At 32.3% G+C, this 72,089-nt stretch overlaps 2 protein-coding genes across 2 annotated transcripts; one reads left to right on the top strand and one right to left on the bottom strand.

Moving 5' to 3' along the window:
• Nucleotides 1–19,659: 19,659 nt before the first annotated feature.
• Nucleotides 19,660–21,112, bottom strand: LOC126889655 (uncharacterized). The gene is made up of 6 exons (XM_050658163.1): nt 20,992–21,112; nt 20,552–20,642; nt 20,347–20,442; nt 20,071–20,151; nt 19,836–19,916; nt 19,660–19,758 (listed from the first exon to the last, which is right to left on the bottom strand). The coding sequence occupies exons 2-6, from the start codon at nt 20,636–20,638 to the stop codon at nt 19,660–19,662; spliced, it is 444 nt and encodes a 147-aa protein (XP_050514120.1). The 5' UTR covers nt 20,639–20,642; nt 20,992–21,112.
• Nucleotides 21,113–35,831: 14,719 nt separating this feature from the next.
• LOC114325623 (uncharacterized) lies at nt 35,832–70,638 on the top strand. The gene is made up of 3 exons (XM_028273730.1): nt 35,832–35,858; nt 62,973–64,199; nt 70,338–70,638. Exons 1-3 carry the CDS (start codon nt 35,853–35,855, stop codon nt 70,569–70,571), a joined length of 1,467 nt encoding a protein of 488 aa, XP_028129531.1. The 5' UTR covers nt 35,832–35,852; the 3' UTR covers nt 70,572–70,638.
• The last annotated feature ends 1,451 nt before the right edge of the window (nt 70,639–72,089 follow it).

Here is a 72,089-nt window from a genome sequence, read left to right as displayed (position 1 = left end):
GGGGCGGTAGTTTTCTGGCTTATCGTTTGATTTGCGCGGTTTCGGAATTGCAATTATCTTTGTTCGCTTAAGTGAGAAAGGAATGTTACCTGACTGAAGTATATCATTAAAGAATATAAAAACATAATTGTGACCTTAAAACAACACCCTGTATATTGAAATTTTTAAAATCCGTTTGCACATTTGAAAATTACACAAAAAACTAAGTTTACAGGTGCACTTTAATTTTTTTGCAGAAAATTTAACGACTTTAATTTTGAAATTAAATATATTGAAATTTTTAAGAAATCTGAAATTAACATCAGGTTTTTAAAAGCACTTTTATTTATAAATTATTAAAGGTAATGAATAACTCATCATCATCAACAGCTGTTCCATCCATCGTCGGATGTAAGCCTCCCTTAAGTTGTGCTCACTACGGAGAGAAATGGATTGTATCCTCGCTCCGACCCTTGCTCCCTGGTATTTATATTCGTTATATTCGTGAATTCTCGCATTTAAAATAATGTATTTATTTTACATAGCGATCGATAATATATAGTTTCGATCGCTATGTAAAATAAATGCTGTTGTGAAATTGTTTTTTTAAGGAAATTCAAAAAAATTAAATTTATATCCATGACCAAAAAATCATAATTTTTCATCACCCTGTATATCACCAAAATTGTTTAGAATCTAATTTTGCTATTAAGCAAGTGTTTCGGGAACGATGAAACGACTAATAAGTGATTCGACGAAATGCACGGGACATGAACAAAACAATTCAGTGATTAGAGAGTTGGACATCGTTGACGAAAACAAAGACGGTTTTAAGATCCTTCCGGGAAGGTATTTTAATGTGGTAAACAAACTGTATTAGTTTTTAGATGTAAAGTAGATAGTAGTAAAGAACTAATCATGATATTCTTTGAACTTTGACAAATTGGGAAAGTTATATGGAAGGATATTTGGTTTCTTAAGAAATAAATGGTTTGAGAGAGGTTGTTGTTTATTGGATAGAAAATATCAGGAGAAGGGATAATGAATGTAAGAGTATGGATTTGAGAGAAAAGAAAAGACACAGTGTAATTGACATCGGAAGAGAGCAGTCCAATTTTTTATAAGGTGTAGAATCAGTGTAGAGTGGTGTGATCGGCCTTTGCGAGCAGAATCAAGTTGAAACCAAATCGTCAATCGGTTGGAGAGTTAATTTTCCTGGTCCGAGGGAGATTCCTTTGTTTTGTCTAGAACGAGTAGCTGATTATTATCCGTTTGTGCACAAGATATTCGAGCAAGTCCTGTGTGTTTTTCTTGGAAGCAGTTTGGACGAGAGGGACTTTTTCGCAACATCCAGAGAGTACGTGTTGGGAGAATCAAAGACGGCGCAATCCAGAAAACGAGGGAGTGAAGAATAAAAGGTTAGTCAAATCATTTGTCGGAATTGAGAAAATTTATTTATATCAAAACCGTATTTGTTTATTTGTTTATTGAACAATTTTTTTAACGCAGTTAGTCATTTCAAATTTGAAAAATCAATTCAAAAGAAGAAAAGTAAAATTCATTCAATTTAGTATGAGTAAATAAGAAATTAATCAAATAAATATTTGTCAAAACAAGGAGATATCAGAGTTAGAGTTTAATTTATTAAGTTAGAGATTGTTGAAACAAAGTTAAATTTTAGTATTTTTTTGAATCTTATGTACACGGCTTATTGATTAAAACAATAGATTACATTTATATGATTTTGAGTGTTTTCAATTTCCCTGTTTCTACCCTGGAAGAAGTAAGCAACCAGAAATACTAATAGCCACAGATCACAGGTATTGTATCAAATACAAGATTAGCCCTGAGAATAAAATTGATTGGAAAATTTAATTGGAATTTAGTTGTGTTTTTACATAGGCAAGAAATAAAATAATTGAATAATCAATTAAATTAGGAATTTGCTAATTAATCTAAATAAATTAAAAGTTGTTTGAAATTAAAAACTATCTTTTAATATACAATAACATTATTCTAATCGAGAAAAAAAATTCAATTGTTTCTCAAATTACAGATACCCATCATGATTTTATTACAATTATTGTAACTATTTTATTACCAATTTTACGGAAAAAAGTTATTCTTCATAAAATGCTCTACCTGGTCTAAAATCTATGACACAACCATCAGATATCAAACTTTTTCAGTTTTATACGAGGTATGTAAAAAATATAAATTTTTCTTAAGAGACAAGTGCCTTTATTATTCACAATATTTTAATAAGAAGGATGTAGTTGAACACTGAAACATATTTTTTAATTCCAAACAACTTTTCTTTATAACAATTTTCGATATTGTGAAATATAAGAGTACTTTACTCTTGAGTGAAATTCATATTCTTTGACATAACTCGTATAAAATTAATAAAATTTTATATTTGATGATTGCATCTTAGATTATATTATATACGATGCTGAGTATTTTATAAAGAATACCTTTTTTTTGTAAGGCTGATAATAAAAAAGTTGTCACGGTTCAATACGGAATATCAATAGGTTCCAAGTTACGCAGACATACTGTATAAGAGCTAAAATTTTTTTTTGTTGAAGATTTATTATTGTTGAAGCTTATTATTAAATGTATTTTAGATAAGTTTTACAGAAAAAAGTTTTGATCACTTTGTATAAACATTTTTTAGGTGGTAATTTTCGGTTTTTGTATTACATTTTTGTTATCTTTCTTAATTTTCTCAAAAAGAAATAGTTGATTTCATTTCTCAAGTAAAATAATTTCATGCATTTTAAAGACTACATCCTAAACTAAAAAAAAACACCTATAAAACTATAACAAATCTGTTGAAAATTGCGTAATACCGTCTTAAATTGGTGTTAATTCTGTAAAACTATGAAGTTTCCAAAAATTCCATTTTTGGGACCTCGTATCATTTGAATTAAATTTTGAATGAAACATAATTTAGTAAGATGATTGAAAGGTAAGATGTGCAAAATTGAGAGTTTTATAAGATAAATTGTATTAGTTACACATTTTTAAATCATTTTTAAACAAAATTCATGTAAGTCTCACTTTCAGCCCACACCGTACTTATGCTCATGCATTTTGTTTAGTTTAGGAGTGAAAAATTACTAGGCTGGTAATAAATTCGTAAAAACCTAGCAGAATACTGTAGTAGTTCAAAAATATTTATTTTTTAGTTCTGTTAGCTTGAATATATGGATATCGGAATCGCTCGCATTAAGGGTGGTTTAGGGGTGAAACATTATCAGCGTGGTGATAAATTAGTGAAAAATAGGTGAAAAAGTACGTAGTAGGTTAAATTGGATTCTGCTCGTGTGGCCCCTTTAGCTTAAGGGCCATTCTTCTACGAATAATGAGTTCTATGAAATGTATCATCTGAAAAAAAAGCTAAAAAAAGTGGGTATTGTTTTAATAATATTATTATTACTCCTAGTTTTATATACATATGTTCAATATGCGATAATTAAAAGATTTAAGTTAAATATCTGAAACAAATATTTCAAATGAGTCATTTCATCAGAATTTAACGATGCTTAAAGACACAATAAAAGTGAAAGCAAGTGATTACATGCGACCTGTCTGCGTTATTTATCATTAATTTTATAACATAACACCGAAACTTTAATCATCCAAAAATTAATCACGTTCTGTTTCAGTTAACAGTTTAAAACTATTTATGTCGCAACAAATGCAAATACAAATTCTGTTGTCAGTTTTATTGTTTGAAATAGACGAAACGTGCGAATAGACTTGAAATACCCATCATGGACGCGACAGTATTTTAATATAAGGAACCGTTAGCTAATTGCGAAGAGAGCCGCTGATTTCTTAAGTATTTAAATATAGTTTCAAGGTCATGTCATTGTTTCCAATAATATATGCATTTATATGTATTTAAAATTATTATTGCCCTTTCCTTATATAGTATAGTCGGTGATCATAAAATCATCATCTTCAAGGTTTTTCGTTCCGGATGGAATGTTTGCCTTTGCCACTCTTACTTAGAGCTCTCTGACACTCTTATTGCGGTGAATCACTCCGCATCCTTCTTGTGTAGTGTTAAAATTTGCTGTGTCACTTGGCTTTCCATTTAATTTTCCTACACCCATTTCGATATGTTGTAGCACCAGCGTATGGATAACAAAGGCAAAAGAAAATAATATATGTAACACGACAAATTAAACAAACATAAAAATATCTATACTTGGTGCTACGTAATTTTTCGGAATACCTCGGTAACTATAAGTCGTCAGAGATCTAGGGGTGTGGATTCTTAATAGATTTTAAATATAATAGAAACTCAAGTGCTCGGGGGCCCCATTGGATAAAAAGAAAATGAAAGGCGAAATATACATGAAACTTCAAAGAAAAATAACTCAAGTAAAAAGTTAATAAAAATATATAGTTATTATAAGATACAAACACATGTACATAAATATAAATATAACATGACTTACCATAGTGTTCTCAGTTGAATATCATTTAGGACCAAGAGAAAAGGATCAGACAATAGTATTATCAATCAAAAACAAAATGCAAAATGAATAAATTTTTTATTAAAATAAAAATTAAAAAAAATTAATGGATCTTTTGTAGATGTATAATATTAAAGATCCTGTTTACAAAAACGATAAAAAAGTTTACAAACAATACCTTGTTATACAGTCCTGTCCTTATTCTTCACGTTGTGAATGTCCAAAGCACTACTTTTCACTGAATTTACATAAAAAGTACAAAAAAGATTGTTTCCATGAAAAATTTCAGCAAAACTAAATAAACTTCCAAGTTATTCTGCTCATATTGACTTTTAAATAACTTTTGAGGCAGTTAGGATTATCTTTAGCACTTAACCCATAATTGCTTACAAAAAGAAACTTAGGTAGTGTAGTTAAACTAAAATAAACTGGCTCTTTGCCTAACAGCGGCATTTGGCTTGTGACTAGGAAGTCACGAAAGGAGAACAGTTTCTAACACTACATAGGTACTGCTTCTAATACTCTACATTTTCAGGAACTTAAAAAACCTGATTAAGAACTACATCAGAACTTAATCTTCGAACTTAACTTTCTCATAAAACCGGCCAAGCGGCTTCTGCCGAGGCTTTAACCAACCTCTTTACTTGAATGCCTGAACTCGAATTCCTTAATCTCACAACTTGAATCAATCTCCTCAAACCAAAACGCTTCCTTCCAAAACTCACTCCATTTCTTTCATTCTACCATACTCATCCAATCAACCAATAAGGAAAAAGTATAATCCTTCCTTCTTTCATTGTTGACTAATAAAAAAATAACTAAGCTTCCTACACTTATTATCGACCAATAGGGAAAACAAAACATATTCTAAGCCCAACCTACTTAGTAGGCAACCATCAAAAATCAGTTTGAAAAGTCAGCAAACCTCTCTCACTTCTAAAAATTTTAAGAAAAATATTGCTGAGTCCACAATTAACACCGGCGCTCTCTGATACCCAAAGCAGCACGTATTGTGTACATAACTGTCTAAATTCGTGACGCCAAAGACCATTATAATACAATGTATATCTTTTTTAGATCACAAACTGAACGAGCGAGAAATTAAACACAGGAAATCGAATGTAGATACCTATGAATGTAAAATATAATAACGTCTTTTTTTAACAAAACAGATAAACTACAATGCCATATTGCATAATTATTCTCACGTTTTATTCGGAACAGAAATAAATTCCTTGAATTTACTTGGCATATCAAGCGATATTCTTATGTCTACAGGGTGAGACAAAAATGTGTTACAGTACATTTACGATTTTTGGTTTCTGGACGTGGCAAATTTGTGTTCTTTTGAACCGTTTTAATGTGTATATTTCCTTCCAGTTTTTCACTTTCCGGATTTTGACGTCTCTCATGAATTGGTCCTTCGATCTCTCCCTGGGCCTTCCCCTTGATCTTTCAGTTTCTGGCTTCAGTCTGGTGACCTTCATAATCAGTATGTCGTTTTTCCTTTTCTTTTTGTGTCCCAGCCATCTCAGTATCTGCACTTTAATAAATCTAACTATATATTCTCTCTTCATTGTGTCTCTTAGTTCATGGTTCATTATTCTTCTCATTTCTCTGTTTTCCATTCTTCTGAGGATTTTCCTTTCGAATATTCTTCATTTTTATTTTCATCTTTATTTGTGAGGTATATTGTCCCAGCTGCTTATGTAACTACTGGGTCTGATTGCAACTCTGTATATTTTCAATTTTGCATTTCTGAATAAGTTCTTGTTCTTCATTCTTCTTTAAGTGCCATCTCCGTGGCGGAGGTAGCCATCATCATAGCTATTCGTATTTTAGAGACGGCTGCTCTAAAAGTTCATTTGTTGTACATGCGTACCACTCTCTCAGGTTGCGCAGCCACGATATTCTGCGTCTCCCTATGCTTCTCTTTCCTTGAAACTTTCCCTGCATAATCAATTGGAATAAGCTGTACCTCTCTCCACGTGTAATATGTCCGGGATATTCCAATTTTCTTGTTTTGATGGTATTTAGGATTTCCATTTCTTTATTCATCTTTCTCAGAACCTCTTTGTTTGTGACGTGTTCTGTTCACGATATTTTCAGAATTCTTCTGTACACCCACAGCTCGAATAATGTTAGTTTTTTCATTGATGCAGCATTCAAGGTCCAAGCTTCCATTCCATAAAACAAAGTCGAGAAAACGTAGCACCTAGCCAACCTAACTCTTAGCTCCAATTTGAAATCTCTTATGCAGAGCACTTTTCTCATTTTGTTAAAATTTGCTCTAGCCTTTTTTATTCTGATTTTTATTTCCTGTAGGACTTGATCATTATTCCAAGTTATGCATATTGGTCGACTCGTTCGATATTGGATCCGTTTGTGAAGAGATTTTCGTTATTTCTTTGAGTTTTCGATGTTCTCATAAACTTTTTCTTCTTGACATTCATTATTAGCCCGTATTCTTGTCAAAACTCAGCTATTCTGGTCACCAGCCTCTGAAGATCCCCAATATTTTCAGCTAAGATGACAGTGTCATCCGCATATCTAATGTTGTTAATGGGAACTCCATTTACCTTTATTCTAGCTGTTTCACACTCAAGAGCTTTTTTCAAGATCTCTTCCGAGTAGGCATTAAAAAGAATTGGCGACAAACGCATCACTGTCTCACTTCACGTCTGATTTCAATTTCTTCTGACAACTGGTCATTAACACGTACTTTTGCTCGTTGGTTATAGTATAAATTCGATATAATCCTGAGGTCATTGTAGTCCAACTTCTTTGATTCCAGCACATGCATTAATTTATGTCGTACTTTGTCGAATGATTTATTATAGTCAATAAACCACGAATATATATCTTCAGTGGCGGCTCGTGGCTTTAGAGACAGGGTCGGCAAGGTTTTTTCTCCTCATATAGGTATCCCATCTAATTAAAAGGCTTCAATTTCATAGAAGATTTTTGGTTTTTGTTTTTTTTTATTTTTTTTATTTTTTTTTTTTTTGTTTTTTTTTGTAAACCTGTTTATAAATGAACTGTAGTCTATGTTGTTTCGAAGTAGCAAAATGGGTTATAACGTCATTGTAAAATTTATTATTGTTTTGGAGAGGTTTTAAAAGTTTTTTTCTATTGACATTTGAAACAAGTTAGACATTCTCTCTTGTTTCATGGTGTTTCGACAATACGTTTTGACTTTTTTGAGACAAGAGAAATATCGTTCATTTGAGGCAGAATTTGCCCACATTTGAGCACAATAATTTATTAAATTCGGGAACAGTTTGTTGTACCTAATGAATTGCAGTATATAAAATTATACATATTTTGTAACTTATCCCACCTTCCGAAAATATTTAGATAAGCATATAAAACTGTTAATCCATTTTCTTATCTTGAATAAAGAATGATGGATAATTTTTAATGAACTTGTCTAATAGATATTTTGAAAATTCCTTGTAAATAATAATTGAGTTATCCTTCCGCTCAAAAAGGTCCGGAACATTGTTTAAATAATCAAAATGTCAAAAAATAAGAAAAACTTCGATTTTTTTCTTGGTTTTTTGAGTTTAACTTTAAAAGTATTCACTTCTGAGAAAAGTTACACGGACATAAAAGTTGGGTAACTAAATTTTCTACAATATAGGATTGGTTAAAAATTTTAAAAAGTGTCATCCTTGTTGCAATACAGCAATAATTGCGAAAAAAATATAAAAAATAAGTATTCGCATTTTACGTTTTTCAACCATTTATGCTAACACTTACGACCTTCATATTTTAACCAGAAAACCTTTATGATATAATAAAACAATAGTGTAAATTTCATTAAGATCGATTCAAAAAATTTTGCAAAATAAATTTTGCAATCTAGCTTTTGCAAAAAAAATTAATTTTTTCAAAATGTTGTAGTACTGACAATAAAGCAGATAGCAAGTTAAATTTTTTTACATATAGAAGAAACGTACAGTATTCTTCTATACGTAAAAATAAATTCAACTTGCTGTCTGCTTTATTTTCAGTTCTGCAACATTTTGAAAAAATTAATTTTTTTGCGAAAGCTGGTTTTCAAAATTGATCTTGAAAAATCTATTGAACCGATCTTAATGAAATTCACAGTATTTTTTTATTATATGATATGGTTTTTCTGGGTAAAACTATGAAGGTCTTAAGTGTAGCATAAACCGTTGAAAAACGTAAAATGCCAATACTTGTTTTTTATGATTTTTTCGCATTTATTGCTATTTTGCAACAAGGGTGACAATTTTTAAAAATTTTTAGCTAAGCCTTTATTGTAGAAAATTTAATTACGCAACTTTTATGTCAGTGCAACTTTTCTCGAAAATGAATACTTTTAAAGTTATAATCAAAAAATGAAGAAAAAACTAGAATTTTTCCTTTATTTTTTGACATTTTGATTATTTAAACAATGTTCCGGACCTTTTGAGTGGGAGGATAACTCAAATATTATTATATGAGTTATTTTCAAGCAATTTCTGCAAACAAATATGAGTCACCTCTCAACGTCCAAGTACGTGTTTTGTTGCCGTTTGCAGATCACCGCTGTGCTCGGCAGATTGTTTTTCTGCCGTACTTGTCATTCAAATAAATACGGGGAATGTATAATTGGTTGCCTATCGGCTAATATTCCATAGCGTCTTATTACAAGCAAATGCTCAACTGGGTACGGCTAGCCGAAGCGGGCCATGAATTCACACAATCGCAGTCGGGTGTATGGCTGGCTAGGATCCTTAATTTGAAGTCTCTTACGCACAGCGCACAGGGATCACTTAATGTATCAGATCGTTCGAATTCTTTTAAAAACAATGAATAAAATTTAGTCTGTATTATCTCACAGATATTTTTTTTTTATTTCACAGAAACGAATATCATCAACTCTGATTAATTTATATATTTAAAAAAATCTATGTGTCCATAAATGTGTGGGTCGGCACTGCCGACCCTGCCGGCCCTGACGAGCCGCCACTGTATATCTTGATTGACATCCAGGCACCTTTGTATAAGTATATTAAGTGAAAAAAGAGCTTCACGAGTTCCCAGGCCTTTGCGAAACCCAAACTGCGTATCATTAATATCTATGTCTAATTTATGATATATTCAGTTATGGATGACTTTCAGTAGAAACTTTAGCACATGGGACATCAAACTAATGGTGCGGTAGTCGCCGCATTCTCTTGCGTTTTTCTTTTTAGGGAGGCAAATAAAGATTGACGTAAACCATTCTTTGGGTAATGTACCTGAGCTATAAATTTTGTTCAAGAGTACCACTAAAACATCAATATGCTGCTCATCTATAATTTTTAAAAGGTCGATAGGAAGCATGTCACATCCTGGGCTTTTCCTGTTCTTCATTGTTTTTAACACATGTATTATTTCCTCCTTTCTAATATCTGGACCTATTTCTCCTGAAGTAAGTTCTATGTGTTCCACGTATCCTATTTCATCATCGAACAGTTCATCGGTGTATTCTGCCCAACGTTGTACTTTCTCATCGGTCTCTGTTATAGCAACCCCGTGTCTATCCAGAAGTGCACCAGTGAGATTTTGCTTTCTTACTCCAGCTATTTCTTTGACTTTCTTAGGTAGGTTAAATAGATCGTATCTTTTTTGGGGGTCCTCGATCTCTTTGCATTTCTCTTCAAAATGTTTTTCTTTTGCCTGCTTTATCATCTTCCTTATCTCGTGGTTAATCTCCCTGTATTTATTGTCATCTTTGTTCTTATATTGTCTCCGTTGTTCCATCATATTCAGTATCTCGTCGTTCACCCATTCCTCTTTTCTCCTTGTGGAAGTCTTTAGTATATCTTTACAAGGTTCTAGTATGCAATATTTTAGTTGCTCCCAGTGCTCGTCAATGTCATTGGTGTCTATGTTCAGCTCTCTACAGTTCGTATGCAGTTCGTGTTGAAGACATTCTTTTACGTTGGTTTCTTTAAGCTTGCTTATGTCTATTGTAGCAGTTCTTCATTAGCCTATGGTATATCCATTATGTTTTGTTGACTGTTAGTATTCGATTCACTACTTCCTCACTTCTCGTATTTTGGCATTTACAATTACCTACACTTATATATTTAAATTGTTAAACTCTTTCAAACGTAAAAGTAAATAAACATTTTCAATGCTTTCTAAGCGTTAGATTAAAAACCTATACTGTTTTTAAACTTCTTTCAAAAGTGTAGTTTTCTATCAGGATTTATCTTGCCTTGTTATCTTCTCTTCTAGAGCAGAGTAGATGTTTTGTTTTTCCTTTGTTAATTTCTAGACTTTTTTTCCGTGCTTCATTTACCAGCATTGTTACTACTACTTTTATTCCTTCTTTGTCTCTTCCTATACGAATATGTCATCTGCATTTGCTTATATTTGTGTTGAGGAGTATTATTCTAAAGATAGTTCCTTAATTCCGCTGGCTGGCCTTGAGTGTTCCTTCTAATATTATGTTGAATAGTGTGCTTGATACAGAATCCCTATGGCGCACTCCTGTTTCTATTGCAATTAAGTCTGTGCTACCTTCTTATGTTGTCACTTTAGCTCTAGATCCATCCATAGTCATTTTTGTTCATCTGAATTAACTTGGCCGATGATCACGGTTTCAATAAATAAGTTATTATTTCCAATACAGTCAAAGGCTTGTCTGCAGTTTACGAAGAGGGTGTGGAGTTCTAAGCTATGTTCGTGGCATGTCTCCACTGTTTGTGTAACTATCTGGATCGCAAATGTAGTGGATCTGCCATCTACGAATCCTTGCTGGTAGTCCCCAATTTTTTGATGATGAAGGCTGTTTGATGAGGGCTGTTAGAATTTTGTATGTTTTAAACAGTACCTACAGATATTCCTCTATAGTTCTTACAGTCTGTTACTTCTCCTTTATTAAATATTGGTATAATTCTGCCTTCTTTCCGATCCTCGGGCATTTCTTCTGCTTCCCATATTCTAACTATTAGGTTACAGATATTTGTTAATAATGTTTCCCCTTTGTTTTTAATTAGTTTGTTGGGAATTTCATTTGGACCAGATTTTTTTTTCATTTTTTTAATGGTGTATTATTATTCCTATGTTGGTATCCCTATTTCATTATCTCTCATGCCTTCCATTGCGAATTCTTCCTCTTCAGGACTTTATTTGCATCTAGGTATATATTTCTGTAAATAGACTACATTGTCAATTTTAACCACTGGTCGAAATGCTCCTACATAATGATGCTCTACGAGCAAAAGTTCTTGGGCAAGATTTAATAAATAACGGGTTAAATTTAACAAATAAATTTAATCTTCTTCTTAAAGTTTCCTCTCCTATCGGAGGTTGGATATCATAATGGCTATGGTCACTTTGTTGGCTGCTGCTCTGAATAGTTGTAATGAACTACAGTTAAACCATTCTCTAACGTTCCTCAGCCAGGAGATGCGTCTTCTTCCTATGCCTCTTCTTCCTTGGATCCTTCCTTGCATAATAATTCTCAGCAACTCATATTTTTCTCCTCTGGTAATGTGACCCAAATATTACAGTTTCCTAGTTTTTATACTTTTCATAATTTCCAACTCCTTATTTAAACGTCGTAGCACTTCAACATTGGTAATCCTTTGAACCCACTGAATTTTCAATATTCTTCTGTAACACCACATTTCGAACGCTTCTATTCTTCTTATGTGTTGTCTCTTCAATGTCCAAGCTTCCATTCCGTATAGCAATATAGAAAATATGTAGCATCTTAGAGCCCTCAATCTGAGAGGCAACTGAAGGTCTTTGTTTGTAAGCAGTGTCTTCATTTTTATAAATGCTTGCCTTGCAGTTTCAATTCGGACTTTAATAATTTCTTTGCTTTGGTCATTTTTGTCATCAACCCAGGTTCCCAGATATTTGTATGTCTTAACTTTTTCTATTTGGGTTTGCTCTATCATTAACCTTTCATTTCCATGTTCTGTTTTTGAGACAATTTTGTTAAATTTAATAAGATATATTATAGGTTACGGGTAATGTTCGGTTAACGGGTAAACCCTTGTTTTTTACAGATAGATTATAATCATTATTTTGCAGTATTTATAGTTTTACCATCCTTACTTTTGTAAAATGCGTTTTTTTCTTAAATTTAAGATATCTCTCAAATAGCTACGGCCTTATTATTACTAGCATACAAAATTAAGCATTTAACCAAGTGGCCGCAGATAGAATGGATTTTACCCGAGTAAAGACCGAAATTTGAAATATTTATAGTATATTAAGTATGGAGAGCGGTAAGGGTTTTATACCGATCGAAGACAATTGTTTGGAGGAGGAGCGGCGCGACGACTCCAATTATTGTCTGAGATCGGTTACCCTTAACGTTCGACATGCTTATAACGTTTTTTGCACGATTGATACCATTATAAATTATAAAATTAAACATTTTCGTCATATTGACTAGTTTCATTCATTTTATCAAGATAGATACTTTGGTTGTTAGGTAGTAACTAGGGTGCATAACAACAATGGAGAATTGAGTTTTTATTTAGTTGTCAATAATTTTAAGTACAATTTTGATTATTATAAATTAAAATATGAGCGAAAGTGAATTTGAAGAAATTGAACGGGCTTGGGAAGAAGGGTGTTCCGCAATTATTCCCGAAAAATCCAAAATCCGTAATCAAAATACCTACCAAAGTTTTAAAAAATGGTGCGAAGGCAAGAATTTAAGAATCGAAGAAAAGACTCTATTGGCATATTTCGTTCAAAGACATATGCAGTTGAAAGCTCCTGGAAGCCTCTGGGCAGAATATTCAATGATTAAATCCACCGTTTTTCTTTATGATGGCATTGATATTTCCAAGTTTTCAACTTTGATCGCGTATTTGAAGAGAAAAAATGTTGGCTATAGGCCTAAGAAAGCGAGCATTTTTACACGTGAGCAATTTGAAAAATTTCTGATGGAAGCACCGGATGAAGAATTTCTAGTTCACAAGGTAATATAAGCTAGCTTAGGTAAAAGAAATATTCTAATGAAGATTTTTTCATAATTTGTAGGTCGCAATGATATTGGGAATATCTGGTGCCTGTAGAAGAGAAGAATTATATAATATTTCTATAAATGACATCCAACAAACCGATGGTTTAATGATTGTAAAAGTACCCAATACAAAAACGAACATCCAGCGTACTTTTACAGTCGTTAATAAACCAGACGATACAATTCCATATTTAGAAATTCTGCAAAAGTATATAAAACTTCGTCCATTACAAGTAAAATCAAATCATTTGTTCTTAAGATACGCCAAAGAAAAATGTTGTGCTCAAGTAATAGGGAAAGGGACAATCGGGGGCTGGCCTTCTCAAATTGCCAAATTCTTAAATTTGCCTAATCCCGAGAACTATACTGGCCATTCGTTCAGGAAGACATCAGCAACGCTTTTGGCTAATAAAGGTGTTGATGTCCTCGGATTAAAGCGTCATGGAGGTTGGCGTTCATCGACAGTGGCAGAAAGCTATGTAGAAGATTCTCTTTAAAATAAAATAAATTTTGCCGAAAAAATATTGTGCAATACTAGTAATGCTACTAATGTATGCGAAGTTCTGCAGGAGTTTCTGTTAGAAGTGAAACCACAGCCCAAACAAGTGGGATTTCATTAAATAATTTAACAAATTGTACCATAAGTTTCAATATTAATAAATAATTCGTTAGTTTTCTTTATTCTTTCAAAAAATAAATTACAATTAAGAGATTTTTTTAACTCGACGGTAAGTGAATTACTTACCGTCGAGTTGGAGTACTTACCGTCGAGTTGGATTACTTACCGTCGAGTTGCTAGTAAATGTCACCTACTGACGTAAAATCTGTCACGGTAAACAGTCAAAAATGATTAATCGTGCAAAAAATTATATTTCGGACTCATTATCGAATGTTACCGATATATCACCGGTACTTCGAACTTTACCCGGATAATCCTAGGTTTACCGTTAATCTAATTTTACCCGTAACATCCTACATAGAGACTCTTATTATAACTACTCCGATGAACGGGGATATTAAGCTAAAAATATGACTAAAAAAATATCTTAAATCTTCCAATTATAAAATCGGCAGATTGGTATGGCTTAACAGTTTTCAATTCGAGATAACAGTTATAATCAGCTTCATTGAATTACAGCTGGAAAGTAATGAGCTATTTACCTCCTTTCCATGACTTCCGTAAAAATGAAATAAACAAAAGCCTAAGGCAATCAATTTCAGCACCTTAATGCAGCTCTCAAGAAATATTTATCAACTGCAGAAATTATCTGGTGTTTATTGCAAGTTTGAGCATGGAAAAAGCAATTTTCCATTTTATTTCCCATTTGCACAACGTATCTGGATCTAAATTGAAACAGGTGATTACTTCAGAGACGTACGCTAAATATTTTAGATTGAATTTTTATTTATTGGACACGAGATACAAGTTTATTGTCCCATTTTTATGTGAACATTTTCGCATATTATTAAATTTAATAAACTTGAAACAAAACCATTAATGAACTCACGATATTGTTGAATTTGACAAACGTTTTTTGCGATAGTATAAGAGATGTACTTTGTACGCACGTAAGAAGTTATACTTCTATTATATGATTTCAACGAAATAAATATACTTTAAAGTATTATACTCAGTTTATTAGTATTTTATTTAAATATTAAACTAATTTTAAAACTACTTTCCACAAAAATTTATTAAAACAATACCAAAAATTAAAAAAAAGTAAGGCAAGGCAACAACATAAGCTGTTCCTAAACGGTCATCCATCCAAAACTTAACCGCGCTAAACATTGCTTGACTACGGTTATCGTGTGACACCCGTATAAGTCAGTGTGCTATGGCCGTAAAATTTATATTAAAATGAATTATTTTGAAACATTGTACAAATAATAATAATATTGCTTTTTAATCTTCTTTTTATCATATTTTAAGAGTTATTATCTTATTCCCGATGAAGACAACTTCAAAGATACCAAAATTATAATAAATATATATGTACTAAAAACACCAATATATTATGTCTTTTCTACAACGACTATTCAAAATGCACTTTTCTGCACAGTTTTATGTAAACAAACTTGATATTTTCTCACAGTATAAGATATATGACAGTAGTGTGTAGAAAAGTAACGTTTCTGTGCCGGAATAGTATATTGTACAACAAGTGAGAAAAAAGACATATTTCTCACAAGCTCAGAAGTTTCTTGGCACGAGCCGTGGCACGAGGCGAGTGCCGCAAACAAGCGAGGGAGAGATATGTCATTTTCTCATGTGTTGTACACTGTACTTTTAACTAAGTGAATTTTAAACCCAATTTTACAGTAAATTATAACTACAATTATTAAGGCAGTGCATTCATTTTTTAACTGATTTATGTATAATTTGCTTAGGTACCTATAAGGAATTTAAATTGATTAGGAGTAATTAAATACAGTTTGAAATTTATAATTTATTGAAGATATTCTTCTTTAGCGGCGAATCGATTGAGGGTAAAATTGTACATGAACCACGCGCCTGCGCACACTGACAGTATGTAGTTCATTGCTAATCTTTCAAGATAGGTATGTATGTATCTGTAACCGTGCAAATAAGTCATTAAAAGAATATATTAGTGGTTTTAGGAAATGTATTATTTATTATAATTCTTGTGTTTTTGGATTTGTGTTTCCCTGTAGTAAAATAATAAAATATGTAGGCATAACATTTTTACAGTTTGTCGCCGTGTTGTGTAATTATATCCGAAACTTACGTGTCAATTCAAGTGGCTCGATGGCGTAGTTGGCAGAACGGTTGGACAGAGAACGGAAGCACACGGAAGGTCGCGGGTTCTAATCCTGGACGATTCATACTTTTTTTATTTTTCGTTATTTTAATAAAAATTTTTTGAAAGTGGTAGATAAGAAAGTTAGTTTAATTTTTAAATAAAATACAAATAACCTGTTAAGTATATTTACTTCGTTTAAATTGCCTATATAATAGAAGAATATCTTCTTACGTGCGTACAAAGTACACACACCGCACGTCTAATTCTATAGGGACGTATGTCAAAAACTTAACTTGTTGGGAAATCGCAAAAAACGCTTTTGCGCATCATCCATGCTTTCTTTAAAAATTATTCTTTTTGTTTATAAAATACCTATTCCTAAAATTTTTTCTTGATTGTTAAGTATGAGAATTTTTCTATAAAATACGGTAAGAAAAAAATTAATTTCTTAATTCAAAGTAGTCTTTTTTTTTCGATTAAAATCAAATAATGTATTATACGTCTCTATTGAATTAAAAATGTAATAAGAACATTGGCCACTATTTGGTATGTACCTCTATTGAAATAAAATTGTATGAAGCAGGTGTGTCTCATTGCGAGATCCGTCAGTATTGAATTAATAAGAAATGACCAAATAACTCATTATGAAGAAATGTGTCTCTCTAGAACCATAAATCAGTTTCGACTTTTATATTATAATGAGAAATGTCTTCATAGAATTAAAATTAAAATAAAATTTTATATTTGCATTAAAATTTGGGTCTCTATTGAATTAAAAAGTACTCAAGTTATGTGAAATAGCATGTGATATTAATTTTATCTTTTACAAGTTTATATTTTCAATAGTTAATTAAATAAAAAACCAAGCTGAAAAATAAACATTTATTTAGAACTTGGTAACTAAAAAAATTAAACAAGGAAATATTAATTTTTATACAAATGTTGTCTTAATTAATAATTTGTTTTTGTTTCGTGAATTAATCTTGCTGTTACCTATTCTATTTGCAGTATGTCATTATAGTAATGTGCATAAAAGTCCGGGATAAGATTTTTATTGAGAAGGTCTCTTAGATCAGTTTTTTTGTGTTCCGATAGTGGAATTCTTTGCAAGTACGCAGGCTGCAAATTTAGCGTTTCCAGAGGCTTCAGTTTTTTTGCTTTAAAGCTTCTCACAACAACTTCTTCATAATTTTCTGCGTTGTGAGATTCTTTGTAAAAAAACGATGACGGCTTGTTTTTTTCGACCTTAATTACTTTAATGTTGTTCCATTTTACTACATTGCCACTTTTGTTTTTGCTGAAATTACTCCCCCACTCCTCTTGTAAACTTTTTAAATTATAGAAACTTTCACACGATAATTCATGTATCATGAATTGTTTTCCAGTTTTTCGCGAATTTTTTATCAATATTACATACTGCTCCGGTGTATAGATGGGGCCAGATTTCAAATTACGCTTTATTTGTTTTTCGATGAGACTATGAACGTTATCGGCTTCGTTCTGTGTGTGACCGGTGATCATAAATTTATGTGTAATTGATCTAATATTGTAGTTTAGGACGGCAAACATGTAGGCAGTAATGACAAATTTGTTCTTCTGTTGTCCGCAGCAGTTATCAGATAAGAATATTATGTCCAAAGGTTCCTGACTTTGATCACTGCATTTTTTCAAATATTGGAGCACACAGGATCCAATTTCATTCGCACCGCGTTTAGCTGTGACCTCAGTCCACAAAAAACAGTGGACATCGCCGTATGCCGACTTGCTCTGTTGTGGGTTTGACAGCTCCGTCATTGTGAAATTGTACGAATTGTGCTTACATTTATAATAGAATGAAGACACATCACCATTGGGACACTGGAACACTGCTTGCAGGTCGTAAACTACTACTTTATTTTTTGGGGTTATGCCTAGTCTGTCTGCTTCTTTTTGCAATCTGCAAGCCAGTTTCTCTTCATGATGTTTGGCATATTTCTCCTCCATTTCTTCTCGACTTGATTGATCTGCATTACCATATGCGACACAAAGGTCGCATTGATCTTTTTTAGGGGTATGAAATGAAATATTGAATTCTTTGTTGAACACGTGATAATATGTATGATAGGTGCCTGCCTCCTTATGATCAGTTTCTTGTTGTTGTTTAAAATCTCGATAGAGGTCAGCCACTGTTTTGCTCCCATCTATATATTCACGAGAAGTGGAAGCTCTCAAATAATGGGATTCCACTCGTGGGATTGAATTTATGTGCCTCTTGATGTCTTCTATTAGAACGGGGTTGATGGTGTGATGATTTTCGTGACGTCCACGCATATCTTTTGTGACTGTACCAGATGAAGTCTTCTTCGCTAAAGCAGTGCGAATCATTTTTTCAGAAATGTCTAAAGTGTTGAGAAAAAACTGCTTGCATACTCTCACTTTAATACCTTTCACTGTAAGATGATAAGCTTTATTCGGATTTCTGGGCGTTTCTGTGTTGCTGTACTTGTACTTTGGTGTCACTTCTGTCGTACATGAAGTAAGGTATATTCTTTGTAAATTTATGTCACCTTGATCCCAAAACTCTAGAAATAGTTTCAATCTCGTTGCATGGTCAATGTTTGCAGAGCATTTTAGTCTGCATGTATCTCCACAAGGAGGCTTGATGTTTCTCGTTTCTTTAAGATGTCTGTTATAATTCGATATGTAGTTTTTCCCCTTGTTTCTGTTTTCTTTAGACATATTTTTTTTCCATTTACTGGGTTGACATAGACGTTTCTTTGATTTCTGTTGATCGTCACTTTCTCGTTCAGAGGATGATGAATCTCTCGTCGAAGATTTTTCACTAAAAGATGGCAAGATTTGATGAGGGACTTCTTGTGTTACCAATGGATCTCTGTGTATTTTTTTAGGATTTTTCAGTAACAAGTTTCTTTTTTTGCGTTTAGGGATGTCGTTTTCAACTTTATACGTGGGGTCAAAATCGCTTAAATCCGCGCCACTTTCGTCAGAATTAATGGGAGACAACATGTTGTAATCAGGCTTTTTTTTATGCAAATTTTTGTGGGATTGTTAGGATCAACTTCAATCATTAACTCTCTTGCTGTTCCTGTTACTGATGAACCATCATGTTTCTCATTCTCAATAGAAGAGCGACAAAGCAATGTCTAAAAAAAAAGAAGAAAGATTAGGCAACTATATAAATACTGTCGGAAAAATGAAAGAATACCCATGAACGAACATATAAAATACGCTGTATTTTCCTGTCACCGTGTCACAAAGAAAATTGTCCAAAGCAAGTACATGTAACAATAATTATTACATGTACTTGCGCTGGCCAATTTTCTTTGTGACACGGTGACAGGAAAATACAGCCTATCTTATATGTTCGTTTATGGGTATTCTTTCATTTTTCCTACTGTAACTAAAATTCTTCGACAAACTTAAATTTCGGTTAAAAATAGTTTACTTCTAAACTTACACATTTACTTTGTTCTATTGGTACTTTCATCAATTGAGTAAAAATTTTAGGATTCTCCGTCATATCGGTGTCCTGAAACAAAACAAACAAAATTAAGTTTCAGAACGCTGCATGGGTGAGTAGACGTGATTACGAAGAAAAATACTCACATTTTTACCAACGATATCCTCTCCTATTGGTACATTCGATGACTGATCTACATTGGCAATTTTCTCAGGGATATCAGTGACCTGAAACAAAACAAACAAAATTAAGTTTCAAAACGCTGCATGGGTATATTGTCAATTTTCTTAGTGATATCGGTGTCCTGAAACAAAACAAACAAAAATAAGTTTCAAAACGCTGCATAGGTGGGTAGACGTGATTACGAAGAAAAATACTCACACTTTCACCTACGATACTCTCTCCTATTGGTACATTCGATAACTGATCTAAATTGTCAATTTTCTCAGTCATATTGGTGTCCTGAAACAAAATATTAATAATAATAAATAAACTCTGGGATCCTGACCTCCAGTAGTGGTAATTTTTCAAGAAACCTACTGTCGGGAGTTATAGACCCGCCATTACTGCGTGTTTCCCAGAATAAGTAAAAAAATTAAAACGTGGAGATAAGGTAAAAGCAAGTTGACAGACACGAGTTTTATAAAACACACTTACATTTATACTGGCATACTGTTTCAATGGTTTTACTTCTGTAGTATCAGGCTTGTCAGGTGGCCGAATGCCAGTTCTGTTTTCTGTGGTACTAGTTGGCTGTTAACATAATTAATCAAAAATTAATATAATAAATAAAAATTAATATCATGACTAACAAATTCTTACATAACATCAAAGTCACTACAAAAAACGGTCAAAAACTTACTTGTGTTGTTTTAAGTAGACCTAATATGCGACGACTTCTTCCATCTTTATTTAAGTTTATTCTTTTACGTTTCATTGTCGGATTCATTTTCCTGAAAAACAATACAGTACCTATATTTTTCTTTTGATTGCAAATATTTACATATCACATTGCGATTTTTTAATTCTATGCAGACACAATATGGTTTACTTCGAAGCAATCTGAAGCTTTTTAATTCTATACAAATTGATATTAAAATGAGGCAGAAATGGCATATAAAAAGTATTAGATATTTAAAACAACACTATCGGAATTCCAAAAGCGACCTCTGAATGATATTATACCTTAATTCTATATTGCCATATTTTGATTTATACACAGAAACAGAGTTTCGTTTTAATTCCATACTGCCACTTTACGCATTACATATTAAAAAATTAAAGAAATTTATTTCTATATACCTGTATTTCGAAATATGGCTGTCTAGTCTCAAATTCTGTCGTCGTACTGGCTCGCTCTTTTGTATCAACACAGCTACTTCTTTGCAATGCGACAGATCGTACACCACCACTCACTTCGAAGGTAGACGCAACACTAATACGCTCGGTATAGAAATAAATTTTCGTTAAAGATCGTTTATTTCGATAGAGACGCATATACTCAAATCTATGCGTGGGAGTTAGATAGAAACTAGGTTTTTAGATTGAACGATAGGTGGCACTACATGGAACACAATAACATCCGTAGTTTGATTTAGCCACATTTTGAGATACGCCCCTATAGAATTAAACGAACGACACATTCTTTTTTATTATAATAAATCTTCGTTTGGAAATTGTGATTTTTAGTTTTAGCAAAAACTGTAATAGAAAAGAAACAGTATAATGTGTAACACTTGCAGAAAATTAATTTCTCACTTATTTGAATTGCGACACTCGCTTGCGCTCGTGTCGCAACTTTTTAAACTCGTTAGAAATTAGTATCTTGCTGCACTTGTTGTACAATATACTATTTCACATTTATATGCACTGATACTGATACATACCTCACTTGAAAGATTTAGCAACTAACTTCATACTGTATGTGTGAGCGTAGTTCATACTGTCGTTTTTATAAAAAAATTACTGTCAACATTTTTCCCAATCGCGCCTAAAGAAATATAACTTCAATAATATAGGTAATACAATTTTATTAAATATTATTTAATATTTAATATGGTCAAAATTGTGTATTGTGTATTGTATAATATTAAGTAATTGTTCAATTATTTTGTAAATGTGAAGTGTGTGAATTTAAGAAATAAATAATTAACCTGGGACTCAGTTCAGTACAGATGTGTTTCATTCTCCATTAGCTACTTAACATTGTAAATAACCTGTCTCTGGCAATCTCACCTGAGGTCTAAATAAGATTTCCCAAAATAATTTTAAGTTTAACATTTTGTGAGAAACTGGCTATAAGTAATTTTGTGGGAAAATCTGTAAACATGTTTTTCCTGTTCAATTGAAATGCATATTTGATCCAGAAACAATTTATTGGCAAACATAGACCTACAAATAATTATTGGCACATATTCAATTGAAATGAATGTTGACACGAATCATGTTCTCTGTTAACCTAGATATGAAAATATCAAAAGGCGCCGCTAGAAAAATATTCCAACATGCGAACTCACAGAACCCATATGAAACGAGTCTTTTGTACTCTAATACAAAGTATGGCATAAATAAAAGTAGAAAACAGACGGTTTCGTTTTGATTTAAATCTGTCTCCTGACATCTTCCGATAGCTATTTCTATGTCAACCCGTTGTCAAGGAGGCTACGTAAGAAGTCAAATTTACATCAAAACTTCCGATCTTGCATAGTCTCTTGCATAGCCTCCTTGACAACAGGTATACCTAGAAATAGCTATTGGAGGATGACAGGAGACAGATTTAAATCAAAACGAAACCATCTAGTTTCCTATTTTTACATATTCAATTGTTTCACCAACCGATATAATATACCCCTTTTAAAGAATTTTATGGCTGTGGCTCTTAGAACACGGACCCCTACCTAGAGATACAGGTGAGGACCATAACGACATACAAGTTACTGATCATGGAATCGGACTCAAAGATCCGGCAGAGGAAGATCATAGGGCTTCCCCGGTCGCCAACAAGCGAAATCCCTATAAAAAATCAGTAAAGTTAAATAAACATACAAAAATCAATGTGTGTACGTGGAATGTTAAAACGTTATATGAAGTAGGAAAGCTTAGAAACCTCTTACTTAAAATGGACAGACCCGATGTATCTATATTACGAGTTTGCGAAACAAGGTGTACAAACAACGGACACTATTCTTAATTACGTATACTAATTCTCAAGACTATCAGGTATAATTAATCTGGTACAAACGATGAGTAACATCAAAACGGCATAGAAGTCATACTTAAGAAATCCCTTGCATAGTCTGTAAGAAAATTTGTCCTATTATCCGGTCAAGTATTACTAATTAAACTAGCTGGATACCCCGCAGATATCTCTAGGGAAATAAGCTAGAAATAGACCATATTCGGGATACTCAAATATCCAGGTAGCTGACTACTTTTTTAGTTATTGTAGACCTATAGGAAGAAAACCCAAGTGTTTCCTGCCTAGAGTTAGCGTCCGTTTTTTTAATTATTAACAATTTAGTGCAAAAAACGCGATTTTTTCGATTTTTTGCACCCCATTCAAAAGCTAGAAACAGTTAAAATAAAACTACAAAATTTAATTTTTTAGAACATTGAATAACCTCCAAAATGCCGATATTTGAAAGTTAAAAAGTTAATTTGCTGCTACGCAAACTGCAAAATAAGTAAAAATCGTTATTTGTTAATAACTTTTAGTAAAACTAATTTAGAACTTTAGTGTTTCACCCAAAGTTGGGTATTGGGGTACTTAACAAACCCTCAAAATTTGGGACGGATCCAGTAATTAGTGTAAAAGCTGTTCTATTTGTTTATCCCAGAGACCTTTATTTTGCAATAACATAAGACAGAAAATAATGAAGACAGGAAAATTCTGCGTATGTTAAATGAAAGTAGAAAAGTGATACTATTAAAATGTACTAAAAAAAGATAAAAAAATTATCTAACATAGTCAAAAATCAAAATAGTATATTGTGCAACAAGTGCAGAAAGGTACTAATTTCTCACGAGTTTGAAAAGTTGCGATACGAGCGCAAGCGAGTGCCGCACACTATACATTTTCTACAACCACAGCTTTTGCTAAAAATAAAAATCACAATTTTCAAACGAAGATTTATTATAATAATAAATTATAAATTTTAAACTGTATTTAATTAATACTAATCAAATTAAATCCATTATACCTAACCAAATTACACAGAAATCAGTTAAGATATTAATGCACTGCCTTAATTTGTTTGAATTTAAATTATTTTATCTACTCTATGTCATATTATGTATAAGTTTTTAGTTTGTGAAAACTGTCATTATAGATAGCAGTGCGTGAAGGGTTTAAAGTGTGCGTGAAGTAACAATGTATCAATGTATTTTAAATGGGATTTACTTTTTCGCACACTTTCAATTTGTTTTATGGCATACTTTCATATAATCAAATATCCTTAATTTTCGCATTGTCATGGTAATGACAATATGAGCAATGACTTACAATAAAATTTTAGACAGTTTTGTGGTTTGAAAGTAGTTAGGATTTTTAAATGTCAAAGTTCTAAAAATTGTAGAATAGAAATGAATTCCAGTGACGAAGAGTTACAGTTTTTTATTTGTTTATTGTAGATAAAATATTGTATGAAACTGTGCGTGAAGTACTTTTTGCGAACTTACGCGATGTATAGCACTCGCTCCGTTGTCGTTCGTGCTCTAAAAATCGCGTGCGTTCGCAAAAAGCATACTTCACGAACTGTTTCATAAATAACTATTAAATTATTACAAAATAATATCACATTTGACGTTATATTTATGCACTCATGGAGTTCCACCAAACCTACTTCATTCAACGTATCTTGATGAGGTTGTTAAATCATTATTGGTTAATCGATAATTATAAAAGTTTATTAAAAATAAAATTGTAAAATAAAACAGTTGTAACATCCACAATTTAATTTCTATTTTATAGGTTAAATATAATAATTGTCTTTTATGTTATATATTTTTCTAAACTTTAACCACGGATGTAAACAGGATATGACGTTACTCAGAATGAGGTAGTCAACTGTACAGAAAAGAACTTTTTCTACAACCACTATTCAAAGTGCACTTTTCTGCACGGTTTTATGTTAGCAAACTTGATATTTTCTCACAGTATAAGATATTTGACATTAGTGTGCAGAAAAGTGACGTTTCTGTGCCGCAAAGTGACGTTTCTGTGCCGCAAAGTTCTTTTCTGCACAGTTGACTACCTCATTCTGAGTAACGTTATATTCTGTTTACATCCGTGGACTACCGCATTCTGAGTAACGTTATATTCTGTTTACATCCGTGGTTAAACTTTAGACAAATATATAACCTATAAGACAATTATTATATTTAACTATAGCATAGAAACTAAATTATGGATGTTACAACTGTTTTATTTTACAATTTTATTCTTATTAAACATTTTATAATTATCAAATAACCAATAAGGATTTAGTAACCTGTGCAAGAGACGTCGAATGAAGTAGGTTTTGTGTAAATCCGTGACTGCATAAATATAATGTCAATAATGTGTAATAATTGTTTAAATTTAAACAAATTAAGGCAGTGCATTAATTTTTTAACTGATTTCTGTGCAATTTATTTAGGTATAAGGAATTTAAATTGATTAGTAGGTATTAATTAAATACAGTTTAAAATTTATCACATAGGTACCTATTATAATTAATCGTCGTTTGGAAATTGTGATTTTTATTTTTAGGAAAAACTGTGCTTGTAGAAAAAGTATAGTGTGAAACACGTGCAGAAAGGTAATTTCTCACTCGTTTGAATTGCGGCACTCGCTTGCGCTCGTACCGCAACTTTTCAAACTCGTGAGAAATTAGTACCTTTCTGCACTTGTTGCACAATATACTATTTTCTACAACCACTATTCAAAGTGCACTTTTCTGCACGGTTTTATGTTAGCAAACTTGATATTTTCTCACAGTATAAGATATTTGACATTAGTGTGCAGAAAAGTGACGTTTCTGTGCCGCAAAGTGACGTTTCTGTGCCGCAAAGTTCTTTTCTGCACAGTTGACTACCTCATTCTGAGTAACGTTATATTCTGTTTACATCCGTGGACTACCGCATTCTGAGTAACGTTATATTCTGTTTACATCCGTGGTTAAACTTTAGACAAATATATAACCTATAAGACAATTATTATATTTAACTATAGCATTGAAACTAAATTATGGATGTTACAACTGTTTTATTTTACAATTTTATTCTTATTAAACATTTTATAATTATCAAATAACCAATAAGGATTTAGCAACCTGTGCAAGAGACGTCGAATGAAGTAGGTTTTGTGTAAATCCGTGACTGCATAAATATAATGTCAATAATGTGTAATAATTGTTTAAATTTAAACAAATTAAGGCAGTGCATTAATTTTTTAACTGATTTCTGTGCAATTTATTTAGGTATAAGGAATTTAAATTGATTAGTAGGTATTAATTAAATACAGTTTAAAATTTATCACATAGGTACCTATTATAATTAATTGTCGTTTGGAAATTGTGATTTTTATTTTTAGGAAAAACTGTGCTTGTAGAAAAAGTATAGTGTGAAACACGTGCAGAAAGGTAATTTCTCACTCGTTTGAATTGCGGCACTCGCTTGCGCTCGTACCGCAACTTTTCAAACTCGTGAGAAATTAGTACCTTTCTGCACTTGTTGCACAATATACTATTCCGGCACGGAAATATCACTTTCCTGCACACTAATGTCAAATATCTTCTACTGTGAGAAAATAATCAAGCTTGCTGACATAAAACTGTGCAGAAAGGTGCATTTTAAATAATGGTTGTAGAAAAAATCATTTTTTCTACAACCACTATTCAAAGTGCACTTTTCTGCACGGTTTTATGTTAGCAAACTTGATATTTTCTCACAGTATAAGATATTTGACATTAGTGTGCAGAAAATGACGTTTCTGTGCCGCAAAGTGACGTTTCTCTGCCGCAAAGTTCTTTTCTGCACAGTAGACTACCTCATTCTGAGTAATGTTATATTCTGTTTACATCCGTGGACTACCGCATTCTGAGTAACGTTATATTCTGTTTACATCCGTGGTTAAATTTTAGACAAATATATAACCTATAAGACAAATATTATATTTAACTATAGCATAGAAACTAAATTATGGATGTTACAACTGTTTTATTTTACAATTTTATTCTTATTAAACATTTTATAATTATCAAATAACCAATAAGGATTTAGCAACCTGTGCAAGAGACGTCGAATGAAGTAGGTTTTGTGTAAATCCGTGACTGCATAAATATAATGTCAATAATGTGTAATAATTGTTTAAATTTAAACAAATTAAGGCAGTGCATTAATTTTTTAACTGATTTCTGTGCAATTTATTTAGGTATAAGGAATTAATTTAAATTGATTAGTAGGTATTAATTAAATACAGTTTAAAATTTATCACATAGGTACCTATTATAATTAATCGTCGTTTGGAAATTGTGATTTTTATTTTTAGGAAAAACTGTGCTTGTAGAAAAAGTATAGTGTGAAACACGTGCAGAAAGGTAATTTCTCACTCGTTTGAATTGCGGCACTCGCTTGCGCTCGTACCGCAACTTTTCAAACTCGTGAGAAATTAGTACCTTTCTGCACTTGTTGCACAATATACTATTTCCACCTACCTCTACCGAAAGTATACTTTTCCGGACCTGGTTGTAGGGAGCAAAGTTGTACTTTTCCTCCCTAGGGAGGAAAATATTTTTCCTCCCTAGGGAGGAAAAGTAAAAGTAACGCCATGGTATTTCATTCATGAAATATAACTTATTGACGCCCTGTACAATATCTACTTTCTATTACGTAAGTATCTATAGATTTTAACGTTTATTTAAAAACACTCTGTATTTTGCAGAATGGTAAAAAACAGTAAATTGTTATTCTGATTTAACAATGTTTACATTAATAATTTGACTTATATTTGACAGTTGACAGTTATAATGTACCTACTTGTTGGTTTTAGTTCTAATAAATTTTGTTGGTTAGTTACATAAATATATTAAGTAAAAATAAAAAAATGACTTGTTGTTTGAGGAAGGTGGAAAAACCATATGTATAACATGGGAGTAAAGTGCCTTTTCCTCCCTTGAATGATTACTGCCCTCCGCTACGCGTCGGGCAGTAAACTTCATTCTCGGGAGGAAAAGTAGCACTTTCCTCCCTTGTTATACAAATAGCTATTACATATGCGAAAAGTTGGTATTTTACAGGAATTTTTAAAAATATAGTTCAATTGCTGACTAGTCGTGGTAAGTGAAGGGGGAGCTGGGAGCCGACAAACGCACGAGTTCAAAAACTAAAAAAGGCAACATGAAACTACTATCATTTTCTATATCTCGGGATCTACTAAATATATTTTGATCTTTCTTTTTTTAATTTATATGTAATTTTACTGTAAATTACAAATAAGAAATTTGTATATTTGCAGTTTGACATGTATTAATTAATAAACAGTATAATTTGTTTAATAATTTTTGAAAAAAATATTTTTTTCCCAAAAATCCATGTTTTTAATCATACTATCACTATTAGTCGTAGAAAAAGTTAAGGTATACTTTAATAAATAAATTATCTTCATCTTCAATAAATAATTATCTAATAAAAATAATTTATTTATTAAAGTGTACTTTAACGTTTTCTATGATCATTAATGATACTATGATTAAAAAAATATATATATTTTTGTAAACGAAATTCACAATAATGCACTTAGTGAATTGTACGATAAATTATCTCAGCAATTAGAAGGGTTAGAGCCCCAGGTGACTTCTCCAGAGCTGGGCAGTAGCGCATTGAGTTCAAATTGATGAAAATGTCAAAATCTAAAAAAGTGCACTTAGTGAGTTTTACCTCTACTAGGACGATACATAAATCCTCCTTTAGTATCCCACAGCAGTTAACAGCGATAATCCTCTACAATTACCTGACTACCAAGAATCACTTTGAGACAGAAAAGTAACGAATACTCACATATTAAAGAAGAAAACCCCGTGGTTTAGAGAGGAAGTTAAGATAAAATTTGAAAAAAAGAAGAAAGCCTTTTTACAATACAGAACGAAACAAACACAACAGGCATACAACCACTACAAACGAATCAGAAACGAAACGAATACTTTAGTGAGGCAAATAAAAAGGGAGCACTGGCAGAGTTTCTCAAAATAATAATAATAATAATAGAGTTTATTTGTAGCAGTTAGTACATAATAATAAACCCAAGTTCTCACTGAAGTTGTTAGTCACATGGACTACAACTTGTGCGTGAGGGTTAAATTTTGATTATAAAATGACATAAATTTATCTTAAAGTTTACAAAAAGGAATTAAATAGTCTGTTTCGCTCATCTTTCTTCAAATTTGGGCTTCTCTTCTCACTAATTCAGTTAACGTTAAATTTTGTTTATCGGACCTACGAAAATCTCTAATAAAGTTCAACAAAGGATTGCGAATAACTTCAGATGGGATTCTTCTGGCGGGACTTCGTTTTATATGAGAATTATCATGACTTTTAAGGTGTTTTATTCATTTTTACAGTAATTTTCTCAATTTAAACATTTATAAGTGACATTTGATATAAATCATTTTTGACAATGATTTGTTGTCTTCTACATGGAACAGATGGAACATGACTTCTACGGAACACAAAAAGAACTATGGAGAATGATCAGAGGGCAAAGAAAGGAGATGAACGAATTAATAAAAACGAAACACATTCAGAAGGAAATATGGACTGACTACTTCCGATCTCTATTTGCTAAAGGCGACGATAATGAACCACCAACACCTGAAGTTACAACAAACGAAGAAATAAACATCGAGGAGGGAGAGGTAAAGGAAGCATTAAGAAAATTAAATAATAGAAAATCTCCAGGAGAGGACAGAATATCGGAAGAACTCCTAAAGTACGGAGGACAAGATCTAACTAAACAACTATTAAAACTAATACAAAAAATAATACAACAAAAGAGAATACCACAAGAATGGAGATCAAGCATCCTAATACCTCTCTTCAAAAAAAGGAGACAAATCGGACCCGGAGAATTACAGAGGAATTAACTTATTAAACACAACATTAAAATTAACAACCAAAGTCATAACAAACAAATTGAATGAAATTATAACATTAGCTGAAGAACAACAAGGTTTTAGGTCGGAAAGGTCATGCACTGACGCTATATTTATAATGAGGCAAGTAATGAATACAACAAACCGGCATATCTATGTTTCGTGGACCTTAATAAAGCATTTGACAGGGTCATATTAAAGGACGTTATCCATTTGTTATACTCGAGAGAGGTATCTCTAGGAATAATTAAAACGATCGAAAACAACTACCAGAACAACACAATAAAAGTAAAAGTGGACATTAACTGACCCAATTGAAGCCGGCAATGGGCTAAGACAGGGGGATTTCTTGAGTCCTCTATTGTTCAACCTGATCATGGACGAAATAATAAAAAAATAAGAACCAAAAAACGATACAAAATGGGAGAAAAACAACTTAAAATTATCTGCTATGCGGACGATGCAATACTAATCTCTCAAAGTGAAGATGATTTACAACGTAGGCTGCACCGATTCAACATAATCGCTAGAAAATTTAACATGTTGATTTCCTCACAAAAGACAAAATGCATGGTTATAACAGCAGATCCAATAAGATGAAAATTGGAGCTGAAAGGTTAGATAATAGAACAAGTGATGGAGTTTAAATACCTGGGCATCACACTATTTAGCTATGGAAGGCTCGAAATAGAAGTGGATGATCAAGTGAATAGATCAAACAGAGTCGCAGGTTGCCTGAATGACACAATATGGAGAAATAAAAATATCGGGAAAAGAAATGAAAGGCAGAATTTACAAAACAGTCATCAGACCAATAATGACATACGCGGCAGAAACACGACCCGACACAGAGAGGACAAAAAGATTGCTCGAAACAGCGGAGATGAAAACCCTTCGAAAAATCGATGGTAAGACTCTATGGGACAGAGCTAGAAGTACAGATATACAACGGAGATGCAAGCTGTATAACATTAATAACTGAGTAAGAAACAGAAGAATATAATGGAATGACCACATAAGCCGAATGACAAAAAATAGGATAGTCAGGACAGCGAGAGACGGTTCCCCAATAGGAAGACGATCAGTGGGAAGACCACGAAAACGATGGAACGACAACTGACTAGAGGCACATTGCAAAACAGACAGAGTCATGTCTATACAAAAAGAAGAAGAAGTACCTGACTAATACTACCTTTCACAGTCGCTGCCGTGAAGAGCAGCAACGTTGTCAATTATTCCCATTTAAAAGATGAAGGAAAGATGAATAATAAAAATGGTATACATTTTTATTTTATATTCCCCTTTAGTTTATATGGGGCTATCCTTGTATACTGCATCGCATATTTGAAATACGTTGAAGGTTCTGTAAACTCTATGAGCAAGGGTCCTTTAGAGTAAAAAAAAACGTCAGTTGAGCGATTACAATTGTTTCAAAGGCTAACGTGGTCAAAGATGTGTTTCAATTGAAAAATCGTATAGTTGTGAGTTGTATTAATCATTAATACGAAGGTAAGGTATATCCTTCTGAAGCGCATAAAATACTAAATATCTGCTTGGTTATTTTTTATTTAGAATATATTATGTTATTCAAATTTCACTGAACTGGAATGAAATATGTAAACTAGATATATATAAAATTGAGGTGGAAGCCGTTTACTTCTACATTCAGCACAACTTTTAAAAAAATCCTTTTATGGGCTAATATAAAACATAAACATCTACCACAGGCAAACAACTCACAGGAAGAAATAAATATGCTCTGAATTCACGTTGCTATATTCTCATTTTTAAAAAACGAATATTAGGTACTATTATATTATGAAAACGCCAGATCTTTCAACTTTATTGCAAACATTTACATAGTGGAATTATGTCTTATTTTATTCTTTACAACTGAAATCAGTCTTGCGAATTCAATTTAAAATTCTCTTATTTTCCATGAAGTCTCTCGTAGAGCACGTGTCGATTAAAGACCGTCAAGTTGAAAACGTCATAAAAATATACCAGACTTACTTTACATACATTGTTTACTTTTATTGAAAAAATGGGGCAAGTTATCAACAGTAAAATAAGGAAAGTCATGAAAAACGTTGAAGATTACATTCGGAATGAGTACCCAAAACTAATAAATAGTCCAGTCGGCCGAAAAGACGAAAGCAGGCCCAACCTTACAAGGCGAGCTCCCCAAAATGTTATCATTCTAACCTTTAGGGGGATCAATGTAGTGTAAATTTAAAACCGCGGCTGAATTCCGCCGTTGCGTTAGGCTGTATCTACATTGGATCCGTATTTCTCCGATCCGATCCGATATCGACCGACGTCGAACTGTTTCTCTGCTGTAGTTTCTTCTATCAATCGCCCGATATCGGATCGGAGAAATACGGATCCAATGTAGGTGCAGCCTTAGCCGACATCTTGGTTTTAAAGGAGAACTGTTGTTGCTTACTATCTCCGCCATTTTCTACTTTTTGACAAAACTGGTGATGACTGAAATTGTTGCAAATGCGATTTCCTGCAATCTCCTTTTATTATGATGTTCCTGCGGTCGATATTTTCCGAGTTAAGGGGGAAAATAGCATTGGGAGGAGTGATGAGGCATATTTATTTAATTTAATCTCGTTTATTATTAACTTTACGACACAATTTTCAGGAACAAAAGTGGAACAATTATTTTTGACTTGACTTTCCACCATACAGTGAAACTATGAACAAGTCGATTTAGAGCTCAGATAGTACCTAGACCATATTACATGGAATATTTTGAACATCCATGTTTAAGTTCACATATTTCATCTATGTTTCCTTGACGGATCACTTGTAAAAGGTTTTTACCCATATATTTTTATAGGGTCTACCCCAAAAATTACGACAGCCAAAATCCCGACGTCCAAAGTACCGACACGCCAGAATCCCGACAGGTTTGATAAGTTCCTTTTTAACATATAATTATATTTATTTCTGGTTTTTTGTTTATGGCCAACTGTTTTTTTATTTTTTTGTTACTAAACAAAAGTATTTAATATGAACTAATTTTCTAAATAAAATCTCTAACATGGGTATATGAATAATTAAACTATTTTTTTGCCAATATACAGGGTGTAACAAAAATACAGGTCATAAATTTAATCACATATTCTGGAACCAAAAATAGTTTGATTGAACCTAATTTACCTTAGTACAAATGTGTACATAAAAAAAGTTACAGCCCTTTGAAGTTACAAAATAAAAATCGATTTTTTCCAATATATAGATTTGAGATATTTTATCGAAAATGGACATGTGGCAATCTTATAGCAGTGGTATCCTAAGACAAAATTATAGTGAATTTTAGACACCCCATAAAAGTTTTATGGGGGTTTTGTTCCTTTAAACCCTCCCAAACTTTTGTGTACGTTCCAATTTAAATATTATTGTAGTACCATTAGTTAAACACAATGTTTTAAAAACTTTTTTGACTCTTAGTACTTTTTCGAAAAGTCGAGTTTTTATCGAGATATTTTGAATATTTGTCAAATCCACCACATATTTGTATATGGTTAAGTACGATTATGGATACTTAGTAATAATATGAAAATTTATTTATGATTTACATTTTTAGGTATATTTTGAACCATATTAAAAAAGAAGCCACATCTCGATAAAAGGTGCCTTATCGTAAAAATACAAAGAGGCAAAAGAGTTTTAAAAACACTGTGTTTAATAATGGTATCGCAGTAATAGTTTAATTGGAACGTACACAAACATTTGGGGGGTTTAAAGGAACAAAACCCCCATAAAATTTTTATGTAAACATATTAAAAAAGAAGCCGCAACTCGATAAAAACTACCTGATCGAAAAAATACTAAGAGCCAAAAAAGTTTTAAAAATATTTAAGTTAACTAATGGTACTACAATAGTAATTTAATTGGAACGCACACAAAAGTTTGGGGGGGGGGTTTAAGGGAACAAAATCCCCATAAAATTTTTATGGGGTGAACAAATTTCACTGTAATTTTTCTTTAAAATGTTCCTGCCATAAGATTGCCACATGTCTATTTTCGTTAAAAAATTTTTAATAGTTTTCGATATATTTGAAAAAATCGATTTTCATTTTGTAACTTCAAAGGGCTGTAACTTTTTTTATGTACACATTAGAACTAAGGTAAGTTAGGTTCATTCGAACTATTTTTATCCCCAGAATATGCGATTTAATTTATGACCTGTATTTTTGTTACACCCTGTATAGTCCAATAATATATAATCAAATCCTGAATTCAAGTTTACTTTCATATAATAGATATTATTATCATGTCACTTAAAACCAAGTAAGTGTAGCTTTTATATTATAAAATGAAGTGTTTAATGATGTTTTCTTTTAAAATACATAATAATTAGTATCCGTACTTATTAGTAAGTAATTAATTTTTCAATTTCAATACTCTATAATATGATTTTGTATTGCATTTCAAAAGGAAACAAAAAATATTCAAAATGTAGTGGTCGGGATTATTGCTTATGCGAGGATTGTTGCATGTCGGGATTATGGCCTGTCGGGATTCTGGCGTGTCGGTGTTTTGGCCTTCGGGATTTTGGCTGTCGGGATTTTGGGCGGCACCGATTTTTATAATATTGTATTTTGGTGGTTAGCATGTTAGATCACGTAAGCAATGATGATGATTGGTCATCCAATCGAAAACTAGTTCTGTGATGTAGCCCTTTTTAGGGATTTTAAATGCGTACCTTTTATAAAGGATTTTAGTCGTTTTTTAAATTATGGAAATGTTTACAATTATCATACTCGAGGGTTTTTGAGATAGCTGAACAGGAATATCGGATCGGCGAAGCTTTAGGGATTTTTAAGGGGTACCTGGTGCCCGTTATTCTGGTATGCACGTCGTCTTCTGGAATTTTATGGAAATTCATTATGAAAATCGTTAACTTGTCATCTCGAGGTTTTTGAAGTCAATGAACACGAATGTTGCATCAAAGATTCTGTACGAGGTACCTGGTGCACTATATCTACTTTGTATCCGGGAATTTTATGGAAATTCGTAATAAAATTTGTTGAGACTTGTTGTTCCGGGGCTTTTAAGGTCACTGAGAGTTTTAATTATATCTATGTTCAAGGTTATGGCATCCTTATATCCAAACAAATTATTAGTAAATTTAATAACAAAATTATATAACAACTAATTTCCATAAAAAGGAGAGGACGTAGATACCGGGCACTTGGTAACTCGTACAGCATCTTCGATTCAATATTCTAGTTCATCGGTCTCAAAAACCCGAGATAATAAATTTCAACTATTTTCTATACCAATTTTCATAACACATCAGGAGATGACGTAGGTACCGGGCACCAGGTACCTCTTACAGCTTCGCCGATCCGATAGTAGTGTTTAGCGACCTCAAAAAACCGCGAGTATGAAAATTTAAATAATTTTCATAATTATTTTCCGATTTGTGAACTTTTATTTTTTGAATAATTTCAGATACACTTTGAAAAATGTAGTTTTCGCCTACAAAACTGCAATTTTCATTTGTTCCTCTTGCCAAGTGCTCAAGAATTTTCCTGAAGCTCTCTCGAATCGAATGCAATAGGTTTCATAACAATCCGTCTTACGTTAAAAAATCTAAGGATTTATTTGATCGTCTAACATAAATACATATTATAAAGTATTGTGATGTGAAAGGGGCGACATTTTCAGTATCTTGCAGTTTGTATGTGTGTGTACAAGTCTACGCAGAAACAAATGGGAATCTATTATAAATGCAACATCTTGGACTTGATCCACGGATCCAAGAAAATAAACCACAAAACCCTGACACAGATTTACTAAAAAATGACTCATATACACCCGCAAATATATAAAAATATCAATACTTTTATTTAATAGGTCAAAAACAAAACCCATTGACAAAATAAACAAACAATACAGAGGCATACCACGTCACGTACAGATATAATCCTTCTTCAGAATACAAATTGAATTAAAAATGATTATATAAATTCCAATTTAGTTTGCTCACGCTTTAGTTGTTTTGGGGTCGTTACAATGAAGGTAAGAGTGATTTTTCTTTCAATATACTTCAGTAGTGTTTTCCTCTAACAAGAAAGTCTACAGTTTTGTCTTTATTCGACAAGGAAATACGGTAAAATTAAAGTGCAGTGATTTTTATTTCCAGATTAAAAATTATGAAATATGTAAACATAAAACAAAAACTTGAATATTCAGTTTATTTTTGTAAGCTTTTCATAGGGGTCGCGAAAGCTTTTTCAGAAAAACAATTCAAACCAAAGAATTTTTTACCACTAGCAATTATAATTAGAATTTTAAATAAAAATTTTTATTGGAAGTTGTTTCCAGTATAATGATACTGACTCTCACAATGCCTTAGATATATGGATAAAAATGGACTCCTCAAAATGTGGCGTCAATTTCTTTAACTATTCCTGTCCAATTATCTCTCTTCTGTGTGTGTTGTTTTCTTCGGAGAATGAGTAAGCAGTCATGTCCTTTATTTGGTCCGACCATCGTACTGGGGACCTTCCTCTTGATCTTTTGCCCGCTACGTTGCCTTCAACTATCATCTATCATACGTTACATTTCTTCTCCTCTTCTAGTTATATGTCCAAAATATCTCAGTTATTTTGGTTGATAATTGTGACCAGTCTAGTTTTATGTTATGTTCTGCTAGTATTGAATAAGATCTGCTATGAGCGGTCCATGGTATGCGCAAAATTCTACGGTAAACCCACATTTCTTCCTGCATTTTACTTATTCTTCTTCTTTTTGTATAGACATGACTCTGTCTGTTTTGCAATGTGCCTCTAGTCAGTTGTCGTTCCATCGTTTTCGTGGTCTTCCCACTGATCGTCTTCCTATTGGGGAACCGTCTCTCGCTGTCCTGACTATCCTATTTTTTGTCATTCGGCTTATGTGGTCATTCCATTATATTCTTCTGTTTCTTACTCAGTTATTAATGTTATACAGCTTGCATCTCCGTTGTATATCTGTACTTCTAGCTCTGTCCCATAGAGTCTTACCATCGATTTTTCGAAGGGTTTTCATCTCCGCTGTTTCGAGCAATCTTTTTGTCCTCTCTGTGTCGGGTCGTGTTTCTGCCGCGTATGTCATTATTGGTCTGATGACTGTTTTGTAAATTCTGCCTTTCATTTCTTTTCCGATATTTTTATTTCTCCATATTGTGTCATTCAGGCAACCTGCGGCTCTGTTTGCTCTATTCACTTGATACGGTAAACCCACATTTCTTCCTGCATTTTACTTGGATATGTTTATTCCATTTCAGCCTTTGGTCGATATGCAATCAAAGGTATTTCGTCGATGTGCGTATTGTTAAGTGTAAGTGGAGGACTGATTTTCCAGCGGATCATAAAGGTTAGTTGTACTGACTTTCTTTCATTGATTTTAATTCTCCATTAGTACCGCAGATTCGTGCAAATATTATAAGAATTGTGCCTTTAATGATAGAAGCATATAATTTGCACCATACACAGAGTGTTCCAAAGAAAATTTGACCCCCACCCAGAACCTTAGAAACCAAGAGTTAATTCACAAATTAGCAATTTGTATTGAAAGGGGGACTAATTTTCATGCAAAATTCATGCCTTCGAATGTAACCCCCTACTGCACCGCATCAACCCCCACTTTTTTTTTAACTAGCAAATGTAGTGGCACATCATTTGAAAGGTAATTTTTTCTCTTTACGACTCTCTATTTTTTTTAATTTGCATTGTATCTTTAAAGATAATTTTGGATTTAAGGGCATGGGCGCAAATATTTTCGGCTATCCCTAGTTTTTCTGTCTTTAGACGGCAAATTACGTGTAGTAAAATTCTCACTGGTATGGATATGTAAACATTACTTGACAAATGTCATCATTAACTTTAAAGAGATGGCTTTTGAATATTCTTAGATAACTATTACTCGTTTAATTGCATCATTAATTCAGTTAATTAATATAATAATTTTTACACTAACTATGTATCCAGTGATTGCAATAATTTATATACTGTATAACAAAAACTAATACTCAATCGAGAACAGAATAAAAGTGATTAAGTGATTTTTAATGATATATTGTTACTATGGAACGCTTACAATTTTGAACATCTTTAACAACAAAAGACTTAGATCACAGAATAAAGTGCTGAGCGCGCTAATAACCGGCAAAATAGCTCAAAAGATGGAAAACATAATACATTGCGAAACAAAAAGAGATGAAACTAGTGGAGGTGGAATCGGTATAAACGTGTAAAATATCATTATATTACATAGTTTCCCACCTTTAGACGTATCAGAGGAGTATGACAACTCTCACTGTGACAGTAGAATTTTATAAAATACTCCTGTCACAGACGTCTAAATGTGGGAAACTATGTAATGTAATGTAAATTAATACGTTTATAATGATAATTTCTACCTCCACTAGTTTCATCTCTTTTTGTTTCGCAATGTATTATGTTTTCCATCTTTTGAGCTATTTTGCCGGTTATTAGCGTGCTCATCACGGTGTATCCTGCTGTATTGTCTGTTTGGATCTTCCATAAATAATAATCAATAAATAACTTTTTATTAAGTTAACGTCTTAAATTAATTATTTATCAAACACACTATCAATATTATTTAATCAACAACTCAAAATATTCACGATGCCATGTCAAATATTTAAAATTGTCACTGTCTTGTCACCATATTCTACTCGACTTAGTGCGTTGTATGAAAAAGATAGCAAATGTTCGATTCGGAAAATATCAGCACGGACATGGTGTCCACTTTTTTCGAATCTTGAAAAAACTAATAAATATTTTTAAAAAATTTAAACGCACAATGAAAGACTAAATTATTATCAAGGGCCGAAAGTCCCTTAGAATAAATAAAAACGTTTCTTTTTAATGAGATATTTGAAATTAAAAATCACACTATATTTTCCCTTAGCTTTTCACTCCTGTAACTTATTAAAATAAACATTACAGAAGTCTTAAGGGACTTTTGGCCCTCAAAAAGAACGTAATCTTTCATTCTGCGTTTAAGCTTTTCAAAAATACTTATTAGTTTTCCCAGGATTCGAAAAAAATGAATCCCATTTAAATAGCATTAGAGTCGAAACAACGTACCCATCCCCTTAACTAATTTATAATAAATTTGTTAAGTCCAAAATTATCTTCAAACTTATTAAATAAATTAAAAAAAAATTGAGTGTTATGTAGAGAAAAAAAAATACCTTACAAATGATGTACCACTCGACCACATTTGCTATTTAAAAAAAAAGTGGGGGTTGATGCGAAGCAGCACGGGGTTACATTTGAGGGCAAGAGTTTTGCATCAAAATTCGTCCCCCTCCCAATATAAATTGACGTATTTTTTTAAATTTTGGAGACGCTTTTGGTTTCTGAGTTTCTGGGGGGTCAAATTTTCGTTGGAACAGACTGATACTACTATACTACACACCTAAAGTTTCTTTAGATGTAAGGCCCTTTACAAGGTTCTTTGCCCTTTACAAAAATGACGGGCATTCAAAATGGCGGCTATGTGTGCCTACTGAATATCCCTATCTTCGAATCGTTTTGCAGCAGGTTCGTGTCAGCACGCTTGAACGTAATGAACAACGGTCAACAACTCTTCTCATTTTCCTTTGTAAATTACTCCGCGATTCAAAAAGATATTCCGGTGTGCATCATTTTACGATTTGACAGACAAAAAAGAAATTGAAAATAAAAGTTGACTTTAAACGCCTTTTCCTTAAAACTGCTTTTTCAAAGGCTGTAGACATTGTAACTCGCAAACTACTTGACCGACCCACCTGGAATGTTGTATATATTTTTTTTAGACATTCCTTGCGGTAATGTTGTCGATATATTTTTTTTATGCTTATTTTTCATTTAGCAATAATAAATATGTTGATTTTCGCCCTTTTTTGTGCAAAAAATTTCGTTGTTTTGATTTCTGAGTGATACCAAATAGTCAAAAATCGTTATAACTAAAAAACTCGTAGCTAAAAAAACTTTGCGAGGTATTGGGTTCTGTTTGTTCTTCTTCATTATCGTCGTCATTTTGTTCGTTATCAGTGTCAGGAACATAATCATCGTCTTCATCTTATGAGTCTCCAAAATCATCTTCGATGGTCTAGGTTCATCTTCATTCGCCCACAACTTTTCAGCATCCCACTCTAATTCTTTTGTTGTCAGTCGACGCTAATATTTTCTCTTAGAATCTGCCATACTAGCAAATAACAAAAAATCACCTCAAAATTTTAATACCCTTCAACTGCACACTGGGGTCCGAAGTACCCACAGCTCCACTAAAAGCGTCACAGCAAACTATACAACAAACTCATGCGGCGCAGCGATTGTCTCTCAACGTAGTCGGCTCTTAACTGAATTTACATGCAAGGGATCGCCAAAAGAAATGTGCAAGTTACATTAAACGATTCATGTGCCTGGGTGTGCTGTTCCAGGGTTAATTTTATTTTGCATAGGTAGTCTTCACGTCTTCAGTGAATATTAAATGGTCGGCACGTTTAACTTACCATTTAATCCAGTAAATATTGATGAATAATCCAGACACATTTATTCCAATACAACTTTCATAATTTTTACTACCATCATTTTGCTTAACATTTCTATAACACCAATGGTATTTGTACCATTTAAATAAATCTAAAAGTTCATTTAAAGTTCTGAGTTTCCCTTACCCGTTTCCACGGACTTAATTCCTTTTGGAACAAAACATCGCATCGGTCTTTCGTATGCCGGCAGGCATATTCATTCCAAGGTACGTAGATATTTAATGAAAAATAAAGCCCTGGAGTAATACAATAGGACGCCGAGGTAAATTGTTTTCTAGTTTTCCTTCGCCATATGATGTTCGACAGGTGTAATTAACGGAAATATTCACAAGCTTAAAAATACAGAGTGATTCAACTACTATGTGATCTAAAATTTTAAATGTTGATGAAGGCAAACATATAATATATATAGGGTAAAGTCGGGTAATGGCAGACACGCGGCTAAATCCGGACACATTATATTTTGGCCAGACTAACTCTCTAATATTTACTTTGCCGCGCTAAGTGTAGCAATACACAAGGTCAGTCGTCTGACAAGTTTTGAATTGAGTAGTGCTACGCTTGTAAATTTCACAAACGAAAAGTGATTTCTTGAGTGTGCATTACAACAAACTGTGTTTTTTAAAGGTAGGTAAATATTTTTAAGTATTGCAATATTTGCCTATCCAGTGCAGGTATTTGAATGTGATTCTTTAGTGAGCATTTGAACATAATTATTTTCATTAATTCCTGATGAGATCGCCGTTATAACCTAATATTTTTGAACATGAATTTCGGCTAATACCGGACACATGATTTTGGTTAATGGCGGACAAGCAGGTAATTGCGGACTGGCTCCTTTTCTTAACTGCAGCTACTCTGAATGATAGTAGACCAAGTGAAGAGACCGAAAATAATTTAAATATTACACGTGTTTGAAACAACTTCTGAAAAATCATTAACTGAAGTCAAATGCCGTTCAACAACTGAGAAATCTCCCATTCTTTCGACTTCAACTAACAATGAGAACAAAGAGTCAGCTGAATTAAATAAGACAGAAAACGATGCTGTAGAAACCAGTTTTGCAGAAATATTAGCATTGCCTTATACATCGGAAACAAAATAGAAAACTCTAAACAGCAAAAAACAACACTCTAAAATTTTTACTTCAACACCATTTAAAGCAGAACTAGTTAGAAGAAAAATGTCTAAGAAAAGTTGACTCTTCAAAACGAATTATTGCGAAAAGAAGAGTTGTGGAAGGTAAAGTAAAATGGACGAAACTGATCAGGAAAAAATTTTTTGGGACAGTGAAGAAGACGAAGATATTAATGAAGATATTTGCTTAGTCTGAGGAGAATTTGGAAAAAACAACGAGGTATGGATGAGATGTACCGGGTGTCCCAATAAGAATGGCTCTCGGCCATATCTCATTAACCGTTTATAGTAGAGCTTTGAAATGAAAAATTTTATAACAAAAGTTGCCTCAGGAAAAGCCTGGAAATTATTTTCATAATTGTGGGACCACCGCTAGAGGGCGTAATTGAATATCAAAAATTAAAAAATCTAAATTTTACAAAATTTTCCTAATGAAGGGGCACTGGAAATCCGATCGTCGTATTCTTCAAAAAATTCTACGCATATTTGATTTGACAAGTTTAGGTCTACCTTTGGAAATAAGAGGTGAGGGTGAGTGGGAACCTTGTTATGAAAAACTGGCTGTGAGTCCGGTTCTGCTTAATCAAATTTTGCAAACTTAGTCTTGTTGAAGACAGATCTTTTTCGTCAATGTAAAAGTTATGATTTCGAACCAACTTACTGAGTAATATGCCATCTAGAAGGCGTTATTTAATTTTTTTCAGAAATCTAGTGTTCCTTGGAAAATATTAAATACAAACATGCATTTTTAATACCATATTACAAAATTAGATAAAATTAGCAACAGAATAGCGAAAACCGCATGTTAATACCTTTTTTCTATCTCGAGATATCTTACAAAACGTGTAAATTTAAAAACAACTACTGTTACTGTCACCGGTAGTCGAAATTCATTAAAAGTAGTATGCTATGGAAACAACAAAGAAACATTTTCCAGCTGTCAACGTATATTAGGTCTTTTCAACGCTTCTCATTTGTTTCGAGCCTCGTTCATATCTCGCATATTAATATTATACACGGATTATACGGCATATGACAGAGGCTAGAAACAAATGAGAAGCGTTGAAAAACCCTATTACAAAGAAATAAAAACAACTATTTAGTGATGACATAAACGTTCAAATTTTTGCCCATCATTTTCGTTGCAAACATTTACTCTTTCAAGAGTAGATTGAACAGCAGTCTCAATTTCTGCTCTCGATATGCCTTGAGTGGCGTTTAGTATTCTCTGGATAATGTATTCTAGAGTAGTGTATGATGGGCAACAATTTGAATATTTAGGTCGTCACTAAGTAGTTCTTTTTGTTCTGTGTTATATTTAATTTTAATAGTATTGTTTCTCTTTATATTGTTGCTTTAATTAATTATATTTTTATACGTTGACATCTGGAAGATGTTATTTTGTTTTTTTCCACAGCAAACTACTTTTCATTAACTTAGTTTACGGGTGATAGTAACAGTTATGTATAAAATTTACACGTTTCTCGAGATATCTTGAGATAGAAAAAAGGTATCGACATGCGGTTTTCGCTATTCTATTGCTAATTTAATCTAATTTTAAAAAGTATGATTAAAAATGCATACTTGTATTTAATATTTTCCAAATAAAACTAGATTTCTGAAAAAAATTAAATAACGCCTCCCAGCTGGCTTATTACTTATTAGGATGGTTCAAAATTATCACGCTTACATTGAAAAAAAAAGATCTGTCTTCAACAAGACCCAGTTTTCAAAATTTGATTTAGCAGATCCGGACTTACAGCCATATTTTCATAACAAGGTTCCCACTCACCCCCACCTCTTATTTGCAAAGGTAGAGTTAAACTTGTTAAATCAAATATGCGCATAATTTGATGAAGAATACAATAATTGGATTTCCAGTGCCCCTTCATTAGGAAAATTTTGTAAAATTTAGATTTTTTTATTTTTGATATTCAATTACGCCCTCTAGCGGTGGACCCACAATTATGAAAATAATTTTCAGGCTTTTCCTGAGGCAACTTTTGTTATAAAATTTTTTATTTCAAAGCTCTACTATAAACGGTTCCTGAGATATGGCCGAGAGCCATTCTTATTGGGACACCCGATACATTATGTGCACTTTGGGCTCATAAAACATGTACTAATACACAAAAAAATATTTTCCACCTACCTCTACCGAAAGTATACTTTTCCGGACCTGATTGTAGGGAGCAAAGTTGTACTTTTCCTCCCTAGGGAGGAAAATATTTTTCCTCCCTAGGGAGGAAAAGTAAAAGTGACGTCATAGTATTTCATTCATGAAATATAACTTATTGACGCCCTGTATAATATCTATTTTCTATTACGAAGTATCTATACATTTTAACGTTTATTTATAAAACACCCTCTATTTTGCAGAATGGTAAAAAACAGTAAATTGTTATTTTGATTTAACAATGTTTACATTAATAATTTGACTTATATTTGACAGTTGACAGTTACATTGTACCTACTTGTTGTTTTAGTTCTAATAAATTTTGTTGGTTAGTTACATAAATAAATTAAGTAAAAATGAAAAAATTACTTGTTATTTGAGGAAGGTGGAAAAACCATATGTATAACATGGGAGTAAAGTGCCTTTTCCTCCCTTGAATGATTACTGCCCTCCGCTACGCGTCGGGCAGTAAACTTCATTCTCGGGAGGAAAAGTTACACTTTCCTCCCTTGTTATACAAATAGCTATTGTGTGTGACTTTTGCCAATAAAATTGGGATACGGCTAATAGCGGCCATCTGACGCCATTACCCGACAAGCATTGCTAAAACCGGACACAACTGTATTTTTTTTAATGTTTATTACATTAGTTTTATCATTGTTTATGCTGTTTTTTAAGTAAAGTATCAATAAGTAGTCTTTATCATTTAATTTGCACATGTTTTAAATACTATGAAGTAATAATTGATATATTTACAAGTAAAATACCTTAAACATAAAATCCTTTATAAAAGGTATATTTGTTAAAATCCCTATACAGGGCTACATCAAAGGTAGCGTATAGGGATTTTAACAAATATACCTTTTATAAAGGATTTTATGTTTTTGTAGTGGTATACAGCCAACTACAGGAAATTTTTCCTCGTGGATTTAAAATACCTTAAACGTCCGCTCTTACCCACCTTTACCCTACTCGTAATATAATATCATATGAAAGAAAATTTTGCCGGCAATATTTTCAACTGGTGTGAAAGTTTGTTGCCTGGCAATTTTCGCGAATTAAATTTTGACAGATAAATCACGAGACGTCGGTTGAGTGATTTTGTCAAAATTTCATAAGGAAAAATTGCCAAAAGTCAACAAACTTGAATAAAACCAGAAGGAAATTTTGCCGGTAAATAATTTTCTCTCGAATGATATTCGACAAGACTATTTCACGAGACAATAATTATTGCACCATATCAACGGATAGAAACATATAATCTTTATTTATTTGTTTACTCTATTATTATAAGCTATAGTAGTTTGCCCATTCTTTTCTACCAAAGCATGATTTTGTGTATTATTGAGCGGTAGTATTTGGGAACTCAAAGATCCAGCTTCATTTGTTGTTCTGAGATTTTCGATCAACTCCTGGTGGTGACTGGAATACAGCTGCAGATATGGTTTTAGAGAGCTTGCATTTGATTGAACCGTTAATTTAATTAACAGAACCTTACCATCTTAACATTAACATTAACATCTTGTTCAGAAACACCTTGCTTGAACAAGGCTGACACAGCTGAAGATCGATGAGAATGGTTTGTTCTTTTATATTTTTTTGTGTCTATTCCAATTTTTTCAGCTGACATTTCTGTCCACTTAGATACGGTGTTGATTCAAAGTGGACAGTTCTTGAACCAAGATCCATCCTTCCAGTTGGGGTGAACGGTAAGAGAGAGTCTGTCTGCACCGAGAGAAAAAAATTCTTGACATAAAGAAACTTTATTAATATTTAAGAAAGATCGACTTGGCATATTGCCTAAGAAATATATCTTTGTATGTAAGATATAATTTTCTAAAATATTTCAAATAAATTCTACTATAGCCAAAGAAATATATCTTAAACATGATTGAACTATCAGTTTCTGGCAAACTTCAAACCCATTTATCAGAAAGAAATTACACTTGATGTTAATTAATTTTATTAGTCATAAAAATATATTTTCTACACATTACAAAACTATTCTTTCTGAGCAATAATATTTCTTAGTAAGGAATATTATTATTTTACTATTAATAATTAATATATTTAATGTTAAGAAATATATTTCGCAGAGATAAACGTATATTTAGAGTTAAGTTAATATTTCTTGAAAATAAAGTGATATTACATACGGCGAAATAAATCATTGTGTTAAGGTAAAATCATTATTTATTAATAAAACAAGATATAAAACGTTATTATTACATACAAATATTTTCTCCACTCTTATACCACTGGCTTCTACACAACAATAAAAGGATGGAGAGGCAAATCCGACTTCCTCAAATTTTCCTTCTTTTGTTATTAGCACTTTGTATATCAGCAATTCACTAAAACAAAATCGTTATGTAGAAAGAGTAAACTTACTTTAATAAATTTTTTTTTATAAAGATATCGATATTTATTTTGACAAATTTGGGAAATACAAAAAAAAAAGAAATACACGGCCCCACATAAGAACTATTAATACTAATAATAATCAATCATATTTAGTTCAAACATGGCATTATTTAACCTATTATCTTTGTTTATTTTTTTCTTTTTGTTAATGAAATATTAATTATTTATCTGTATAATATTAAGTCACACAATAAACATTGTTTAGCTAAAACAAGAGGGAAAATACAACCAATGTAAAACATTGAAGCAGACAGCATACCTAATCATTAAGAAATTTTATTACGGAAAAGTATTATTAGTTTACATCTAAGTCATTTAATACATATTAACTAATTCACGGTTTTCGGCAATAACATTTCTTAACCATAAACATATATTTCTTTTAGACTAACTGATTTCTTTATCTCAAATAAATTAACAGAAAACATCCTCAGCGTTGCACCCGCCATGTTTGATATAGCGTTGTATTGTATATTTTTATAGAAGACGATACATTCAAGAAACCTATTATAGTTGATACATAAGTATACACATTTTTAAAAAGGTACTTACATGTATGAAGTTCTACCATTTCTGGAAGGCCCCGCAGTTGGTTAATAACTCCTTTCTTAATATTGTTCTGAAGCTATATATTATATCATTCTGTCCCAGCTTTAAATTGAGGCATATTTCCCAGTTAGAATAATAAGCTCCTTTATTTCAGAGTCGTCCATATCATTATACGTAAAAAGCATATAAAAATATTATTATGTTTCTTTTTTAACCATTCGGATACGCAACAATATTATTATTACATCTTAAATTACTCAATTTACTTTTATTTAATACCTATATATGTACGTACCTTCAAAATATCCGTAAATTTTTAAATATCACCAATAACTCCAAAATCCATCTATATGAACATGAGCATATCACGCCATCTTGACAAACACTGACGACTAAATCATAAATAGTTAATCTGCGCAATTCTTTTGTGGAAGAAAATCTTTTTGCAAGTAACATTTCGGCATTAATGACAAAGTTTTTATTTTATAACCACAGTTACTACAGAGGGTATTTCTGAAGAATTATTTCTTGTGGTTTAAAATATTTATTTGATTGCAAGAAAATTTCTTGTTCACAAATATAAATATGGATTAACTTAACATTTTATTTCTTATACTGCAAAATATTTGTAGTTTTCAATTTAAGAAATAAAAACTTTAGGATAAGAAAATTAAATGTAACCATTAATGCATTTCTTAGTATTGAAGAAATTATCTGTAAGAAATTATTAAGTTGTGTTTAAAAAACTCGTTTCTTTATATGTGAACCGGTAATGTTTAAGTTAATAGGATATGTTAACTTTTAAGAAATATTGCTCAAAGAAATCGGTGTTTTAGGAGAAAAGAAATTGTTCTCTCGGTGTGATAAAATCTTATCTCATTAATTTCAAAAATAATCTAACTGGGCATAAATTTTCCTTTGATGAATTTCTTATCAGCAATTTGCTGTTTGCCAAACTTTTCGAACCTCCTTGATCTGTTTTGGAAAAAATGCTGTTGTATTCAATTCGGTCTGTAAATTCTCCCCTAACATCAAATTCCTTCTGAAAAAAGTGAATCTTTTCACGGCAGTTTACGGCCTCATTGCCTCTCCAAGCAAGCTGAAATGAGCAATAGGGTGGAACGAAAAATTTTTTTTTATAATTTCAAAGTGTAATAGTGATAGAAAGTTGCCTATAGCCATTGTTAAGCCACAAAAAAAATATTTTTCAAAACAAAATATTTTCAGAGGTTCCGCAAAAGGGTTGAAAATTAGAATTTTTAGTTAAATTTTGCGAATTTTGATGATTTTATTTTGGTCAAAAATAGCTATTGTAATGTCTTAATTCCTATTTTAAATGATAAATACACACTCTAAAACTACTCTTTAAAGATAATTTTAGTTTTAACTTACAACAATCCAATATTTATTTTTACTAAAACTGACAAAGTTTGAACTAGAATTCCACATTTAAAGAAATATTTAGTAGTAAATATTTATTTCATTCCTTAATATAATTTAACATTATTAGTAGCAGATGAAAGCCAAGATGTCAGGAAAATGTGTATTGGTAGAGTTGACCAGATATTTTCAAGGGTTCTGGCAACGAGAGAGGAAAGGAGGCAAAAACTAGTACAGCAGCATTTGAATTACAGACAGTAATCAGTAGCTGATGGTAACACAGCTGTGAATATTACATGTGTTACATGCTGATGATCATGATCAAAGTTACGAGCAAGAATTTATTTATAATTCCAAAAAGCCCTCAAATTCTTTAAGTATAACTAAACAAATGCGAGTAGAATTGCCAACAGTAGCTTCTATCTGTGACAGGACTGGTGTCTCACACAGAATAGCAGCAGCAATCACCAGTGCTGTACAAGATGTTGGCATTATTATGGAAGATATTAAAAGTAAGGTAATTGACAGGATGAAAATACGTCGAGTACGGTTGAAAAATCGTACAAAAGCCACAGAAATTAGCTTCACTCAAATTGGAAAAAAACGCTGGGTTATTCTTTGATGGAAGAAAAGACAAAACAATTAATAAAGAAAAACAAGGGCACAAATTTTACAAAAAGACTATACCTACTAAAAGAGCACATTTAAATAGTAGAGGAACCTGGATCAACCTTCCTAGGGCATATAAATCTTGCTTCCGGAACAGGTGAAGCTATAAAGATGGCATAGTGGAGCATTTTCAAGGTGACAATCCTTTGACCATTTCCAATATAACAGCTGTCGGATGTGATGGAACTGTCACTATCACCTGTGTTAACAATGGTGTAATTGCTGTAATAGAAAACAACCTAAATAAGCCGCTGCAGTGGCTGATGTGTTTGTTCCATACCAATGAATTGCCTTTGCGTCATTTGTTTTGTACATTGGATGGAAAAACTAAGATCCTTAATGAATTTGAAGCGGTTTTAAGCAAAGAACTTAAAATCTTTAACCAGCTTCCTGCGGTTAATTTCGCTCCCATACAAAACAATCTCCCTATTCTAGAGATTAAGTACGATCGAAGCACAGATCGAAAATATTTACTTGAAATGTGCAAAGCAATCTCCAGTAGTGTATGTCCTTCTGATCTTTTTTTAAAAATACCTGGGAAATTAGCTCATTCACGATGACTTACGTTGGCCAATCACATTCTTCGGTTATATGTTGCAACAGAGAATCCTTTAGATAATCTGAAAACTTTAACTATGTACGTGATGAAGGTGTAGACACCGGTCTTGTCTCATATCAAACTAAAACCATCTTGTGTAAATGGATCAAAACATATAAGGGTACTCATCAAATTTTCACGTTATCTTTGTGAGGAACATCTCCAAATAACTGACTTAGTAATTCAAAGGAATGATTACTTATCTCACCCAGAAAATATGCTTCTCTCCATGTTGTGACAAGAGAAAACACATAAGAGAGCTAGGTCTACGGCGACTTTTGAAGGTAAGATCGGAACTCATAAATGGTGTAAGGATCTTTATCTTTGTTGTACCGAAGCTTAACTTTAATTCCAATGACTACTGATTTAATGTATATAAGTGAAGCAAGAGACCCTAGTTGTCAGGTGCAGTGTGTGGATTTTCAGTGTTTTCCCTGTCACACACAGGCAGTGGAAAGAGTCATAAAGCTCGTGACTGAGTCATCTGTTAGTGTCTGTGGTCTAGAAGCAAGAAATGGCTTTGCTAGAGCAAATATTGCTTCCCAAAAGATTATGCCCATGTTTGGGACAAAAAACAATGTTTTGAGTATCAAGAGGAATATTGTAACTAAAGAAATCTTATAGCAATGTGTACATATAGCAATGATAGCAGTGTTAACTGTTATTATAAACAATATTTGACTAAGAAATGTTCGCTATGGCACCAGGTTAAATATATAAAATATTTGAAAATTTCTGTATTTTTTTGTTAAAAACCTATCTTTTCAATGCTCTTGCGGCACCTCAAGATGTAAACTAAGAACAAAAATATTTTGTAGTTTTATTGTAGACATGAAAAGGCAACTTTCGAGTGCTATTAGAAAGTTCTTAAAAAAAAAAAAAATTTTTCCTATCCCTTCGTTCCACCCTAATGACCAAAGGCGAAAAAACTTTTTTTGTGTTCCGTCGGGGGTTTCCTCGTCGTAGCTTTGGATGATTTTTAATAGTTCTTCGGTGGATAATCCTTTTGAACTAAGTTTTCTTTTTTCTTGAACATTTTGAAGCTGCCTCTGCTTGGTATCTGACCAATCTTGCATATTTGAAAGATATATCTGTGAAAGGGTCTCTTTTTATGTCGAACTTCGTGAAATATTTTTCTTGTACCATTTTTGCTGTAGTATTCCACATTAACTTTACAGACGACTCTTTATAGTTTTCGCCATTGCCTTTTTTCATGTTAAAGGCATAATCTTTAAAGGCATAATTTAACATCTTCAGCAAACCCTCCTCGAAAACCCGACGTTTAGGTAGGATTTTTTCCGCTCGGAATTTTCATAAATTTCAAAATTTATGTTTAACTTCTGACTGCCATTTTCCTTCTACGGACGTGGACTATAATTTCAGTGATTTTTTGGAGAAGCTTGTGTGTATCTTCAATAAGGCATTTCCTTTAATTACGATTAAGCCAAAACATCGAAAACCGTGGGTTACGAAAGGTATCCGCATATCAGCCAAGAATATGCGTTCACTACTTTATATCAAGAAATTTACTACCAACGTCTCTGTCACTCAATATATCACCAATTACACAGTTACATACCTAAAACTCATCAAATCAGCTAAAAAAGCCTACTATCAAAATCGTCTGGGAAGCTCCAAAAGTGTTGCAAAAGAAACTTGGTCCATAATAAACGATCTTCGAAATAAAACCCACGCAGCTCAAACATTTGCCCTTCCAAACCGTGAAAATCTAAACGAATACTTCATTAACGTGAGTAAAAATATAACATCAACTATTCAGTCTCAACAAGATCCCATTTCCTATCTCCCTAATTCAGAAATTGTCTCGAATTCATTCTTTATAGGACCAATCTATAAATCTGAATTAATCCAAACGATCAATAGTATCAAAAGCAAATCATCTTGTAGTACTGATGGACTATCCATAAAAATCTTTTCAAATCTCACAGATAATGTGTTAGAACTCCTCGTGTCACTAATTAATGATTCCTTTGAAAACGGTAAATTTCCAGAGTGCCTAAAGACAGCCATTATTATTCCTCTTCATAAAGGTGGCGAAAAATCTAATGCCTGCAACTATAGACCTATTGCCCTACTACCGGTACTCTCCAAAATTATTGAGAGGCTCATAAAAAACCCGACTTATGTCCTTTCTCTTTGATAACAATATTTTATCACAAAATCAGTTCGGCTTCTTAACTAATAAATGTACAACTGATGCCATGTTTTCTGTACTTCACGAGGTTTACCAAGCACTAAACAATAATCTTTATACTGCCACTGTTTTCTGTGACTATTCCAAAGCTTTTGATTGTGTAAATCACAACATTTTGATTAAAAAACTTAATTACTATGGAATTCGAGGTATTTCTTTGAATTGGTTCAAATCTTACTTAGATAATAGGAAACAATTGGTTAGAGCAAATGATACTGACTCTAGTCTCAAAAACATTATATGTGGAGTACCACATATAAATGATCTTTATAAATGACATCACTAATTTAAAAATCGATGGAAAAATTTTTCTTTTTGCTGATGATACCAGTATCACTTGGAGCAACTCAACTATTGCAACTCTTCATGCAACTATAACTTCTGATCTTCTTACGATAAAAACCTGGTCTGACTCTAATTTACTCTCCTTTAACGTGGATAAAACGGTAGCATTATCATATAAAGGTGCTCTTCAACCCCTGCTTGTGAATAGCAGCCAGATCTCTACCGTTGATTCTGTAAAATTTCTTGGTATTCTTTTAGACAGCAACCTCAAATGGTCCCTTCATATCGATTTGTTAAGTAAGAAACTCGCCTCGGCCTGCTATGCCATAAGATCTGTTTCGAAGGAACTCAATTTAGCATCTTCTAAAATAACATATTTTTCTTTATTCAAGCCTCATCTTCGATATGGTCTTCCTTTTTGGGGGTCTAGTACAGCTGCCCAATTTGATGTTATTTTCAAATTACAAAAAAAAGCAATAAGATATCTGTTTGGCCTCAGAAGAACAACCCATTGCAGAAGTTACTTTAAAGATCACGAAATTTTAACTCTTCCATCTTTGTATATTTTAGAAACTGTTTGCTTAATTCGTAAACACATGCATGTCTTTCCAGCAAGGCCTCATCATGACTACTCCACCAGAAATTCAACTTTTGATGTCTATTTACCGATCCCGTCTTCTGAGTTAGTAAAGAAATCTATACTATATTCCGCAAAAAACTATACAACCATCTCCCTTTACAACTCAAATCTGCAACATCCTTTATCAAGTTCCGTAAAATGACAAAAGCTCATTTATCTAAAAGACCATATTATTCAGTAGAAGAGTTTCTTAATGACTAACTAAGAAATCACAGTAATGTACAAGTAACAAAAGTGTATTTATATATATTTGGGTGTCACATACAGCAGCTTAAACTTATTAGTTCCTTTGTTTGTGTTTTATTATATTATGTCGTATGTTAAATTTTGCAATTTATAGTAATTTTGCAATATATTGGTTTTTGTTTTTTTACTTCACTTTTTTAAATTGTTTATATTTTTTTTATTGACGATTTATCTAATTTTATAAAATTGTATTTGTTATTGTTATGTATATCTTTTTCGTGAATCTATGTTAAGCTTTGTCCATAAAATTGTATAATTTTCAGTGACAATAAAGCATATTTCTATTCTATTCTATTCTATAATCCTTCAGAATTTTTGCTAGTTCCGTTATGGTAGTACATCTTTCAAGCGTAAAATTTCTCACCCGTAGGAACTCCGAAAATTAGGTCCAAATAGAGCTTCTGGACCTCTGCGTGTTCAATGGGACATTTTCCGAAACCAATTTTTTTATTTCTTCACCTGACTGACATCCAAATATTGATTATTCGTCTGGATTCATTATATCTGTCCAAAAGTGATTATGCCTCAATGACGTTTGTCAAACTGACAACAATAGAATTACCAGACACCTTCGTGACGGATCTGTCAAAATTTTGTCGCTGATAAATCACGGGCAGCTGTGGAAGCACGCCAAATAGAATTCTATTTTAGTGACGTCACGCTGCCTAGCAGCAGTCGATTGTCCCATTATGAAATTCTATTTTGTGACGTCAGCAAAATAGAATTCTATTTGACGTGCTCTGGGTCCAGGAAGAAGTTTTCTCCAGAGATATGTAAAAGGATAGACTTGGCTAGGGATATGCCACTCAATGCATCGAGGTGTAACGTCGACATAGGTTTGAGTGGTCTAGCCATCTTTGTCAGTCACATGCGCGGGATCGCTTGGTTAAAAATGATAGATAGACCACCGATCGACTGTTTACATGCTGTTTCCGCGTTACGCTTTTTTGGTGAGTATGCCGAGTCTACGCTTAATATGTCAATGGTTTTGTCAGTAGAAAACGCGGCGTTGCTATGTCGTTTTATCAGTTAAAAATAGTCTAGTGAAATAGTCGTACAGCGGAACCTCGATAAGTCGGATTAATAGGGACCGCGGCCGATCCGGGTTATCGAAAATCCGGGTTAGCCGTAGAATATAGTAAAAATTAATAAAATATGGTATCCTTAGAGATAAGCTCCATTATAATTGCAAAAACATGAAATAGAAATACATTATGCACAGTACATGTGAATTAGTACAGTTCTATAGAGTATAGAGTATTGTTCATCCCTTGGTAAAAATTTCAGTCAGTTTCGGTTGTCACTACTACGTTTTTATTGTTGAAATGTGTGTCTGATGAAAATCGGTCCGGGTTAGCCGGACTTCCGGGTTATCGGAGGCCGAGTTAACGGGGTTCCACTGTATATATATTTGTTTTTATGCTTTTGCAATAATTTTGATGAAATTTTTGAAACTCCTCAAAATGCGACCCACAAAGCTTAGATTATTTACTATTCTTGTATTAGAATATTTTATTTAATTACCTGTCATACTGCTCTTGAACTTTTTTAAAGTTTATCATAGTTTAGCTGATAGGTTTATCAGCAGCTGCTTCTCGTTAAGCGAATTTTAACACAGAATATATTATTTCCGAGCTTAAGCATTAAAAAATTTTCGCTTCACTTTATAGTATTAATATATTTTTAAAATAAATTTAACGAGCAATTAGAAAATTGAAAATTACTAGCTATTATTAGGAATTATTAACAATTATTGTAATTTTACACAAAACTTGTCAACGTCGCGAATCGGCGGCATTAGGCGAGCGGCAGCAACCCCTAAAATTACGTTATACTGACCAGGAAAATTAACTTTAAGGTGAATGTCCAATTTTGGTGGTTCTTTATGTTTTCGAGATAGCTTAATTAGAATATGTAGTTTATTTTTATCTAGAATTGGTGGAACATGTTCAAACATAAAATTTTATGCAAAAATGCGAAACATCAATTTTGATTATTCTCTAATTTTACCTCGCTGTATCTTTGGTCGCTGTTAATATTTCCTCTAGAAAATTTTACAGTGTCATATTTTAATTATTTAGATAATAACTAGCTTTGCACAAAATGTTTGTAAAAATAAAAAGAGGAGTTGTAATCCAAGTAATGAATCTTAAAATAGGACAAAACTTCGCAATTTTTACAGAATTGATCGATTTGCTTGAAAATTTGAGAATAAGTAGTGGATTGCCACTCCATCTCGGGGGTGGAAATTTCTTATTATATTTTGATCACAAAAGTTGGTAAAAACTTTCATTCTAAGCAAAAAACGTTCTATATATTTTTTTTGATAAAATTGATAGTTTTCAATTTATTCGCTATCGAAAGTGTTTTATATCGAAAAAATCAATGTTTTTAATAAGTTTTCTACTAATAACTCAAAAGTTTTCGTTTTATTAAAACAACTTTACTTAACAAAAATGTACCTTTTGAAAAAATAAACAAATCCTTTGTTTGAAATTTTCTTTAAGACCAATATTAATTGAGCTATACTTCAATATATGTTGGCACTTCTTCGTCAAATGCTAAATATTGTAGTTTCAAAGTCAAAAGACGGGAAAAGTATGCATTTTTGGAGGACAACTTGCTTAAACTAATTTAAAGTATTTAAAAATATCTATCTCCAGAAATCAAAAAAAAAAGTTTCTAGCTAAAGAATTAAGTGACTTATAATGAAAAGAATATCAGTCCCTATTTTTTTCAGCGAAAAGTGATCGCAAGCAACCCCCTAATCACTACCCTAATTAAAATTAGTTTAAAAAAAATGGAGTTAAAAGCGAATAACTAATTTTTGAAGTTTGGAAAAAAATAGCTTTTTCTTCAGAATAGCAAGATTAGCATCAGAGATAAGAAAAAATGTTTAAATGTGAAATTGTAGCTTATTTAATTCCCAAGGAACGGGTTTGCAAAAAATTTTTCTACGGCAAAAATTGAATGAGCTATTGACAAATAAAACTTGTAATAACATGCAAAAACCACCTTTACCATCCCTTTCAAAGTCACCTCTTCTTGCGAAAGATGATTTTAAAAAGGTTTAATATGAATAGGCTTGTCGATCTTATAAAAACCTATACAGTTGTTTTTCACCAAACTGTCTAAAATGAAAAATAAGAAAGTTGCGGTTAAAAAATCAATATATTTAAAAAAAAAAAGGAGAAATCCAATTGGAAGCATAATAATGTAAGTTAGCGATGTTTTTAGTCATTGACCTTATTCATTCTTATTTATTTATGTACTATTAATAGATTGTAGAAGTTTGACTGGCTTAGAATAAATAGTTTTAAAAAACTGGAGTTAAAAGCAAATAAAGAATTTTTGTAGTTTGGTAAATAATGCCATTTTCTTCAGAATAGAAAGATTAGCATCAGAGATACGAAGAAATGTTTCAAAATAAAATAGTAGGTTATTTAATTCCCAAGAATTTGGTTTGAAAAAATTTTTTCTACGGCAAAAATTGAGTGAATCGTAAATGAGTATATCAAAAAACAATGATTTTTTCTATAAAAAACTAACACTTTCGATAGCGAATAAATCTAAAACTATTAATTTTATCAAAAAAATGTATAGAACATTTTTTGCTTAGAGTTAATATTTTTATCAACTTTTGCGGTCAAAGCATAATAAAAAGTTTTCACCACCGAGATGGGTGGCAACCACCCCCATGGTAAAAGCGCCTTTCGGAATCATATAGATTTTGATCCTTGGACTATCCACTACTTATTCTCAAATTTTCAAGTAATCGATCCATTCTGTAAAAATTGCGAGGTGAAAAGCTTCGGTTCCTGGCCTATTGTTAATTTTTAAACATTTTGTCGTCAGATTTCGTTAGTTTCATGTTTACTTAAAAAAGTTAAGTGATAAACAAGCAACACAGCAATAAAACATAATTCATAAAGAAGTTTTCTGGAAAATTTTAAGTCAAAATATGTAACAGGAAAAAAGTCACACACCACAAAAAACGCTTATTTCTCGGGACACTGTGTGGTGTGATGACCGCGGTGTGGTGAATGGCTAATTCTGGTCATACTTTATGTTTTTGATGGTTCTGAAAACGAAAATTATTTTTATTTTGAATATTACGTGGGGGAACATTTGCAAAATCGCAATTTTACCCTTTCAACCTTTAATACCGACGTTATACATCCTCAAAATAATGCTTATTTCTCGAGATACTGACTAGGGGTGGCGAATGGCTAATTAAGACATTTCTTTATGTTTTTGATGGTGCCGAAAACGAAAATGATGTTTATTTTGAATTTTGTGTGAAGGAATATTGTCCAAATCGCACTTTTACCCTAAAAATAAAAAAGTGAAATCACGATTTTTGCGGTTAACTCACTACAAATCTTTTCCAGTGTAATATTTTTTATAGCATATATTGGTCACCTGTGTGAAGACAATCAGACCCACTGTAAGCTTTCATTCTTATTTTTATAAAAGTTATGAATTTTTAAAAATAAAAGGTGGAGATTCGTGAATTACACAGATACATAGCAAAAGTTAGGGGAAAAAATTTGAAGTTTAGCTTTTTAATCACGTTTATGTTAAAATATAGTACAAAGTAGTTTTCTGGAAACTTTTAAAACCAAGATGTTTTATAAAAAAAATGGTATAACTTTTAATTAAAAAAAAGTGATTTATAAAAAAAAGTAAATTTGCGATTTTGGCAATATTCCCCCACCTAAAATTCAAAATAAATTTTATTTTCGTTTTCAGCACCATCAAAAACATAAAGTAAGACCAAAATTAGCCATTCACCACCCATGGTCAGTATCTCGAATAATATGCGTTATTTTGGGAGTTTATAACGTCGATATTAAAAGTTGCACCATTTTTTTTTCTAGACAACATTTTTATCTAAATCTGTCCAGAAAACTTCTTTGTAGTTTATACTTTAACATAAACGTAATTAAAAATTTAAATTTTAAAGTTCGTCACTCAACTTTTGCGATTAAACTTTGCAATTATGAATCTGCACCTTTTATTTTAAAAAATTTATAATTTTTATTAGAATAAAAATGAAAGCTTGATACAGCTTCCATTGTCTTAAGAAAGATGAGCAATATGTAACAAATTTAAAAATTTCAGAAAAAATATTAAAATGGAACAGAGTTGTAGCGAGTTAAAAGCAAAAAACGTGATTTCATCTTTTTTTTATTCTTAGGGTAAAATTGCGATTTTCGCAATGTTCCCCCACATAAAATTTAAAATAAACCTCATTTTCGTTTTCAGCACCATCAAAAATATAACGTATCACAAAATTAGCCATTCACCACACCGTCGTCAGTATCTCGAGAAATTTTTTTGGGGAAAAAGGAGAAAGCGTTTTTTTGGGGGCGTGCAGCTCGTCTATATGCGATTGTCGATCAACTGAGCTCTCTCTGCCGTAATATGATTCTTTTTTGATTTGCTAGCACCTCTTTTGATTTGCTGGCACCCAAAGTCTATTCCTATTTCGATTGACATGCATTATCTAACTATTTATTTAATTTCGGATTTATCTTTTGATAGCTTACCTTTTTATATAATTTTTTGTTAGTTCCCTTTTAGCTGTTAGTAGTTTGACTACTAACAGCTAGACACTTAGATTGACGTAAAATTTGGCAGACACATAGCTAATAAGTCAAAGAAAAAAAGTGATACTTGCCGATATGTGCTTTTGCCCTGGGGGTGAGTTTCGCCCCTTCTCGGGGATGAAAAAATATATGTCCAAAATAAGTTCGGAATTAGATAAACTGACTAATTCTAAGCAATTTTTGTTCCATAGAGTTTCGTCACCAAGTCAATATTTTTCGAGTTATTTGCGAGTGAATATGTTAATTTTTCAACAAAATAACCACGTTTTTAGACAGTTTTTCGCAAATAGGTAACTCAAAATGTATGTATTTTGTCGAAAAAATATTCTTAAAAATAATTTATAAATAAGTCTGTAGACCCAGTATAAGCAAAGTTGTAACTAATGAAAAGTAGGATATTATTCGTCAAATTCCAAATCGAATATTTCATCGAGAAATATCCAAAAAACGGAACATTTTTGGGGAACACTATTTACAACTTTTTTAAAGTGTTTAAGAAAAAAGGTTTATTTTCATTTAAAAAAAAAAATTCTAACATTAAAAGTGAGTTACACTCAAAATATTGTTGGTCCTATGTGTATTATTTGGTAAAAAGAATCGCGAAAAGTACCCCCTAATTAGCATCCCAAATAAAATTAATAGTTACCGCATCACAAAAGTTACTTTGTTTATTTAATCCTTATACCAGGGGTGGGCAAACTTTTTTTAGTAAGGGCCACAAAATGTTTTTGGTCTATTACCGAGGGCCGCAATATTTTCTACCTTTACATGTTCGAATTTTCAACTTTATTAATTTTGTTAAGGGGGGAGGCAATGGTTTTAAATCAACATTTTAAGCACTTTTGTATGAATTTTATTCACAGAAAATTATTATTGATGTTTTTTATGGCCATTTTTGAGTTTTTGATATCACTCAGAAGCCAAAGTAACAAATTTTTTTGCAAAAAAGTGTGCCAATCAACATATTTTAGTATTGTTAAACAAAAAATAAGCATAAAACAAAAAATACATCGACAGCTTTACCTCACGAAATGTCTAAAGAAAATATATGATAAATTTCAGGTGGATCTGTCAAGAAGCTTTTCAGTTAGATTTTTAGTTGAATTGGTTTTAGTGTGGAAAACAGTTTTAAGAAAAACTGGAAGTTTTTTGTCTGTCAAATCGTAAAGTGATGCACACCAGAAATGTTTTTAAATCGCGGAATAATTTACAAATGAGAAGGGAGAAACTGTTGAATGTTTCTCACTATGCTCAAGCTGCTGCAAAGCGAGTCGAAGGTGGGGATATTAATAATGCAGTATTTCCGGTAATTTTACTCCGGTCAAACTGAAATTTTTAGAAAAGAGTCTTGAAGTAATGTACTTTCAAAAATAATAGTTTTGTTGTAAAACGAAAACTAGAAACGTCTTATATTTCAATTCAATCAGAGAGTGTCATAAACACCCTATCCGGTTTCAAGCTCCTAAGCTATTATCAGAGAGCGTATAAATGACTTTATCTGAATGAACTAAAACAAATCCGACTACTAGTACCGATTCACAAAATAACTCGAAACGGGTGCCGTGGCGGTACACGTATCGTGCAACATTGGTCCGAAATTTGACTTAATGGCTTGTATTGCCAAAATATACAAATTAATCTATAATTTCTAGTTCAATGTAGACTGGTACAGAATCAATTTGAACAAAAAAATGATTTCTTAGAAGTGATAAGGAAAATGATATAATATCATCAAAATCTTTGAAACGATTTTCAAATTCTGTCAACAAATTACAAAGCTTTTCTTTATAAATTTTAAAATTATTTTCTTATACAAATTAATCTATAATTTCTAGTTCAATGTAGACTGGTACAGAATCAATTTGAACTAAAAAATGATTTCTTAGAAGTGATAAGGAAAATGATATAATATCATCAAAATCTTTGAAACGATTTTCAAATTCTGTCAACGAATTACAAAGCTTTTCTTTATAAATTTTAAACTTATTTTCTGGTACATTATTAAATGATTTTAATTAGGAAAATTATTGAACTAATTCTTTCTTTTTTATATGATCAATGAATAGTTTTGAATAGTTTGAGTTTCATTTTAAAAGTTTCATTTTGCGTTCAAAACTTATAAATTTGGCAAATGTGTCACATTTTCCATATCTAAAAATATAGCAATTTCTTCCCCTAACTCACAGCACCTTTTAAGAACATTTTCTATACTTAATATGACTGTGGTATCTATAAGACATCAGTATGTTTTGTCTCTAACTCTTCCAAATATGCTATGAATGCACGATGATTTAATCCTCTTGAACGAATAAAATTAACAATATTAGTTGTAATTGAAATGACGTTGTCTACTTGCAAAACATTTTTGAACAATACCTGCTGATGGATTATGCATTGAAAAAGTACCTAATAAATCATGTTCTGGAAATTGCTCATAAACGTAATCTTTAAGTTTTCTCAACATTACAATATTTGCTCCTCTTAAATTTGGTGCTCCGTCAATTGTTACACTTACTAGGTAGTTACGGGTTAATTACGGGAAACTTTGCGGAAAAATCACCCGCTGCGAAAGTGTTAATTAATAGCTGCATTATCTATATAATTATTAATATTAGCGATAATTAAACAAAAAAATCTTTAAATGAAAATAATTCACTTTTTTCCGAGGGCCGCAAAAAACTGTTTAAAGGGCCGCATGCGGCCCGCGGGCCGCACTTTGCCCACCCCTGCTTTATACGATCTGTAAGTTTCATCGGTTCAAAGTGCTTATTTTTGAAAAGGATGTAGTTAAAATGGCTTGAACGAGTCACTATTCCCGAGTTTATGCAAATTTTGAACAGTCATAGCATAACCAATTTTTATCTAACATGAAAATAAAAAATTAAAAATATCCAGAAAAGCAAAACGTACATTTCATTACTCTTTGAGATTTTTGGTATTACTAATAATTTTTAAGTTATTTTGAAAAAAAGCACTTTTTTTCAAAATTAAAATTTTTAAAAACTTTACTTTAAAACCAATTTTTTTCAAAAATCACGTTGTATCAATGAAACTTACGGATCATATAAACACAATATTAATAAAGCAACTTGTGAAGCAGTAACGATTAATTTTATTTAAGTTCTTAATTAGGGGGTAATTTTCCAGATTTTTTTTTCCAAATCAAAAGGGACCAACTGTATTTTGAGCGTAACTTGCTTACATTTGATCTAGAATCTTTTTATACATATAAAAATAGATATAAAAACTCTTTAAAAAAGTTGTTATGAATTTTTTCCAAAAAGTGCTTTATTTTTTGGTTATTTCACGTTGAAATATATTTATTTGAAATTTGGCGAATATTTTTTTTTAGCTATAACTTTGCTTCTACTAGGTCTAGAGACTTCATGTATACTATACACCATTTTTTTACTTTTTTACAAGCTATAATATTTTTGCTAAGAATAGTTTTTTCGGTAAAATACTTACTTTTTGAATTATTTGCGAAAAAATGTCTAAAAACGTGTTTGTTTTGTTAACCCTCCGTTAGTCGCTAGGATAAACGGAGCATCAAGAGTCGCTACGGTGTCAAAGACCGACAATTTAAAAAAAAATTGTTATTGCTATGAAATTCATACAAATATTTTATATTGTGTATAGGAATGACTGAAAAATATTTTTGAAAATGTTTTATTGAAAAACAACAGATATAAAATGAAAAACCCTAGTATAACAATATTGTTATTTGTAATATAAAAATATTCGCTAGGAACCATTTCCCATAATTCCAACAAACGTTTTTGTTCGGTTTCAAAGGACATCTATAAATAAGATTTGACCAAAACTTACCGATCAAATGCAACAATAAAATGCTAAATCTTTACCTGAACTGCAAGTTATGCCAATAAAGTAATAACCACACCGTTAGGCGCTACGGAGTCTTGCACCGAAAATAGCTATAAAACTCGCACAACTGTACCCAAGTAGGTAATAATGTATACTAACACGAGGTTAGTTGATAGGAAGAGGTACAGAAAGTGGCGATAGAAAAAACCAGTTATTTTGTAAATTCCGAATGAATAATGCTGTCGTCGGTGTGTGACACCGATAGCGACGCACGGAGGGTTAAAAGATGAACATATTCACTCGCAAATAACTTGAAAAATATTGACTTAGTGAAAAAACTGTATAAAATAAAAGTTGCTTAGAATTAGTCAGTTTATCGAATTCCGAACTTATTTTGGACATATATTTTTTCACCCTCGAGAAGGTGCGAAACTCACCCCCAGGGCAAAAGTACTCATCGGCATAATATTACTTTTTTTCTTTGACATGTTGGCTATGCGCATGACAAATTTCATGTCAATCCAAACGGTTCTTTAAAATTTATAGCAAAAACCGTCAAATAATGTACTATGTCTCCGTTTCTATTTATTATAGGGGCTTGCTAATTATTTTTCGTAATATATTCGCGCTTTTTTATTTCATCAACTCTCCTGATAAAGCATATTTCACATTTAAAAAAAAATCTGAAGGTATTTGTTTTGGAAACATTTCATGAAGAGCACAGCTGCTAATACCCTTTATGCAATTAGCTTTCTACTTTATTTTGCTGTATATTTAAAACTCTAGGAACCAGTATATTTATAATAATAAATTACTTTGTAATGTTTCAGATATTACTGTTTGTATTACTTGGCGTAAGTGGAATTTTCTGCGAAGTCCCGCCACCATACCCATCAGGGGGATTTAGACCAAGCCCGCAACTATCGCTACCTCAGAGAACATATGGTGTGCCTAATACCCAACCTGCCAAACAACTTTCGACCAAATACGGCCCACCTCCAAGTAACGCTGAACCTTTAGACCCAACGTACCGAAATAACCTGCCTCCAATCAAATTTATACAAGATAACCGATACAGAACTATTCCTGACAGAGTTTGGTCCAATAAAGGTAATTTAGCTCAAAGACCACTATCAACCAGATACGGTGTTCCTGATATAGATTCTCAAAGCAATGTTCAAGCAGTTCCACAAACAATTTATGGTGTACCAAAACAAGTTGATAGTTCTTCTCAATTTAATCCCTCCATAGCTCAGCCTCAAAGAAACTACGGAACTCCTGATAGAGCAGTGGTAGATGCTGCTACTTTGGAGGAGGTTAGAGAATTGAAACAACTTTTACAAAAAATAGAAGCACAAAGAGTCATTCAACAAAATATTGCTCAGTATTCAGCTCCACAAGTACTCAGACAACCTGACAACAGATTCGTACAAAACTTACCGAAACAAAATAATGCTAAATTTCGGAGTTCACTTACTGATCAATATCTACCGGTAAAAGAACCAGAAAATTTTAGAAAATTTGTGTCACCCACTACTGGATTTAACGTTCAATCGGAAGGTAGAAACCTTGACCAAAATCCTAGTAATCAAAACAATGTAAATACTGCCTTCGTTCGTGGAGATCAAGGAAATCCTGCACGCAAGTACATTCCTCCCAGCCAAGGTCTACCAAATCAAGGAAATCAAGAAAATCCGGATCCTTCATCAGTATCCCCCAACTTTGCAAAAAACCCAACCAATTCTTGGAACAACCTTGACTTACCAAATGCTGGTGATGCTCAATCAAATAATAATTTCGATAATTCAGTTCCTTTTCCTAATCCTAATATTGATGTCCAAAAAGTTGAAGTGACGCAATTTGGAAACCCAGAGAGTAGTGGTCGTGTAAGACCTACTAGTAGACCTCAAAATAATAACGGGAACGACAATGATGATCAAGTAAATAATAGATACATTCCGCCTACTATTGAGAGTCCTATCCAGAGAAATCCGACACCAACTACTCAGAGACCTTTTGTTACTACGTCTTCTGGATTTGATTATCCAGTGGAACAGGTAAGTGTAGATAATTAGTACTTATTTTAGTAGTATAGGTACTACTAGTTTAAGTCTATTTAAAATATTATTAGAGAAAATCATGTATACTATGACAAAGAACAAAATAATGCAGGTTGCGGGTAATGCTTAGAACAATGGCGATAATCACATTTATGAGAAAACATAAAGTATGTTTATAAGTATTTACTCATTTACTTACTTACTCCGTTTCGTTACAACCCTTCTTGGGCTTTAGCCGACTCGACAACATGCCTTCACTCTTCTTTGTCTGGAGCAACCTCTACCCAATTCTCCACGCCCATAGCTTTCAGGTCTCCTGCTGTATTATCTCACCATCGGAGTCAAGGGCGTTCGCGTGATCTTCTTCCAGTTAAGACGTCCTCCCATATCAACCTTACTGTTCTTTCGTCCGAATGTCTTCTGAGGTGTCCCGCCCATTGGAGTCTTCCAGACTTTATTTCTTTTATGATGTTGCCGTCTGTGTAAAGTTCTTCGAGTTCTTTGTTAATTCTTATCTTATATTGTCCTGCTGCTTCATCAAGCACAGGCCCAAAGATCTTCCTTTTGATTTTTATTTCTCAAGCACGTAGAATAGAATAGAATAGAAATATGCTCTATTGTCATGGAAAATTGTACAATTTTATCGACAAAGCTTATAAAAACTCAAGAAAACAAAACAATAACAATTCAATTTACTAAAAATACATAAATAGTCATCATAATTAAAATAATAATAATAAAGTAAAACAGAAACAATCAATACTAATAAATAATAAGATTAAAAGTTAAGCTGCTGCATATTATGATACCCAAATATAGATAAAAATAATAATAAAAATACTACCTGTGTAAAGGGTAGGTATCGCAATTTCTTAGTTATTGATTAAGAAAATCTTCTACTGAATAATATGGTCTTTAGGATAGGTAGGCTTCTGTCATTTTACGGAATTTGGGGAAAGTTGCTGCAGATTTAAGTTGTAGAGGGAGATGGTTGTAAAGTTTTTTTGCGGAATATAATATATATTCCTTTACTAACTCAGAGGAAGGGGTCGGTAAATAGACGTCAAAGGTAGAATTTCTCATGAAGTACACAGCACACCCCCACATAGCAATGCAAGTTCCGTGTTAACGAGTGAAACGACGATTGTCGCATAAGCCAGTGGTAGGGCGCGTAACTATACGCCATATGGCGGTAAATTCAAAAGGGCTGTAAAATTAACTTGGATTGAGAACTCATTTTAATGTAAAGGAAAATCAATATAACCTTAAAATAACAAAAGAAAACAAAATCCTTATCCTATACGATAATACTTATTATATCGTTGATTGATAAAAGTATATCTGTATATATTTATCAATCAACGTTTATAATAATTCGTATACTATTTGGATTGTCTTGTGTTATTTTGAGGTTATATTTATTTTCCATTACATTAAAATGCCAAAGTGGTTAAAAAATTAAATAATAAAACATAAAATATAATCTTTATTTATAAAAATGTTTACATGCATGTTTATAAAATATGTTTGTTATCAATTATCAATGTAAAAACTTAAACACAACTAACTTATTACACATATATTTACACAATATTATTATTTATTCATCAGTTTAAACCACACCAAAATTGTATACATTTGGAATAAAACACAACTGCTGTAATTCACTTTACACTTTTTGTTGCTGGATGCACTATTTTGCACTATTTAAACGCTATTTATGAAAAATTAAAACAAATAAATATGGCGTCGTATTTTTCTCAAGGAAATGAAAACTGACAAAGAAAGTGACAGAATACAGAACGAACGACGTGCAGAAACCTGCAGAAATGAGACTAGTGGTGCCATCCCGTGCAAGGGCGCAAACTAGCAAACGTGCGTTGACCTTGAATATCCCTGTTACATTGCTATGTGGGGGTCTGCTGTGATGAAGTAGTCATGATTAGGTCTTGGTGGAAAGACATGTAGATTAGGGTGGAGCGCTGTTATATGGGGAAAAATGAAATAACAATTTTCACAAACGCGGGGTGCGGAATCGATGCTACTGTGGGAAAGGATTCGAAAAGTTAATTGTCATTTTTTTATATTTTCACTCTAAAAACTGCCCCAAGGTGATTTTAATTTTGAAATTATAAAAAAATTTTTTTTTTGCGTTTTTACATACGCGGGATGCGGTATCAATTCGCTTTTAGGATACGAACGGAAAACTTCAATAACACTTCTTTCTATTTCTATTAGAATAACTGCCCCGGCGCTACTGAAATTGGTCTATTTTGAATTTGCAGGCCAACCCCCCGACTTAACGGTGCAAAGAAACAGTTATAACCTGTCACACGAGTGGACCTTCACTCTCCCACTACAGTTCAATTCTAAGTAGGTATTAATTATTCACTATCTATTCAGTACTGTTTCGATAATCGGTTGGTTTAGTACCGTTTTCTGTAGCTTCAAAGCTTAATCGTCAAAGTTTAGTGTTGTGGCAAATTTTGTGTGAATTCGTTTACTGTTGTTATAAACAACTATGGCATTACTCCGGAGTGAAGTATCTTGTCCAATATTTGGTTCTGGCAGTGAGCTCCCTAAAAATGTGTTACCTACGTTTAAAGATATAATGAAGTTGTTTATATTCGTATCTCAAAACTATAAAGGACAGTATAAAAACTGTGTGCGGAAAACCAGTGAAATTGTGACGGAAAGAGTAGAGGAGATGTGGCGCAAAGCTTCAATACCAATCGTAGAACACAAAACAATATTATCTAGAATTATAGCTTACCACGATAAGTATAAAACATTATTGAAACCTTATAAAGGCAGGAAGGACGAAGACGGTTACAAAGCGAAGCTGTTCAAGTTTGGTGAGGATAGCAAGAAATTATTTGATATTGCTACTTGCAAATGTTTAGAGTTCACAGATTGCAACTGTCCTAGAAACCGAAAAATTCCACTACCAGAACGAAATTTCTTAATCGACCAACGAACTGACCGTAAAATGATGATTGGTAGTTTATAGACTCTGAATACCTAGGCCATATTTATTTGAAAACTGGTGACGCCAAAACGATTTGTAACTCTATTCTGACATTCCTTTCCTCCAAGTCTATCGATGCAAATCAAATAATGGCTATTGGTCGTGATGGGACTGCTGTTAACACAGGAATCAAAGGTGGCGTTATTCGTTTATTGGAAATCAAGTTTCAACGTCCACTCCAATGGCTCATATGCCAACTACACGCTAATGAACTGACGTTGCGTCATCTTTTTCAACATCTAGATGGCACAAGTGGACCAAAAGGTTTCGTAGGTCCCATTGGCAAGGCTGTTACTAACTGTGAAGTATTACCAGTTGTTCCGTTCGATGCAATTCAATGTGCGTTGTCCGATATTACCAAATCGACACAAGAGTTAAGCACCGATCAACTATATCTACTGCAAATATGTCAGTATATCAATAGTGGACATTGTGATGCAAGTTTTGCGAAAAGAAATCCTGGTAAACTAGTTCACTCTAGATGGTTGACAATGGCGAACCGGATTTTGAGATTATACGTCTCAAGTCAAAGTCCGTCAGAAAACCTAATCATATTAAGCACATTTATTTTAACGGTGTATGCTCCTATGTGGTTCAAGATCAAGACTGAGCCAATTTGTATTTTTGGTGCCAAACATTTACATGATACAATATAACTGTCGCGCTATTTGCCAAACCATTTGAAGGATGTTATTGACCCAGTTATACAAAGGAATGTATTCTTTGGCCACTCAGAGAATATACTACTAGGAATGTTAGCCGACAACAGACAGTACGTCAGAGAACTGGCACTCCGCCGAATATTGAAGATCAGAGAGACATCAGAGATCGGAGTCTTCCGTATTTTCCAGGTACCTACCTTAAATATGGATGCTGATGATTATATCGATCTGATAGATTGGAAAACCAAGACAGAACCTCCACTTACGAAGAGTATTAATACCGAAATAATATCTCAGGCAATCATAGAGCCACAGCTTGTGGAAAATGAAATCCTGAGAAATATCAGAAAAATTCCGTGTCACACACAATCCACTGAAAGGTGTGTCAAATTAGTTACAGAAGCAAGTGCTGCCATCTGTGGGTCACAGAGGAGAGACGGATTCATTAAGAATAAGCTCAAATCATGCCTTTTGATGCCTAAGTTTGATACTAAGAGAGACTATAGTTCATAGCGATTTTAATGTTATTCTTCAATTTGTAAGTATATATATTTTTTATTTTATATTTACTATTTATTCTTTTTTCCTCATATTATAGTTCTAATAGCTCTAATAAATGAATAAAAAACATCATCGTTGACTCTATCAAATTAAAAAAAAAATAAGAAATTCTAAAATTTCAATCACAGTGGGGCACTTTTTAGACTGAAAATATAAAGAAATGTCATTTAAGTTTTTCATTCGAAAATGGAAGACGCATCAATTCCGCACCCCGCGAAAATGAAATTCGAAAAAATAAATTTGCGCTCCACCCTAATGTAGATGTTTACGAATTAAGCAAACAGTTTCTAAAATATACAAAGATGGAAGGGTTAATATTCCGTGATCTTTGAAGTAACTTATGCAATGTGTTGTTGTTCTGAAGCCAAACCGCTCTTTTTGTTCCTTTTTGTCATTTGAAAATAACATCGAATTGGAAGACCATTTCGAAGATGCGACTCGAACAAAGAAAAATATGTTATTTTTTTAAGATGCTAAATTGAGTTCATTCGAAACAGATCTTATTAGTCTGGGCAGATTATCGGAGAGTAGGCCATTTTTGGGAAAAGTTATTTACCAGCAATGTTATTGCTGAAATGGAATCTTATGATGGTACATATTAATAATATAGGTATGCAGAGTCCGCAAATAGTGTGTTACTTTTTTTGTAAACAAAATGGAGCCCGAACATCGTGTTTTTTTCAATTTTTGCTCTATAACTCCAAATATTTTAACTTTACACCAAGAACACCTAAATTAAAATTCACCGTAATTAAATTCTGCATAGAGACGTCTTTTTCCCGGTTTACTTCGATGAAAATTTCCCCCGGAAAATGCGGGGTTTTCCAACAAAATCTTTAATTTAATACCTTTTGCATACCTATATTATTAATTAAAACTTTAAAAAGGGGGTAAACCCTGTAGTTGGCTGTATACCTTCAATATAACAACGTGGAATGAAGACACTTCTTTTGTATGTAGGCATATGAATTTATTAAAATTCTTAAAATTTATCCACAAGGGAGTGGAAGTACAAAACGTTTTCGGTCAAACTGACCATTATCAGTGTAAACGTCCAGTGTACAAGTAATTGTAACTAGCCACTTCAATAGGTGTAAAAACCTCTAAATTACATTATTGTTACATTCTATATTAAAAAGTAGTCGACATAAAGTCGATGTCTTAAGATTTAAATGATCATACGTGAATGTGTTTTCAAAAGTAATGTGTTTTCCCCAAGAATGCTTCATTGTTTGGATATTTCACATTGAATTATTCTATTTGGAATCTTTCGAATATAAACCTATTTTTCATTAGCTATAACTCTGCTTTTGCTAGGTATAGAGACCTTATATACACCGTTTTTTTCACTTTTGTATAGGCTATAGTTTTGGTAAGAATATTTTTTTTTCGACAAAAAACTAAAACGTTTTGAGTTATTTGCGAAAAACCGTATAAAAACGTGGTAATTTTGTTGAAAAATGAACATATTCACTTGCAAATAACTCGAAAAGTATTGATTTGGTGAAAAAATTCTATAGAACAAAAGTTGCTTAAAATTAATCAGTTTATCCATTTCGGGACTTATCTTGGACATATATTTTTTCACCCCCGAGGTGGGCTGAAACTCACCCCTAGGGTAAAAGCACACATCGGCACCATATCACTTTTTTTCTTTGACATGTTAGCTAGGCGTATGCCAAATTTTATGTCAATCCAAGCGGTTCTTTAAAATTTACAGCAAAAACCGTGAAAGAATGTACTATTCTACACGTTTTGCTAATTATGTGTAGAAAAATTTATGTCAAAAGATGTGATTCTAAAGTAAACAAAAATTGGGACATTACTACCTAAAAGTATAGAAATGTTCGCGAAGTAAAAACTAAATATAATTTTTCATTGTAGGACCCCAATACAGAGAGTCCAAACGTTTCTGTCGCTACAGCTGTTGCAGGTCCTCAAGATGGACAACAATTTTATTTATTACAATCGGATGGAACCTACCAAAGAATAATAGTACAGAAGAGAGAAGGTGGGAGTCAAAAAGATAATGTCTATGGTGCAAATTATGTCTTACAAAACGTTAGAACTGACCCAAATATAGTTTACGCTCCTTTAATTAGTCTAGTTGGAAGATGAAACTAATATTTTTATTACACTGTGTGATATGTATATATTAAGAAATATATTGCTATTTAGATAAAAACATTTTATTAATTTGTGTAGGTATATATGTATATGTTGTGGTAAATAATTTAGAAAACTTATGTAATACCATTATGGACACCACAGACAACTTATGGAAAATGTAATGTCACTCAAATATAATACAATTTACATAAATCATTGCGCCAACTCTGAATTTTGAATAATAACGGCGTAAATTGATATAAATAAATCTAAAATCAAATGAGTAGGTTACATAAGATAGAGAGAGAAAAAGATTTCGTGAAAAGGTACTCCATACATCTTTCTCCGGGTGTTAACGTCTCTTATCTATATAGATAATAAATGACAATGACTTCCAGTGACACACCGCAAAATAAGGGGCAGTCTCACGCTGGGTTAAGCTTTTTTCAATAGCGACAATATAATGTATAGTATTTTTACTACAAAAGCGATATTACGTAGGTCAAAATTTTTGACGTAAGAGAACTGTCAAAACATTAGAATGTGAATTTTCATTATTGCCATGCTTATAATGAACATGGCAATAATGAAAAGTCACATTCTAATGTTTTGACAGTTCTCTTACGTCAAAAATTTTAACCTACGTAATATCGCTTTTGTAGTAAAAATACTATATACTAATAGTATTTATGAATAGGGCAGTTTTATGGACATTTTTTTATTTGTAAATGGCTTTGGCATAAACCAATTAGCCAGACTTATTTTTTATTATAAAATATAAAAAGACTTTTAAAAGAGTGTCATGGACTTCAAAAATGTGATTTCTATAACCTTCAATTACAATTTATGCCGTTATTAATCAAAATTCAGAGGGCGCTTTGATATGAAACCTTCTTGTAATCTAGAGATGAATCTATTCATGTAAATTTTATTGTATTTGAGCACAGTATTAAAAACAAATAGGTACTGGGATTTGAGTAACATTAAATTTTCCATAAGATTTGTACGGGGCCCTTTAAAAAGAAATAAATTATACACAAGAGGGCAAATGAAATATGGCCATGGACCGGCCCCATCCGAGAATAAAAAAAATATAAATTTAAATATTTGCAGTTCAAAAGTTTTCATTTTCAAACACATAGTTAGGTATATGTACAGAACAGGGGATAAATATATCTTCTGGACTAGAATTAAAAAAAAAACAGTAACGGAAGCTTCAAGAATAGCACAGGATGTCGTGTAAATCAAAATGTTGATAATTTTACAAAGTGCCAATGATTAGAACGGCCTTGGTAGCTATCAAAATCGTATCAATTTCTATACGCTATGAGCTCGTAGGTAGAGGGGATAATTAAAAATTCGCGAGCGCCAGTAGTAACAAGTCTGCAAGCTTTTAGTGGAAATTTGACATAAATGTCATAGCGATTAATTTAAAACATTGCAATTAAAAACATTAATAGGAAGGAAATAATATTAGATGGTCAAAGCTGTGGTGTATATTTTTACCTTAAATATACTTACGTTTTA

The sequence above is a fragment of the Diabrotica virgifera genome, chromosome 1 (assembly GCF_917563875.1).
Source record: "Diabrotica virgifera virgifera chromosome 1, PGI_DIABVI_V3a".
Classification (NCBI taxonomy): domain Eukaryota; kingdom Metazoa; phylum Arthropoda; class Insecta; order Coleoptera; family Chrysomelidae; genus Diabrotica; species Diabrotica virgifera.
Note: the sequence above shows the minus strand (reverse complement) of the source record. Positions and strands in the feature narration are given on the sequence as shown.

Excerpts from the sequence above, each read along its gene's own strand:
- LOC126889655 (XM_050658163.1), bottom strand. The coding sequence starts at position 20,638 with ATGAATCCGACAATGAAACGTAAAAGAATAAACTTAAATAAAGATGGA. Across the intron at positions 20,152-20,346 it reads AACAGTATGCCAGTATAAAT|GACACCAATATGACTGAGAA; the intron begins GTAAGTGTGTTT and ends ATTTTGTTTCAG. Across the intron at positions 19,917-20,070 it reads AGAGTATCGTAGGTGAAAGT|GTCACTGATATCCCTGAGAA; the intron begins GTGAGTATTTTT and ends GTTTTGTTTCAG.
- LOC114325623 (XM_028273730.1), top strand. Across the intron at positions 64,200-70,337 it reads TTGATTATCCAGTGGAACAG|GACCCCAATACAGAGAGTCC; the intron begins GTAAGTGTAGAT and ends TTTTCATTGTAG.